The following is a 60,948-nucleotide window of genomic DNA, read 5'->3' on the forward strand; positions in this document are numbered from 1 at the left end:
CCCTTCCCACCACCTTTAGGTCTCCTTTTGTCCTCATTCCACTGGCTCCTTACTCCTGCTTTCTCCACGGCTCCCAAGACTAGCTTGTTTGTTCAACTTGTCCTAGTCTTCCCTCTCTCTAGGCCCTGCTTCCACTATAGCTATCAGTCTTTACTTTTTTTAACCTCATGTACTCTGATTTTCAATCTAGCCATGTTATTCAGCCAGTCAAGGCTCTTTTCTCCCTTTTCCACCCCTTCGTGTTCCAGTAACTCCTTCTGTCTTAACCCCACACCAGTTCTAGCATCATTAGGCTCCTTGCCCTCATCTATTCTCCGTGCTTCCCTTCCCCAAGGGACTTGCTGTCCTCCTTGCGCTCACCTGCTCTTCCTTCACCCTGTCTGGACCCAGAGCAGGCAACAGTGACTGGGTGCTTGCTCCATTAGCTCAGGCAGGGCGGTGGTTGCAGAAGATGGGTGGCTTTCCCCCACAGCCCCAGAACATGCACGTATGCTTACCCCACCTTTGTGAGGCAGTGGTCAGTGAAGGAAGATCTTTGAAGAACTGCACGGTGAAAGTCTGAAGTGTCCCTACAGAGCCTGTGTGAACCGGATTTTTAATTTTTTTTTTTAAAGGCTTATCATTAAAGAATTATCAAATTTTGCATGGATTTTTTGGGGGATAGTCAGTAGCGTAGCTCTGATGCGAGGACAGGTCTCCTTCATAGACTTCAGCTTCCTCCTCTGAAGCAGTTGGGCTGGAGCTGTTCATAGTAAAGGGCTGTTCTTTTTAACTTGTATTTTAACAGCCTAAACCAAAATGTTTTTCTCTGTTTTTTTTTTTCCCCTGAGTAGATTAAATGTTCAGGCTGAAGCCATACTTAAAAAAAAAAAAAAAAATTAAAAAAAAATCAGATATAGCCAGACAGCCAGAATGGAAAATTTCAGCTCCAATCATAAAAGTTATAAGCAACTGAATGGTTTACAGTAGGAATGCCCAGACAGTCTAATTCCAGCTCTGCTGGTAACTTTCTCCTTGGTTCATCTGCAGTTTGAACTTGCCACTCTGGGATCAGTCACATTGCTATCCCTAGCAACTTCAGAATACGGCAGGAATATGGCACTTGCTTTGCCGTAGATCATGCCTTCTCAGAAGCTTTGTCTGAATTGCGAGGCAGATGGAGAAATGAGGCCTGATGGCTGAAAACAGCCACTTTACACACAAAGCCTGCAATATTTCTTTGGAAAGAGAGAAGGGCAAACCTGAAACCTGGAGTTTTTCATAATATGGTTTGTCTGTTAGCAGTGTCACCAGCGTAAATCAATCCATTTAAAAACAGTCTCGTTACACCTCTGAAAACCGCTCATGTGGACATGTTCAAGCCTCACCTAAGATGGAACATTTTGAAGTGGTATAATTAAATTTGGTGAGTTCTTAAAGTAAAGGATGAGGCACCTGTTCATTTAGTGCAATCAAACTGAGAGCCTGCGAGCTGGCGTGGCTCGCCGCCCAGGACGCTAATGCCCCTCCTGTGCCTGCTTGCAGCACGCAGGCGCTGAGCGGCAGCTCTTGCCCCTGCAGCAACACGGCTCCTGCTCCCTGGGGCAGCAGCCCGGCTGAGGCAGTTTCCCTCTTTCTCTGTGAAAGGCGCAAGAGGGGGAAGGCTGCACGGCACAGGACCTGCTGTGGGGGCTGAGGAGGACGGCAGGAGAGGAAGGAGGGCGTGCAGGGGAGAGGAGGAAACAGCTGCTGGCGGGGCAGGCAGGCCCTGAAAAGCGGGATGCCCCGGTGGGGTCCAAGTACGGCCGCTGAGGTCGGACCAGCTCAGACCTCCTCCTGCAGCTGTCATGCTGTGAAGTGCTGGACTTCGCGCTGGAGCAGGCAGCGAGCATGCACACCTTCTGCTCTGGCGACAGAGCCGAAAGGAGCAACTTCTGCTGCAGTGGGTCAGTAGTGGACACCCAGGGGACAGGAGCACCCAAACTGTGATGGATTTCCACTAAGTGAGCATGTGCCCAAACCACGGATCTATCCAATTAAAGCCAGGCTTGGAGCAGTTTAAGTTCCTTCTCTGCATTACGCGTTCTCAATGTTTTACTGAACAGATGTAACGTTGATCTAAACACATCACATGCAGATGGTATAGTACGGACCATACGTTGCAAACTAAGGCTCTGTGTTAGCTCAGTCTGACATGACCTCATTTGGCCTTTCAGTTACCTTCTGTGTAAAAGAAGCAAAAGACAGCTATCTTCCTGAGGATGCAGATTAGAGACCTACTTAGTGGGTGCCCAAGCGCACGGAAACATGGAAAACAGCGAGCGAGAAGGATTGTCAAAAGCACTCAGTGCTTCCAGGCTCCGAGTCCAGAGCTCCTCCAAGACCATGGAGTCCTGCGTGCATTCGCTCGCTTGCTTGTTTCTAAGCGATGCCAAAAGATCGTCCGCGAACAAAATGTATGACAGGCAGAAGAAAACACACGGCACTTTGTAGGCTGCATCCTCCGCCGCCTTGCGCTCCCCTGCAGACGCTTTCCCTGTTAACAGATCTGCCACAGGGGGACTCCCTGTAAAACACGGAGTTTGCAAAGGGGGCTTCTGCATCTGCCGCTGCCGCCGGAAAGCCACCAGACAAAGGGACCACACCTCACCAGTAGTGCCAGTGAGGGTGACCAGTGCCAGGGTTGCTGGTGGGCGTGCGGCCGTAGGCGTGCTCCCGGCAGACCCCTTCTCCAGTTTCACCAGGATGAGGCCGGGTGGAGAGCCTTCCCGCTGAAGCAGCGGCGGCAGGTTTCTCGCTTGGATAACAGAATCCTTCCCGCCTTTCCTCGCAGCGGTGTCCAAACTTGCTGCTGCTGCTCTAAAACTTCATCCCCGTGCGTGTTCTGCGGGGATCTGACTGAACGGACGCGGGCGCCTTCACTGCGTCTCACCCTATTTACCGCCAAGGAAACACCTCGCTCCGTTGCCACCACGTATCACTGTTTCCCAGCCCACCGAGATGGTTTTAATCCCGGTCTGTCATTTTGGAGCCTCCATTCAGGGCGTGGGAAATTACATTTTTTTGGTGCTTTTCTGCATGCAAACCTTTTACATCTTATTTCAGCTTTTGGGGTTTACACTTTCTATTCCTCCCTCAGATAATGGGACACTTTTGCCGGCTTTAACAAGAAGTCAATGTTGCAGGTGCTGAGCTGTTCTCATAAGGATGGGTAGCGAACATGTCCAGTAAAACCACTGAGAAGCTCAGAAACGCTACCACGAGCCCATAATAAACACTAAATACAATAGGGGCACAAAAGCAGCGATGGGGCTGAAAGCAAAACCCGAAGACAATGGTAAAAACCATGTTCAGCAGTAAAATAGGCTCACGCTCACGTGAGCGGAGGGCAAGATGAGGGGTTACCTTCCACAGCAGTGGCGCGGTAACGCAGATGCGAGCGCATAGCAAAGCTTTCTGCGAGCCGACCGAAACGCTGCACGCGGTGGCCACAGGCGAGGAGCGGGAGGCCTTCTGGACGGCGGCACAGCACCCGGCAAACTAGGTCAGGGCTCAGTGGTCATTAAGGCCACACCAGCGTGGCCCCAGGCCCCACGGCAGCGGCGGCTCTGTCCGGACCAGCCGCGGGCACGCGACCACCTTGCCGTTGAGCGACACGATGCGGTGCTTGCTCCGGCTTTGTCCTTTTCTGCTGACTCGAGGGTGACCAGGGGACAGCGGGCAGCGCCCGGGCCGAGGGGGCAGAGGACGAGGGCTGGGTGGGGAAGGCACCAGGGCAAGGGGCCCAGCGCAGGTGGGGGGCACCCCGGGCGAGGCTCTGGGAAGCCCTGGGGCGAGGCGGGCAGCCCCAGAGAGCTGGGGCGGCGGTGGGCCCAGGGGCGCTGGCAGGGCCGCCCACCCGCCAGGCGAGGGTGAAGCCGGCCCAGAGCCGGGCGGCGAGGCCGGGGTGAGGCAGCCCGATGGCGGGGGGAGCAGAGAGACGGAGAGGGCGCGGGGAGCCGGCGGGGAGCCCGGCCGGGCAGCCGCCGAGCCGAACGGGGCCGCCGGGGTCCGGCCCACGGGGTCAGGCCTCAGCCGCGGCTATTATGGGATGGCGAGGCCCGGGCTGGGGGTGGGGGGGGGAAGGGGGAGGGCAAGCGGCGGGTATTATGGGATGGCGAGGCCTTCTGCGGCGGGGGAGGGCGAGCCGCGACTATTATGGGATGGCGAGGCCTCCCGCGACCGGAGGGGGGCAGGTGGGTGGCAGGGAGTATTATGGGATGGCAGCCCCCCCCGCCGCCGGGAGAGCATTACGGGATGAGGATGCCCCGTGAGGCGGGGGGGTGGGGGGGGCGAGCAGGCGGCTATTATGGGATGGCAGGGCCCGCCGCAGCCGGCGTGAGGGGAGAGGGGGGAGTATTATGGGATGGCACCATTCCCAGCGCGTGTGACCGGGCGACTATTATGGGATGCCTCTGTACCTACGGCGGGCTGCCTCCCTGGGAAATATTATGGGATGCAGCGGTCCGAGGGAGGGGGGGAGGGAGGGAGTTATTATGGGATGTCGGTGCAGCCCGGGGCGGGGGGGGGGGGAGGTTACAGCCCCAGACAGGCTTCCCGCTGGGACCCCCCCGCTCCGCTCCGCGGCCCCGCTGCCCCCCGTCCCGCCGCTCGCCCGAGGCCTCCAGCCGGTGCCTCCGTCCCGCCCGCCCCGGGGCCCCTCGCCCCGGCTCCCCCCTTCTCTGCCTCTCAGCAGTCATAACCAATAAAGCCGGCAGGGTATTATGGGATGGCTGCTCCACGGGGTGGGGGTGGGGTGGGGGGGTGGTTGCTATGGAGCATTTCCCGTGGGTGGCTATTATGGGATGGACTCGCCTTTGTGAACTATTATGGGATGCGGCCGGCTCGGCAGGGTGGGGCTGCCCAGGAGGGCTGCTGGGGGCTTCCTCCTGCCGCTCCTCAGGGGAGGCAGGGAGGGCAGAGAGACGGGGAAGCACGACAGGAGGATGCAAACGCAGGGACACATCAGACACAGGCAGAGAGAAAACCATGGTGGGGGCCATGGCTGCCAACTTCACGTGGGTTTTATAGAAATCCTCGGTTGGGTCCCCAGGATGGTGAGGCTGCCGTTAGGCGCTCCCGCCTTCAGGAGTCTGCAGGCTTCTGCTTGCTCTCAAAGCAAATTCTATTGCCTTCCCAGTTGAGGACGGGAGAAAAAACCAGCCCTTCAAACGGGCTCCAAAGCATCCCAATGCCTCGCAATAAGAAAGGCACTTAAACATTTGTTCGGTTCCAAATGCATCTTTTTTAAGAAAAACTTGTGTGAGTCCAAGCGTCACAAACCTAGGAGTTGGCAACTTCAAGATACGTGCACAGGCATGGCACAAAAAGACCCGTCCCTGAGCATTTCATCTTGGAGCAGGACCTGATACGTGATCATTGGTTTCTGCGCTGAGGGCACAGCCCCAAAGTTACCTGGCTGGTTGTTGCCTGTTACGGGACATGAGAAAACCTCCTCCAGACACTCGTGTCTCTAGCAGCTTTGCAAACCTCTGGCTGGTTTTGAGCTGAAGGTGGCTTAGTAGGTACCACCATTGAGATTTGAGTCTCGCATGTCCTCCTCTCAAGCAAACCCGAGCCCATCAGCTCTGCTCAGCAGCAGTGGGGTTCGCACCCAGGCGAATGGGGTATACAACCTCTAGGCTTATTTGCACTGTAGCACAGTTGTTGCTGGCTGCAGTGCTGGAAACGCCTCTCCCAGATGCAGCTGGAGGTAGGAGATGAAGGAGAATTCTGTCCCAGCCTGTTTTTTCAGTATTTCTGCTAACTGAGCTCAAGAGGAGATGTGTTTCAGTGTTAGTGATTTTTGCCAGCATGCACCAGCTTTAATACAGGATGCAAAAATAGGTATCATAGAATTGCAATCCAGGCAGCTCGAACCAGTAGGCCGTTATTGCAGTCCCTTTGAGACCACGCTTGCTTCTTCTCTGACTGGATCCAACCGTTTTTTTCATGAAGAGGGGAGCAGGGCATCTATCTAAGGCACTTTAGGGAAATGGAAACCTAAAAATGGTAACTAATAAGGATCCTTAACTTTTGGGTATCGCTTCCAGCTTTCATTATTCATGATATAAAAAATTCTATGTTGAAAGACTGGTAATGTTGCAAAGTCAAATTTTTACAATTGCAAAATAACATTTCTTACACCTTACTTAGTTTCTTACATCTTACTAAATGCCTCCATCTTCAGGGAAAAAAGGTGAAGACAAACATGGAAAATTCGAATCTGAATGTCTGATGTCTGGCAAAGTTCTGAGTAACTGAAAACAGACTTGTGATGGAAAATATCGAGTAACCTTAGCTATAGGTGTCAGTACCAAGTATGTCTGTGATGTTTTTTAAAGCAAGCAAACTAGCAAAGCATACGGAGATAGAGATCAACAGTTCAGATTTACAGGGGGCTGAGCAATCCCCAACCTCCTCTCTCTTCCCCCCCCCCCCCAGTTCTCTGCTGCTACCCATGCTGCATGCACCGTGCACGTCTGGCTGACGTGGTGTGGCTCTGGCTGCACGGCCGCACCATTCACCCTGCCCCCTCCTTCTCCTGGCAAAACAGGAGACGAGGCTCATGACGAGTGCAGAGCGAAGTCTGAACTGCTGTTCTTCTAACGGGAAGTAGATGCAGAGTCATGCTGGCGTACGGGCAGTCCTCACCTAGGTGGCTGTTAGAGAGACTGGATCCTCCATTGACACTAGAATGTTGTTCTCAAAAAAGAAGCACCCGTCGTCTGTTCAGTGGATCTTGATCTTACTCTGGTTGTATGCTCCCAAATTCTCTGTGTGCAAGTCTCCCTCTGCCTCTTGTTCCAGTGGCATTTGTTTGCTGCAGGAGCAGCTTCTTGGACATGACAGGAGCGGCTCTTGCCTCTTCTCCACAAGACGAGGAGACTATTTCTTACGTCATTTTCTTCCATGTCTGACATCAAAGCAAAGATACTTTCATTGTGCTAAACAAATAAGCTCATGCTTCTCTGTGAAAAAACAAAGCAAAACAAAAAAATAGAATGGGGGGGGGGGCATGATGAAGAAAGCAACAATGGAAATGGATCATTTAGATTTCCTTAGCTTGCCATGGAGACTTTTCAGAAATCTGGAAGCGGAGGAAAGAGCTTTGTAGTGTTGGGGAAGACTTGCAGATTTCAGGACAATTGCTTTGGCTAGCGTTGGGGACACAGGATTCTCACAAGATAGTTTAAAATGGGGGGAGGGGGGTTGAAGAGACACAGACTCTGGGACAATAAATGATTATTGAGTGAAAGTTTGGACCAGTTTCTTACTAATTTGAAAGCTACTTACCTGGGAGTTTGATACCCCTCCCCTCTCACAGTGGTCTAGGGCAAAATTCTCTGCCTTACCAAAGAAAAACAAAAGGCAAGGCTTCTCAGAAATCCTGAGATCTTCAAGGTCGCTTGGCAGAAGCTGTAAGACCTCAACTGAGAGTCATGGCAAGCATCAACATGACCAGGAGAGCCTACAGGGCTGCTGAATAGGAAACACGAGGGGTACGTCCATTCGCATTAGCTACAAATGGTCAAAACTAGGTTAAAGGAAGAGGTGAAATGTACCTGCAGCCTTTGAGGAACAGTGTCACATTTATGGATACATCGGATGATACCTGTTTTACACAGATGCTGAAAGATATTTTTCATGTTACTAGTTGTATGTAACCTGACAAAATGCAGATTATGGTCAGGCTAGAGCGACTCTCAGAGGAACAGCAAAAATGAAGAAGAGTAAGCCAGAAGTACATCTGTATCCCAAAACCCAAATGAAGCGGTACAGTGGCAGCATCACAACGTGCAGCATCTAAACCCATTAACAGCTCTGCTTTGTTATTGGACACAAAAGGGACTAACAAAAAATAACCTGAGAGACCATAGCTGACCTTTAAGATCACATTGTCTGCAGCACCAGCAAGTCATGCTTATAGTCCGTTATCTGTGTCCTACACACGAACGGTTCACGCTAGCCTGGAAAGTCTCCGTCCTTTCCAAAATGTTCTGGAGTCCCTTCCCCCACACCCTTGCCTCCCACACTGGGCAGCACCGAAATATCCTGGACGGAGGTTTCTGGCCTCCTTTCATGCCCGAATGAAAACACCGACCAAGTACCAGGGTGAAACAATGTCAGGCTTTGCTCTTCTTGTTACCTTGGAGAAACATGTCTCTGTTGAAAGTGAAAGCGAGGAAGGGCTGTGGGCCTGATAAAGGCCTGGGCAGGGGCGGCTGCCCGCGAGGTGGAGGCAGGTGGGGCAGGACGCTCTCCTGGGGAGAGAGTCCCCAGGCTGGGACCCGCACCCGGGGTGACTCAGGCTATGCACGGAACTACAGAAAAAATTTAGAGGCCGTGCCAGCATGTTGCTCTGGGGGTATAGAGCTTGCTTCACCCAGTTGCCCTCGGAAGCAGAGCTGGGCAGGGGTGCATGGAGGGTCCTCTGGTTAATTTGGATTTCCCCAGCACAGGCGCAGCACCAAAGCGAGGGGATGTTGTAGGCGCTCCCAACGGGAGTGCGCTGTGAGGTTGTTTGGGGCACTGACACCCATCAGCAGGTAGGGAAGATTATATTACACAGATCTTGCTGTAGTTGTTTCCAAGCCAAGTGCTATAAACTCCGAAGATTCAATTAAACCGGGTAAGTAATCAAACCACAGTCAGGTAGGGCAACTTCCAGGTTTAAAGCAGCCAAACAGCTGGAAATCTATCTCACGGTGTTATCATCAAAGGAAAACATTTACAAGTTTCATTTTTTTAAATCCATTTAATCTACTTGGCCCTCACGAACACTAAAAACACCTTAATCATAATCACTTATATCCTGCATGGATTTTTTTGGAGTGAAAATTAAGGCTTCTGCTGACTGAGAAACTTCAAGTTACAAAGAAAAATGAGTTGGAGGTGAGGAGGGGAACCTTGGGGGCATTCATGATAAAAGTGTGTTCAGGTGTCGTACAGAGAAAGATTTCAGGGAAGGGGTGGCTCGTTGGGAAGCTTTAGTGACGGAGGCTCTGGGGTACATGTTGCCTAACCGGTAGCAAACAGCCCTCTCCAGATCACAACCCTGCTGGCAAGAGCGTGGGGGAGCACCTGCAGAGACAGCCCCAGTAACTAACTCCCTTGGCGGGGTCTTCGCCCGCGTGGTACCTCTCGCCACGCCACCAAACCACCGGAAGAAAGAGGTACACGCAGAGTCCGGCGGTCACTGCTTGGGGCCGGGCTGCTCAGCACGGGGATTTGGCGTGGCTGCCCGCCTGGCTCCGGTTAGAGAGGATTACTGCTGTGAGCGCACAAAAGAGGGAACGAAAAGTCCTGTGGGGGTCCGCGTGAGTTTGGTGGTGGCGTTATCCACCGTATGTTTCTGTGGTGCTGGATATCCTGTTACGCTTGATCCGTGTGGAGGATGGATAGCATCTGTGGAATAGTAGCGTGGCTCTTTCCTACCGCTTTTCCTCTGTGGAGCCGAGATAAATGATAGCGTCATCGTCATTCAGGCGAAGGTATACAGACAGGGATAGCACACGTGTGTGTAACGCGGCTGGCTGGAGGGTCAGTGGGATTTCTGTACATGCAAGAAGGTGAATAATGCAGCAGCGTTTTGGGACGTACGGTCTAGTCTTTGCTGGCAAGGCGGGAACGACGTGCGCGGGAGGGGCAGCTCGTGCTGTGGAGTGGCTGCACGCGGATTTCGTGTTGCGGGACCGTGCTGGAGCATGCGGCGGTGACGGGCACGGGGGCGAGATGGTGAGCTTGATGTTATCTCAGCAGAGGGGTGCTGGTGCGAGGAGGTGGGCGGTGGGGTGCTGCGCATGCAGGTAGGGGAGAGTTTGCCAATAGTCCGAGACACTCCGGCACGCGGCAGAGGCGGTGGGATGGTGTTGTGGAATACCTGAGCGCCCGGAGTACGCGTGGACATATTTTTGGTGTGGTTTGGCAGATAAAGCGCGGATCGTGTTACAGGACCTGCAACAGTAAATCCTCCACTGGTGTTCCGGGACGTTTCACAGTGGCAGGACGAAACGTGCACGTGCACCACCGGGCGTGAGACAGTGGAGGCGTTTGTTTGAGGAGGAACGAGCGCAGTCGTTGACACCCACGTGTTTACCGGGAGAGATGGACGGGACTGTGCCTCTTTGTTGAGATTAATAGCGTTACGAAGAGGCTAAACGTGGGATAGGCGGCATTGTAGGATGTGATTTTGTTTAATGGGAAATTAATGATACAGTTGCACGTGCATAATTCGGGTATATTTATACCTGTGGACTGTTAACGTCCCTATAAAGTGGTGATGAGTTTCCTCGCGGAGGGCCGCAGCAGGGAGTGGCGCGTGGTGCTCGATATGGGGTGAGAGGGAGGAACGGAGTACACGGAGACGCGGCATCTCCCTGGGGTACAGATAGCTCTGTAGGTACCAGCAGCTGGGAGAGGAGGAGGCCTTGCGTTGCAGGCCCGCCCGTGCAGTGGGGAGGCAACAGGGGAAGTCACCGCGGGCTCCCCACAGATGCGCTGGCGGTGACTGCACCGGGGGGGTGGATGGCCTTGGAGGGGCCCCGCGACCCTGCAGGACGGGGCATGGCGGGCCCCAGCCCGGTGGGTGTGTGAAGACGGGAATGTGCGACAGCGGCCGTAGGGCCCTCTCGGGGCATGGGATGGGGAAGGGAAGCGAGCAGGGCACGCAGCCCCAAGACCGGGGGCCGTCGGCGGGGGCCCGGCGCCTCCGGACGGGGGAGGGTGGTGCCCGCTGCGGGCCGCCTGGGGCCTGTGTCAGCGGGCGGGCGGGCGGCGCGCAGGGGCCGGGCGATGCCAGAGCGCTCCGGGCTGCGTGGCTGGCCCCGTGCCCCGTGCCCTTGACGGCGGCGCAGAAGGCCGGGGGCCGGGCGGCGGGCAGGGCCCCGGGGCGGCGGGCAGGTGGGGCGGGCGGGGCGGGGCGGGCGCCAGGGTGGGCTGGGGGGCGGCGGCGGCGGCGCGGCAGAGCCCCGCGGGCCGGGCGGCCGCGAGTATTATGGGATGCCTGGCTGGACGGTGGCTCCCGGCGACTATTATGGGATGCCTGCCTGGGCGCGGGGGGAGGGGGGTGACTATTATGGGATGTGCGCCCGGGGTATGACTATTATGGGATGTTCTGGGGGTTACTACAGTGTGCCCCCCGCCCCCTCCCCGCAGGAGGGGCGTGCCTATTATGGGATGGCAGGCCAGGCGGCGCGCGTGCGGGCGAGGGGCCGCGCCGCGGGGGGCGCCCTGCCCCGGCGCGGGGTCCCGGGCGGGGGGATGGGGGGGTGGCGAGTATTATGGGATGCCGGAGCGAAGGGGTGCGAGCGTGGGGAGTATTATGGGATGTTTCTCGGAGGGGGGGGGGGGGGGGCGTATTATGGGATGTTCCCGGCGGGAGGGGTTATTATTATGGGATGCCGGGCCGGGCAGTGAGTGGGAAGTTCTGAGGGGAGGGTGAGTATTATGGGATGTCTCGGGTGGGGGGGGGGTTGCCGGGGAGACGGAGGCGGGGCCTGTTGCCGGGGTCCCGGGGCATATTATGGGATGGAGGCGGGAGCGGGGCGGGGCCTGGCCGGGTTTTTTCCCCTTTAAGAGGCGGTGCCGGGGCGGGAGCCATTTTCCCTTCAGCAGCAGCAGCAGCGGCGGCGGCGAGAGAGGAGCCGGGGTCTGGAGCCGGGTGAGGAGCCGGGAGGGGACGAGGGCGGGCAGGGCCTTCCACCGCCTCTTGGGGCGTCCCCACCGCCGGGCGCCCCGTCGGCCCCCGGCCGCAGCTTCTCCCCGAGGCCGCGCCGTCCTCCTGCCCGGGCAGCCGCAGGACGTTTCCCTTCCCCCCTCCGCCACCCGACACCGCGCCGGGCAGCGGCCGCCCCGCCGGTCCCCGCAGCCCCGGCCGGCGCCCGCCGCTCGGCCCCCGCCCCGGCGCCTGTCCCTGGGGAGAGGCGGCCCCTCGCCGCATGCGAGCCGGACTTCCCCGGCCCCGCCCCGCGCCCCCGCCCGGGAGACCATGCCCCGCCGAGACGCTGCCTCCCCCCCCCGCCCCCTCCCGCCGCCCCCGCCCTGCGCCGCGCAGCCCCGCTCCGGGCGGGGGCGCGGGTGCGGCGGGCAGCGGAGCGGGGCTGCCGGCGCCGCCGAGCCTGTCCTGCCTTTTGTGTGGGGCCGGCGGCAGAGGAGGAGGGCGACGCTGGCCTGCCTCTCCGGCCGCGGCGGTGTCAGCCCGGGGCCGGCGCGCCAAGTTTGGGCGGGCGAGTTGGGGACTGCCGGCAGCGCCAGTTCCGCCGCTGTCCGCCGTACCGGGCCCCGCGCGGACCGCCTGCTCCCTGCCGCGGCTCGCTGACAGCGTCCCGGCTGGCCCAAGGTCTCCTTTGGAAGCCCAGCTGCCTTCCCTGCCTCGTCGCCTTCTCCCAGCCCAAGGTAGAAATAACCGAGGGCACCCGGCTGCAGAGGACAGGAGAATTTTCCTATAGGACAGCTGTTTTGGCTTCCTCGCCAGAGATGAGTTGCTGACTCAGTTTAATATCTAGTGTCTTCAAAGCCTGCTTCATCACAACTCTAAGCTGATAGTTGCTGCCGGTGTTTCTATTATCCGTAGGCTCCAAATCCAGTAAAGTTGCTGTCTAAGCTTTCTCACGGATCCTCTTGGTAGCACTATTGCTTGGGAAAACGGAGTTCAGGTCTGCTATAACTTTCTCTTTTTCTTTTCAATGAAGTACTGGCTTGACTGGCAAGAAGACGATACCCTGTGTAAGCCCAGGCCTCCCCCAGTTCGGAGGATATGGCATCAGGCATTGGATCTCCGTCACCGTGCTCAGGGGGCAGCGACGATGATGAGATGGAGATCCTGTTGAACAATGCTATCCCCCAGCATCCAGGTATGGAGAGCCTGGAGGGCGTGCATGTGAAATGGGGGTAATGCTGGTCTCAAGCTGAATGTGTCAAATACGTGATGTGCTGGGGAATGTAATTTTTTTTTTTTACTGCAAGTCACACATATGTTTTTCATTTTGATATCTGAGTCCTAGGGTTACTTCAAAGTGTGAGGCTCGTAGCCTTGTGTCAGGTGGAGCTGACTTTGTTCCAAGCCGTTGCAGGTTGTCAGGGCCCGTGCTTTGACGAAGTGTAAGGGGTGGAGGCAGAGAGTCCAATTCTGACGGGGTACCGAAATGCCTGCGACTTTCATATTTCGTGAATGGGGAGGGGGAAGGGGGGTAGTATGTGAAAGGGCAGGGTGCCTGGCTTGCTTTCATCTGGGAACTCGGACCGGCTGACGTCCAGAGTAAACTGCCCTGGGCTGTTGCGTGACCCACTTTCCTTCATCACCACACCCAATTATTGAGGTTTCTTGTGGTTCTTGCTCTGTGCTGCTTGCTCACCTTTGCTTTTCTTGTAGTCTTTGTACCTTGCCTTTTCCCTCGTGTTTGCATCCTCATCATCAACATGAGACTTGTGTTAGAGCCCTGGGTACTTTTCTGTTTGCGGTTTTTTGTTGTTGTTGATCAGTTGCTCTGTGGACCTGCAACTGGATTCTCTGCTTCCTTATGAAAAGGAATAATGTACATCCTGATGTGCTGGATTGTAAGACAAGTTTGAGTTTTCCTACTAACTCATGCTGTAGTGTCATAAGAGAAACGTTGCAACTGGAAAGGGAAAATGGTGTTGTGGGCTTTTTGGTTTTTTGTTTGTTTGGGATTTTGTCTTAAGCTTTGACTCGAGGGTTTTCTGGCACCTCTGAAATCTTAAGCAGAAGGGGACTGTCAGTAAGCCTTGTAAGGAAAATCTTGGTGAAGAAAAACTCTTAAAACCCTTGCGAACTGGAGAGCTTTAGGTAATACGTTGGAAAGGATGGGACACTAGAGGCTCTAAGTCAGAACTTGGGGGAGAAGGGATGGGATCCCTGAAGGACCTGGTGTTGCAGGACTGTGGGAATGAAGAGACATCCATTGGTTGGGAATATGGCAGGGGCCAGGCGCGGGACACCAGGTTCCGAGAGCTCGGCCTCTGCCGTTTCAGCCCTGGCTGCGGTAGCTCCTCTGACCTGTGGCTTCCTCCATCCTGCCCAGCTCCTGTGGTCAGGAGGCCATTTTCCCTTGGAGGGAGAAGGAGTGACTCTGGCTGTGTGCAGTGGGCGGGGCGGCGGGGGAGGGCGGGTGGCCGGGCTGCTCCCGCAGCTTGCCACAAAGGGAAGGGCTGTCTGGCTGCCCCTGCCCCTCGGGTGGGGGGCAGGCAGGGAAGGGGGGCTCACAGATGGGAGCGTGCAGTGGTGGGGAGCTGGCATGTGTTCCTCTGGCCGGGCAGTGAGCTGTTGGCACAGCGGGAAGGGGTTGGGGGAAGGTTGTGTCAAATCCAGATTGGAATAGAGTTGCTGAGTAACAACTTTCCTATGGAGGAGGAGAAGTAGTAGCTTACTGGCCTGTATTGGGCATGTGGCTTTAGGATGCTCTGTACTGCTGAAGAGGCTAGATAGTTGTCGGTTTCTTTCCTGGAGACAGTATCCTAGTCAGGTTCTCAACTGCATTCACCCTTTTGTCTCCTTTAGACGTGGCCATCAATTCTATGCTCTTTCCTCTTCTCGTTGGGTTATGGCAAACTTCTGGTCCCCAAGATCTCAGTGCAACTCTGCTTCCAGAAGAAATATTGTGGAAATAGGTGGTGGGGGGGAGGGGGAAAACCATATGCAGTGGTAGATTATTATATGATTACCTAGTATCTGTTGTGAACAGTAACAGAGTAAGCAGTTGTAAACACTTCTATGTTTGTAAGTATGTAGCAAGAAGTAGACAAGTTGAGTGATGTCTGTGAGAAGTAGGCTATGTTGTAGTGCACAGATGGGGTTTGAATGGGACATGTTGCCTCTTCCGCTCCAGAGCCTGAAGAAGAGCCAGAAGAAGAGCTTCTGTCAGAGGCTGAGACACCCAAAATCAAGAAGAAGAAGAAGCCCAAGAAACTAAAGGAACCCAAAGTGCCCAAGCTCAGCAAGCGTCAGAAGAAGGAGGTAAGGAAAAGGATGCCTAAGGTCACACTCTAAAACATGGATATATGGGGTGAGGGTGTTTACTGTTGTTGGCCTATGGCAGCAATCCTTTGTATGAACCCTCTAGAGCTTGGGGAGAGTGTGGTGTTTAGTGCTTATCCAGGGTATTTTCTCACAGCTGCCTGATCTTCTCTCTCCCTCCCTCCCCAGCTGGGGGACAGCTCTGGTGAGGGAAATGAGTTTGTGGAGGAAGAAGAGGAGGTTCTGCGCTCTGACAGTGAGGGCAGTGATTACACTCCTGGGAAGAAGAAAAAGAAGAAATTAGGGCCCAAGAAGGAAAAGAAAAACAAAGCCAAGCGCAAGGAGGAGGAGGAAGAAGAGGAAGAAGATGATGACTCAAAGGTGAGAAGCTACCCTGCTGATTGACTGCTTGCTCCTCATTCCCATGTATCTGATTTTGGGGATCATTGTGCTCTCCGTTTGTGATGGCACATGGAGTTGGGGCTGTGCAGTCTCCTCTTCCTCCACTAGACCTGCTTGACTTGAGCGTTTTCCCACTCTTCTTGCATTCCTTCCCCTCTTCTGCATTAAACACACCTAGAATGTATATTGAATCCAAAGACTTTGCCCACCTCCGCTGATGTTCTATTGAGGCTGTGTCCTATGGCAGTGATAAGTGGACGGGGGGAAAAAAGTCCCCCGATCCTGACCCATTGGGTCATCTGTGGATGTGTGAAAGTTTTGCACTTTCTTAGAGCAGAACTAGAGCTTTTTCTCAGAGTTGCTGTGATTCTCTTTGCACAGGAGCCAAAGTCATCTGCTCAGCTCCTGGAAGATTGGGGCATGGAGGATATTGATCATATCTTCACAGAGGAGGATTATCGCACTCTCACCAACTACAAAGCTTTCAGCCAGTTTGTCAGGTGAACTGCAAGTCTGCACTTGGAAGAACTCTGAAGCAAAAAAAGAGATGAGACAAGGACTAGGTTCCTTGGTTTTGGAACCTCAAGGCACATTAGAGAGACTAGCGTCCTACCTAGACAAAAAACTGAGCCAACAGTAAAATAATTGATCCACATCTTTCTTGTTTTCAGTGATCGAGATAATCAAAGTCCTCACTCCCAGTCCCCTTTCTTCCCTAGTATGCTAAATTCTATTTCACTTTCCAAGCCCCTGAGCATTTGCATCCTCCACACAAAGTGAAGGATGGGAGTGGAGAGATTCATTGGCTGTTGAGATCAGATTAGAAAGGAATGTAGTTTGAGATAGAGGTGCTGATGGGGGTGGTGGCGGGGAGGAATAATGATCTAGATTTCAGGGTGGTTCGGTAACTCTTCCTTCCTTAACTGTACACAGGCCACTTATTGCAGCCAAGAACCCTAAAATAGCAGTGTCGAAGATGATGATGGTACTGGGAGCCAAATGGAGGGAGTTCAGCACAAACAACCCTTTCAAGGGAAGTTCAGGTGCATCTGTGGCAGCTGCTGCAGCTGCAGCTGTTGCAGTAGTGGAGAGTATGGTGACAAATGTGGATGCTGTCCTGCCACAGCCCCCTGTAGATGTGCCACTCAGGAAAGCCAAGACAAAGGAGGGCAAAGGTGAGATGAAGAATCTGGCAGGATGGTGGAGGGTGAGTGGTGTCAAGGCAGTAGTCCTTCTGACTCACAGGCTCTTCTGTTCGCAGGACCCAATGCCCGGAGGAAGCCAAAGGCCAGTCCTCGTATTCCTGATATCAAGAAACCTAAAACAAAGAAGGTGGCACCTTTGAAAATCAAACTGGGAGGATTTGGTTCCAAGCGTAAAAGATCATCAGTAAGTGATGCTCCTTCCTTGACCTGAGGAGGAGGAGGTGATGATGTGCTAGAAATGCTGGGATGCATGTCTGATTGCTGCCCCCAGCATGCGTGCCTGAGTAGCATAGCTTTTTTCTTACCTACCTCAGAGTGAAGATGATGATCTGGATGTGGAGTCAGACTTTGATGATGCCAGCATCAACAGCTACTCTGTTTCAGATGGATCTACAAGCCGTAGTAGCCGCAGTCGCAAAAAACTCAAAGCTGGGAAAAAGAAAAAGAAAGGTATCAATGCTTGCTGTCAGTTGGAGACAGAAGTGCAGCCAAGTGTGTAAAAAAGATTAGAGGAATGTCTGTGCGGAATTTGGGTATTTAACAGCATACTTGAGGGAGGAGAATTGTTCGTGAAGGAAGAACCTGATATTATTTTTCATAAGGAAAAGGTTTTTGGGAGTTCTTTCTCACCCTGGTAGGGGAACAGACACAGTGCTGAGTTTTCCTGGCCTCAGCTACAGGTTTAATTTCATGGGTGGAAGGAGGCACAAAGGGGCTTGTTTTACTCCTGTTCCAGCTTGTTCCCTGCCCTATTTACTTACATAGATAGAGCAAGAGTTTTGGATTCTGGATCTCTATATGAGTACCCTCCCTTGCTGTAGGAAGCTTGTACCTGTGGCTTGTACTGCTGTAACTCCTCACCACCCTCTGCAGGTGAGGAGGACTCCACAGTGGCTGTGGATGGCTATGAGACTGATCACCAGGACTACTGTGAGGTGTGCCAGCAGGGGGGAGAAATTATACTGTGTGATACCTGCCCTCGTGCCTACCACATGGTTTGCCTGGACCCAGACATGGAGAAAGCCCCAGAGGGCAAATGGAGCTGCCCACACTGCGTGAGTACTGGATTCCCTAAACTGTGCAAGAGATCATGGAGGGGGATGTCAAGTGACTCGGGGCTGCTCTTCTGCAGTAATAGAATAATCACAGATGTGTGACTTTGGTTTTCTGACTTCCCTCTCCTGTAGGAAAAAGAGGGCATTCAATGGGAAGCAAAGGAGGATAACTCTGAAGGTGAGGAAATCCTGGAGGATGTTGTGGGGGATGCTGAGGAAGAGGATGACCACCATATGGAGTTCTGTAGAGTCTGCAAGGATGGAGGAGAGCTGCTGTGCTGTGATGCCTGTCCTTCATCCTATCACATCCACTGTCTGAATCCCCCTTTGCCAGAGATTCCCAACGGAGAGTGGCTGTGTCCTCGCTGCACTGTGAGTTTCTGCTAGTACCATTCTCCTATTGCTACAAGAGATGATCGATCTAATCCCTTTGGATCATCATATTTTCCGGGAAATGCTCAGTCCTCTGAAGACTCTATCTCCTCTCACACTTTTGTCATAAAACATCAAGGTCTGGCTTTTCGTGGCTGGATTGCGCCTTGTCAATTGGCTGCTTTCTCCAGATAGCAGGAAGGATAGGGTTACAGCCACTGAGTCTTGTGAGATTTTGCCCACGTGCAGAGTAGTTAGGCAGTTTTGGGTCCAGGATGCCAAGGCTCAGTTTTCCTGGATCCTGTATGTATATAGAAGCAGGAGAATGAGTGTAAGCAAATTCAGTGCTTAAAAAATATTTTAAACTGACGCTGAGCCAAACTTCTTTTTTTGCACTACAAGCTCTGTAATGCCAAGCCCTTTCTTAGTAGATAGTTTTGGTGGATACCTTTGGCCAACTACCATCTGTTCCAGGAAGTTCTTGAAATGAAGTATTATAAATGGTGTTAGGTGCTTTCATTAGGTGATAAGGACTTTTATGATGATGAACAAAAAAGCTGCTTCAGGACATATCCCTATGCTGGGCCGATAGCTCTACAGCAAAATATTTTCTGTACAAACTTTCATTAGAGTTGTGGTTGGATAGACTACTGGGCTCATCAAGCCTAGCAATTTCTGTATTTCATGTAGAATTTCTGAATTGGTGTGGCCCTGGGGAGACAACTAAATTGAGATACTGAATACAGTTTGGGGTCTGTCAGTCCTAGGAAGAAAAGACAAACTGGAGAAAGCTCAAAGAAATGCTGGAGGTAAGAGGATGAAAGCTTCCAAGTCCAAAAAGCAAATTCCATCTGCGTAGTAAGGCTAAAACTAAGGAAGAGCACTGTGATTCTGTATGTTTCTGCTCCTCGGTGCTTGTGTGTTAGAGCATGTACACTCTGATGTAACAAGCTCTGTTTAACTTTTCAGTGCCCAGCTTTGAAAGGAAAGGTGCAGAAGATCTTGATCTGGAAATGGGGTCAGCCCCCGGTTGGCCCCCCACCACCACGACCACCTGATGCAGACCCTAATGCTCCTCCCCCTAAGCCTCTGGAGGGTCGGCCTGAAAGGCAGTTCTTCGTCAAGTGGCAGGGCATGTCCTACTGGCACTGCTCTTGGGTGTCAGAGTTGCAGGTGAGTGGAGGACTCTTAACCATGTCGTAAGGGTGGATAGTTGCGGGGAGAACACCTACTAACTGCTTCTGCCCTGACTCCAGCTGGAGCTGCACTGCCAGGTCATGTTTCGTAACTACCAACGCAAAAATGATATGGATGAGCCGCCCTCAGGGGACTTCGGAGGGGAAGAAGAGAAAAGCCGAAAGCGAAAAAACAAGGACCCCAAATATGCTGAGATGGAGGAGCGCTTCTATCGATACGGGATCAAGCCTGAGTGGATGATGATCCACAGAATCCTTAATCATAGGTAGGGGCGGTAGCAGAGGATTTTCAGCAAAGACCTTAAGCAGGGCTACGGGAGAGTGAATAAGCTAAACTGCAAAATGACTGGGGGAAACAGTGGGAGTTCTTTTGTGGGTATGACAAACATTGTTCTGTTTCTGTTGCTTTAAGGGATCCTTTCCTTCTATTTGCGTGGATTGGGTGAATACTGTCATTTCACTGTGCTTAAGACTTACTGATTTCTTCCGCAGTGTGGATAAGAAGGGGAATGTCCACTATTTGATTAAATGGAGAGACCTGCCCTATGACCAAGCATCCTGGGAAAGTGAAGATGTGGATATCCAAGATTATGACCTCTACAAGCAAGCCTACTGGAATCACAGGTAAGAGAAGTATCTAGAGGTTGTCTTCCTTTCCCCTCCCTCAAGAGAAAATACTGGAGTATGTCAGTCCCTAGCACTGGCTGGATTAACATATGGAAATAGCCAAGAAGCATCTTGTTGCTGACTCCTTATTCCTTTGGGCAGGGACCTTGTGCCTCTCCACCAGTTTATGAAGGTTCCAGCCCTGTTCTTTTGAGCCTATTTGAGTTGAGTGATCGCCCTCCTGTTCTTTGCAGTAGTTTTCCCTCGATCTGTTACAAAAGCCATTAAACTTGCACGTTCTTGGGACTGTCTCTGCATAGGGAGCTGATGAGAGGTGAAGAGGGGAGGCCTGGTAAGAAGTTAAAGAAAGTGAAGATGCGGAAACTGGAAAGACCCCCTGAGACTCCCACAGTAGATGTGAGTTACTGTTTATGGCTTAGGAGCCATCTGATACAGCTGCTTATTTTGGGGAGGGAGGCAGGTAAATAAGAAACTGAAGAGTGAAGAGCATATGGTATACAGTTCCTTCCTGGTGCAAAGAATGAATGGGTTAGAGCCTTCAGACAAAGGCCCACCTTGTCCCTTGGGTGAGACACTGGCTGGCTCTTGGTGAAAGGGTTTTACAAAAAAAAAAAAGCTTTTTGGTGGATACCTTTGGCCATTTGGGAATTTTGTCTGGTGCTAGTCTGGTCATTATCTGTGAAGTCTCGTCTGCACTAGGGAATATATGGGTGACTGGGAAAGCAGTCTTGGTAGCTGTCTAGCTAAGATAAAGGATCTCAACTCTTCCTTCTTCCCACTGCAGCCAACAGTGAAATATGACCGGCAACCGGAGTACCTCGATGTAACAGGGGGGACCTTGCATCCCTACCAACTGGAAGGACTGAACTGGCTGCGCTTCTCTTGGGCCCAGGGCACAGATACAATCTTGGCTGATGAAATGGGTCTGGGAAAGACTGTGCAGACAGCTGTGTTCCTATATTCCTTATACAAAGAGGTGAGAACTGGGAGATCACTACCCAGGGAGATTCTGCCTGTGTTAGTGGCTGCATTCATTTAGTGCTCTTCCTGACTCTATTCATAGGGCCACTCAAAGGGTCCCTTCTTGGTGAGTGCCCCACTATCCACAATCATCAACTGGGAACGAGAATTTGAGATGTGGGCCCCAGATATGTATGTAGTGACCTACGTCGGGGACAAAGACAGCCGGGCCATCATCCGTGAGAATGAGTTCACTTTTGAGGATAATGCCATACGTGGAGGCAAAAAAGCATCCAGAATGAAGGTACAGAACTCTGCTGTAACGCAAGCCTGAACTGAAAGAAGAGATGCACTAGACTGGCTTTCAGCAGCTGAGATTCAGATACTCTGATGTCCCTGGGAACTGATTATACTTGTAGTTTCCAAGGGGAAATAACTGCAAATTGATGACTAGTGGGCGTTTAGACTCCTGCTCTAGACTGTTTAAACACTCCTACTAGTCTGAACTAATGCAGTACTGCGAAAAAAGTTGACTAAGGTAATACTGACCGTAGGCAAGTCCCTCTCTCTCTTCTACTTAATTTGTGAAGTTGTGCGTCATTTCTACAGATCTAAGTTAATGTCAGAATTGCCATTGTATGAAAAAGAAACATACAAAAAAGTATGAATTTTTTAATCTTTCTGAGGAACTGGCTGACAGTGAGGCCATACCTAGACATCTGAAAAACTGCATTCTGTGCCCAGACAGGAAGGAAGAGCCTGATCTAGGTTGCTAATTTTTGCAGAACTTCAGTCTTCCTAGTAAAAGCAAAATGGGAGCTAAAGCTTCTCCGGTGGCAGAGATAGATAGGGCTCCTTTGCTTCCCTTGAAATTGAACTGCATTAAGTACTAACAGTAATTTGAAGTTCCACAATAAACTATGTATCTTTTTAAGTCTTAGCTTTTTGATGAGCCACCCTTCTCCAAATCTCATTTCCCTAACATGCCTCTATTTGCTGCTTATTTGTTAAACTTCTGTTACCATATTTAGCAACTGTCCAGAAGTAGCAGGTACTGAGGGGGTTGAGGAGACTTGCATGTGTTACAAGAGTAATGGGGGATTAAAAGGCTAGAATGGTTTGGGCAGCATTTTGAATCTTGTGACAGGAAACTGGGGGTGTGAAAAGTTTTTGATGTGCTGTTTGACCGGGGCTCATGAGAATAACTTCATGGAGAAACACTGCATCTACTTTGTCCTGGGGCGTTCCCCTATCCCATTGCCACGTTCATTCTTTTCCTTTGCAGAAGGAAGCTGCTGTGAAGTTTCACGTGCTTCTCACCTCCTACGAACTGATCACAATTGATATGGCCATACTAGGCTCTATTGACTGGGCCTGTCTCATTGTGGATGAAGCTCACAGACTGAAGAACAATCAGTCTAAGGTACAGAGAAGCATAGGTGGTTTATAGGCATGGCATATGTTGCAGGGGGGAATGGGCAGAGAGCGTTCAGATTAGATAGCTCCTTCTAAGCAGATAAGTTTGTCTGCCAACTCTTAGTCATTTGTTCAATAGCAAATTTGATGCGTTTTTAGGGAAAAAAAAAAAACAAACCAGCCTCCATTTGGAGATTGATTATCATTGGCAACAACTTCACTTTTATACATATCACTGGTTAAAACAGCTTTCTCTCTGTGTGAATAGGCAATTGGTGTATACTGGAAAACAGAAAAACCTGGATGTCGTTGCTCTCAAATACAAAGTGGTGTCTCTGAAAGCAGATCATATATCTGCACCACCTCTATTCTGGAAAGATTTACCATACTGAGCATAAAACAAGCTGCATGGGCACAATTATCCTGCTTCCAGAGTAGGCTTGCTGTCTGCATTCATCTAGCTTTGTAACAGAACTAATTAGATGTTATATGAATGGGAGAGGTGGGCAGAGGTGTTCAAAAATGCCTGGGTAGATGCTGAAAGCCGTATAGCTGCTTTTATATGAGGCTGCACCTTAACTAAGCTTGTTTGAATTCAGTAGACTTGACTGTACTTTCTTAATCCAGCCCCTCCCAAAGCCCTTGTGCCTTAATTCTGGTATTGATTTGTCTGTCTTCAGCTGGGTTCTGGTGCTCAGTACGCTAAAAACAATTGTTATTGGAAATCTGGTTTTATAGGTTCTTGGAGACTGTGTAAGACAAAATTGCCTCTTGATTTCTCTTTTTTTTGTTGTTCAAATGGCTTTAGCTTTTTGGATCTTGGCATGGGGCATCTTTCCGAGACATCACAGCTGTGCTTGCAGTCCAGTTTCCAGATCTTTTTTTTTATTGTAGGCACTAAGACTGGATGCCATTCTATGCCTAGCATTGAAATTATTGGAAGTAGTAATGAATGCTTACTATTAATATTCATTAACTGAAAGAGGATGCAAAGGCTCAAGGTTACACTATGACTAATAGTTACAATTGGTTATCCACCAAGACCATTAAATCTACCTTTTTCTAGAGCAGTTTGCTGTCCCATAAGGACAGCTTCAGGTGTTTGGCTGCAAGACAGGTCAGATGCTTCTTGACAGATTGTGGTTATCTACCAAAGTTTTGCAGATATAATCAACCAAAGTTTTGCAGATATAATCAGTAACTTCCATATTTGATTCCAAAATGAGAATGTTTTTTGACTATAACTATGTAGAAAGATAAATCCCCATGGAGACCACTACTTCTGGTGTGATAACCAAAACATAAATGGTGGGGTTTCTCTTTGTAGGTTTGGGGGGTTTTTTTGACATCTAGTACAAGCTACTTTCATTAAGTTTGACCTTGTATCATGCTAAGTGTAAAATAAGCAAAGAAATGGCCAAGCTCATAAATAAATTACTGCTTCATCGTCAATTTGTGCTGGTGGACATGGTACACTTGTGCTTTTCAGTTCAGTACTTTAACTGCTCACTACCTCTGTCTGGAATTACTTCATTGTTGTGAAAACCAGCACGAATTATCTTAAAGACACATTGGGAAACCCTTAGCTCTTTTTCTCCTCTGCTTTTTCAGAGTGCTGGAACATTGCCAGGATTGATATGAATAGGAAGAATGACTTAGCTATTTCTAGAATTCTCAAGGCAGTGTAGTTGTAAGAATGTGGAACGCTAATTTAGCAAGAAAAAGTACATAGTATAGCAGTCTGGAAATGACTGGTGGTCTGAAAAAGCTTGTAACTTAAGGGAGCAAAGGAAACCTACCAGCACCTGATGGCTTGTAGGACTTGCTGCAGTCATGTTTTAGCTATGCAGAACAATGATCTAAATGAGATTAGTCTAGTGACCCTGACTGGAACGTGAACTACTTGGAGCCTTTGTCCAAACAGCTGATGTGATCTAAATTGAACCCTAGCTTAGTGTCAACTTTTTTTTCTAGGAGAAATTTTTTTTGTAGGTCTATGACTTAATAAGCCTTTGACATGTTTCTGTGTTTTGGTTTTTTTTGTCTTCCCCCCGCCCCATCCCATTTCTTCCCCGCTCTCTACTTCCCAGTTCTTCCGTGTGCTGAATGGTTACTCCCTCCAGCACAAGCTGCTGCTTACAGGAACTCCCCTGCAGAACAACCTGGAAGAACTGTTCCACCTGCTGAACTTCCTGACGCCAGAGAGATTCCAGTATGTCTTGCTGTGCAAGTCAGCCTGCCTGTCTTGTCACTCCTATCCCCTTCCTCGGTTTTATGCTCTTTTTCCTTTGTGGCTTTTGCTGAGTGTCTGTTTCTCTGCAGTAACTTGGAGGGCTTCCTAGAAGAGTTTGCAGATATTGCCAAGGAAGATCAGATCAAGAAGCTGCATGACATGCTGGGCCCACACATGCTGAGGCGTCTCAAAGCTGATGTTTTCAAGAATATGCCATCTAAGACGGAACTTATTGTCAGGGTGGAGTTGAGCCCCATGCAGAAGTGAGTGTGAGGATGAAGAGAGCACCTGCTGTTGAACTCCTGTTGCTCTGTTCTGCTGTTTCAAAGAGGATGCTGAAACAGCCTCATCCTCACTATAGGGCTTTCTACACAGTGGACAGGAGGAAGATTTCCTGCTGCCACTCTAGCAGAGGGAGACTAATCCTGTGCTCTGGTTTAAGGGATAAAGAGATAGTGAATGCCACAGCAGAGCCTAGGTAGCTGGCAGGTAATGCCAGGAGCTGTGCAGAGTTTAGTAAGAGTATGTTAGCCATTCTCAGAAGGGCTGTCTGAGTTGTAATTTTTTTTTTTCTTTTCAGGAAATATTATAAGTACATTTTGACAAGAAACTTTGAGGCACTGAATGCACGGGGTGGTGGTAACCAGGTCTCCTTGCTCAATGTTGTTATGGATCTGAAGAAGTGCTGTAACCACCCCTACCTCTTCCCTGTGGCTGCTATGGTATGTCCAGTCACTTACTCTGTACAAGCAAGTTCCCTGCTGGCTGTTATCAGGGAGCCAGTTAGCTCCCTAGCAAAGCATTCCTCTCTTCCTGCTTCTATGTTTTTTCATCCTGTCTTTACGTAGACCCAACATGCTGGAAGGCCTTTCCTTTTCTAGTGTCTTTGTATGACAGGTAGGAGCTATCTTGTGACTCATGCAAGATGGTGAAGACAGTAAGAGTAGGGACTAAGTCAATAAGAAAGAGGAGGGCATCTAGGAGTCAAATTGCAAGAGAAGAGGCACAGGGTAGCACTTATGTTTCATATAAGAAGTAGTGCAACACGTTGTGGTTATGCCAAGCTAAATGACCAGACATGAGTCAGCATCTGATGAAGACAGCTAGGGACTAAGACCAAGCTACATCCCTTCACACTGTTTTCTTACCCCACCCCACCCCTTACTTCCTTTCTTTTCTCTCTCTCTTCTCAGGAAGCTCCAAAAATGCCAAATGGCATGTATGATGGTAGTGCTCTTATTCGAGCCTCTGGAAAGCTGCTGCTGCTCCAGAAGATGTTAAAGAACCTTAAGGAAGGAGGTCACAGGGTGCTTATATTCTCTCAGGTATATGAGGAAAAACCTTAAGGCTGGGAATTCTTTTTCTGAGAAAGGAACCTGTTGGTCTGGTATCCCCTTGTCCCTCACTCTTTTGTGGTGGTGTTTTTCTGATATGCAGATGACTAAAATGTTGGACCTTCTAGAAGACTTTTTGGAGCATGAAGGCTACAAATATGAGCGGATTGATGGAGGAATCACAGGGAACATGCGTCAGGAGGCTATTGATCGCTTCAATGGTATGGAGTCTCCTACTTTCTTTGCAAAATGGAAACTGTTGCCTTGTATGTGCTTAGCGGTCAACATGGGATTGTTGTGGCCCAAGTCTTCCATTGCTCTCCTGGAATCTTAAATTAGTAGTGATTCCCCCTCAGGTGGTGTGGGTCAGATACAAATCCTTGTTTGAGTAACACACTTTCCCTTGATTACTTTTGTTCTCTCCTTTTATCTAAGCTCCTGGTGCTCAGCAGTTCTGCTTTCTGCTTTCAACTCGAGCTGGGGGTCTTGGTATTAACTTGGCCACAGCAGATACTGTGATTATCTATGACTCAGACTGGAACCCCCACAATGATATCCAGGTGAGTCTGAATGAGACCACTCACTATGGAGTAATCCTGAGGAAGAGGGGAAACGAAATCATCAGGAGGAGTGAAGGAACGTGAGACTTCCCCTCTAGAAATATGCAAAATTAGAGCAGTGAGGATGGGTAGAGATGGGAAGTGAAATAGTGGAGGGTTCTTCTAGGGCCCAGCCTTCACTAATGTTAAGAGCCAACATGAAGGCAACTGGGAAACTTGTGGAGGTAGGCGGGGTGTTATCAGACTACTACTTGTGTAGCTCTAGACTGTTCTGAGCACATCTCTTTTCTAGGCCTTCAGTCGTGCACACAGAATTGGACAGAACAAGAAAGTGATGATATACCGCTTTGTGACAAGGGCCTCAGTGGAGGAGCGTATCACTCAGGTGGCCAAGAAGAAAATGATGTTAACTCATCTGGTAGTGAGACCAGGGTTGGGCTCCAAGACAGGCTCCATGTCCAAACAGGAACTTGATGACATTCTCAAATTTGGCACTGAAGAGCTCTTCAAGGATGAGGCTACTGAGGGGGGTGAGTGCCTGGGAGTAGAACTGAAGGAGGTGGGGCGGTCTGGCTCCTTATTTAGTGAGCAACTGTAGGCACAGTGCTGATTATAGCTCTACAGAGAGGTCTAGGGTGGTATTCCCTTTTCTAGTCCCCTGAGATCCACACAGCAACTGTGCCTGTGCTCTTCCTTCAGGGGATAACAAAGAAGGTGAGGACAGCAGTGTCATCCACTATGATGACAAAGCAATTGAGCGTCTGTTGGATCGGAACCAGGATGAAACAGAAGATACAGAACTTCAGGGCATGAATGAGTATCTCAGCTCCTTCAAGGTGGCCCAGTATGTGGTTCGTGAAGAGGAGATGGGGGTGAGTATGAGGTGGATGTCAGCTAGCATCTTCTGCTGAGTGATGTAGGATCAATTAAGCAAATTGAGCTCTGATGCTTTTAAGGGCAAGCAGGCATATATCTGCTCAGACAGCTTGGGATTTGGATCATAGGGCTCTAAATTTGTTACCTCCCTGTGGCAGGAGGAAGAGGAGGTTGAACGGGAGATCATTAAGCAGGAGGAGTCAGTGGATCCTGATTACTGGGAGAAACTGCTGCGTCACCATTATGAACAGCAACAGGAGGATCTGGCCAGGAATCTGGGCAAGGGCAAACGTATTCGCAAGCAAGTTAACTACAATGATGGCTCGCAGGAGGATAGAGGTACAAATCCCCAGGAACCTGAGGGAGAAATGGGTGTAAGTATATGTTGCTGGGAAGTAACGGAGTAGCGTCTCAGGCTCACGTGCTGTTTTTCTTTCAGACTGGCAGGATGACCAGTCAGATAATCAGTCAGACTATTCAGTTGCTTCTGAAGAAGGAGACGAGGACTTTGATGAGAGGTCTGAAGGTAAGTTCTGGTGAAGCCAGAGTTCCTGGGTCTCTTTCTCTGAGTGTGGGAACAGCTGGGACTTGATTTGGGTGATTTATACACTTTGTGGTGCTGTTCTGCAAGGGAAATATTCACACAACAATATGCTGTGCATTGTCTCTCCTCCTTAGCTGCATTTCTCTCTTCAGCAGCTCGTCGGCCTAGCCGCAAAGGCCTGAGAAATGATAAGGATAAGCCTCTGCCTCCCTTGCTTGCCCGTGTGGGAGGGAACATTGAGGTAAGTAGAACCAGGGTAGGCGTTTGCATCCTAGCTGCTTCTGTATGGCTCTTGCCGTATCTGTCTGTCTTCTCCATTCTAGGTCTTAGGTTTCAATGCCCGCCAGCGGAAAGCCTTCCTCAATGCTATCATGCGCTATGGAATGCCACCTCAGGATGCCTTCACCACTCAGTGGCTTGTTCGGGACCTCCGTGGCAAGTCAGAGAAAGAGTTCAAGTGAGTCTGCATTAGGCAGGGATGGAGGACTGGGAACACCTAGTCCCTTTGGCGAAGAATGAGAATTGGGCCTTTTCTGGCCTTTCCTTAGAGACTACGTTTCCTTAATATATTAGTTGATTCTTTGTGGAGGAATGAAGTATAAGCTGGGAGAGACTAGGGGGTTGTTCCTAGTTCTCTTCCTTGGATTCGACTCATCAGTCACCAAAAGCAAATGCTTTTAGAGGAGCAGCATGGCCATGCAAGCATGTAATGAATACTCTCCCTGAGTCCTTTTTGGGCTTATGGTTGTTTCTGGCTCAAGACTCCGAGACAGCTGTGTGTCCTTTTTGTATACAGTAATTCTGTCAGGAAATTCTCCCCTGAAGGAGCCTGGAACCCCAGAACTTGTGTTACTGTGGGTTAGGAGTCTTGGGGTGATTTCCCTTGCATGTTAGAAGGGGTCTGATAAACCAGTTTAGCTGGAGACATGCATTATAGTCTAATTGCTTGTCTCTTAACTGCTCCAGGGCCTATGTCTCGCTGTTCATGCGCCATTTATGTGAACCTGGAGCTGATGGTGCAGAGACCTTTGCAGATGGGGTCCCACGGGAAGGTCTTTCTCGACAGCATGTCCTTACTCGCATTGGGGTCATGTCACTTATACGCAAAAAGGTAGGTGCCTGGCAGAGCAATGTAGCCTTTGCTGTCCATACAACTTTAGTCACTGGGGTCCTCAGCTAGTGAGTTACCTCTCCTTTCACACCTATTTCTGTTGTGTGCCGAGTGGTCTGCCTCTTCTGGTTTAAGGACAAGCTTTGTATGACTCCTCCAATGATAGGTCTTTCTCTCCCTGTCATGCAGGTGCAGGAATTTGAGCATGTGAATGGCCGTTGGAGTATGCCAGAGCTAGCAGAGATAGAGGAGAACAAGAAACTTTCACAGCCAAGCTCACCCTCTCCCAAAACTCCAACTCCTTCGACGCCAGGGGATACACAGCCAAATACGCCTGCCCCTGTCCCTCCACCTGGTGAGAGCTCCCCTCTTGTACAGTCTTGTGTCCTGACCTCATCCTGGCTGTTCCCCTCACCGGAGCTGTGGTGGTGGGGTCTGGGGGTGGACGCAGATCAACTTACCTCTCATGTTAGGAGGGCTGCCAAAGACATGTGCAAGCCCTTAAAGGCAAGAGAGGACACTAGCTTTCCTTGGACGAGCTGACATCAGTGAGAAGTGAAGTCCAGCATTTGTAGTGGGCAGGAAAAGGGGGGTCATCTTGAGTGATGTTGGTCCCATTTTAATGGGCCTAATCTCTGGGAGCAAAGGAGATGTGTGCTTGGTAACAGTGAGGGGAAGACCTTACTGATGGCTTCTCTTCTTTTGTCTGCTGTGCTGCTCTGGGATGGGGAATACACAGAAGAAGGAATAAAAGTAGAAGAAGGAGCCAGTACTAAGGAGCAAGGAGAGTCATCTGAACCAGAGAAAGAGCTCAGTGCCTCTGCTACTGAAACAGAGGTCCCTATGGAGGTGAGTGGTGGGTTGCTTGTTTGCCTCATGCAATTGCAAATGTCTCTACTTCTGCACCCTCTTCTGTGTCGTTCAGCTCCTGAGACAGAGGTGAGTTCTTGGAATGATATTTAAAGATAATTCTCAGGTCCTCAGTGTCGGCCTGACAGTTTTGTGCATCCTTGCTTTCTAAACTGCTGTGACTGTCTTCTGTTGCTATGCATTGCTTTACCTCGCTCCTCACTGATTTCTGTCCTCAGCAGTGTGCCCAGCCTGTGGAGACACCGCCACAGGAAGCAAAATCCCCAGTGAACCCCACAGAAGCAGATGAAAAAAAAGTAGAGGAACCAGAGGTGAAGGAAAGACCAGACGAGCCAATGGAAGTAGAAAGCAAAGGTATCTCTAGGGAGGCTGCTTAATACCTTGAACAGCAATAAACCCCCCTCCCTCTCAAATAGTTTTTTCCTAAAGCTGCACCTTCTGTTTCTTCAGCCTGAAGAAACAGGCGTAAATGTAGACAGTCAGTGGGGCTATTCCAGGACTTTGAACAGGGAGTTAGGGAACGGTATTAGGTTTCACAGGCTGAAGAACAAAACCTTGGGCTTGCCATGTTCCCCTACATCTCATGTTCCCCTTCTCTCCTGCAGCTGATGTGGAGAAAGTGGAAGACAGAGTGCCTACTGAGAATCCCCCTGAACCTCCTATAATCACTCTGGATGAGAAAGGTGAGTCATGATAATTCCATTCTCTTCCTTTAAACTCTCTCTTGCAAGGATTCCTTTTGGGTCCAGCTTGCTGTGTTATCTGCTGTATTCTTTCTAATGATTTCCTGTGTGTGTATAGATGAGAAAAAGGATGATGATAAGAGAGATGTGGTGATGCTGCAGAATGGAGAGATGCTGAAAGAGTCAGTAGATGAAAGGCACAAGAAGGCAGTAAAGCAGCGCTTCATGTTCAACATAGCAGACGGTGGCTTCACTGGTATGGGAAATCTTTATATGCTTGAACTTGTTTATATGCCCCTGCTTGTGTTCATGAAATAACTTTCAGCTGCTCTGGTGTCTCTTGCCTTTCCAGAACTACACTCCCTGTGGCAGAATGAAGAGCGGGCTGCAACTGTCACAAAGAAGACCTATGAGATCTGGCATCGGCGTCATGACTACTGGCTCCTTGCTGGGATTATCAAGTATCCTTACCCCGACGGACCAGTTCTCTCCCCTTGTACATAAACTATCACGGTGAAGGTGACGGTCCTGGGTCTGACTGGAGTACATTAAGTGAGAGTGTGCTGTATTTTCTTTCACAAGAGTGAAAGATGGGAGGAGGAGTTTCCTGCCAGCACAGTTAAGACTTAGCAGGATATAGTTCTCATTCCTTTTCCTTGGCTCCTGTTCTTCCCCTCTCTGCACCCTCTTTCCCCACCCCTGTTGAGAACTGTATCTGCCTGGGCTGTGTATTCCCTTGTTATCACTGCCTTTGTTTGCCTGAGCTCATCCCATCTCAGTCATGGCTATGCCCGTTGGCAGGATATTCAGAATGATCCACGTTACGCCATCCTCAATGAACCCTTCAAGGGTGAGATGAACAGGGGTAACTTCCTGGAAATAAAGAATAAGTTCTTGGCAAGGAGATTTAAGGTAAGGATTTCTCTTCAGTGTGGTAAGTGCCTTTCAGACAGCTGGACCTCTAAGAACCAAGAGCTTGCTGTTCTGAGTTTCTGCTAAGAAAGTGAAGGCTCCTGCAGTGCCTTTCATTTTAGGGGAAGAAAATAAGCAGTATCTCTCAGGATCATGCAGTAGCTCCATGATAGGAGCTCCCTTTACTCTAGAAATGGTATTGGGGAGCTTGGTTCAATGTCCTCTCTCAAATGTTTATTGAACAACTGGTATGCAGGAAGTTTAGGTTCAAGTGGCTGTTTCCATCACAGCTTCTGCTTGGTGTGCTACATCCCACTCAATGTGCCTAAGCAGAACTTAGAAACACTGCATGGATTGGCGAAAGGGTGGTCTTCAGTCTCTGCCTCAGCCTATTTGGGAGTGACCATAGCTTAATTCTGGGAGTGATTTAAGACCAACCCAAATAAAGGCCATGTAGTTCTCAGTCTTGGGGCAAAACATTAACTCAGTGTAGTCTGGCTGATCAGTTCTGCACTAACAGGATTCAGATTGATTTCTCCAAATGTCTCTGACATGCTTAACAGTTTTTTAGACTCTCCCTGTAAGTAGCATGGGATACTTCTCACTCGAGTTCAAAGAGAAAGCTCCATCCCCCTTGCTCCATAAGAAAAGAGTAAAATAGCAAACAACTTGGTCTTTAAAGAATCTGAGAAGGAATGAGAATCCTAGAGGATTTATGGTATTCTTCTATTAAACTAGATGTAGCCTGGTTTTCTTGTGTACCTGGCCTAACTTAATGGAGCCCTTAATTGTTTTGGGCTCTGTAGGCTTTACTTAATAGAAGCTGGTGAAAGGAGGTTCAGCTGCAGAATCTCACCTCATGAGATAGTGGAGAACTGGATCAGGAGAGACTGGGTCTGCAAACAGACTGCTTTGCAGGCAACTGCTGAAAGACTTTCTCATTCCTGCCCCATCTTGCAGCTCCTGGAGCAAGCGCTGGTGATCGAGGAGCAGTTGCGGCGAGCTGCCTATCTGAACATGTCAGAAGACCCATCTCATCCATCTATGGCTCTGAACACACGTTTTGCGGAGGTGGAATGCCTGGCTGAGAGCCACCAGCACCTATCCAAGGAGTCAATGGCTGGGAATAAACCAGCCAACGCTGTGCTGCACAAAGGTAATACAACAAAGGTAACACAAAAAAGTGTGTTAAACAAGGGTGGGACAGGTGTTCAGCATCGCTGTCCACTCTGGTCTTTTCCCTGTGGGGTGTCGCTTTCCCCTCTGAACAGATGTCCCTTTCTCTTCCAGTTCTGAAGCAGCTGGAGGAGCTTTTGAGTGACATGAAGGCAGATGTGACTCGTTTGCCTGCCACCATCGCCCGTATCCCACCTGTGGCCGTGCGCCTTCAGATGTCCGAGCGCAACATCCTCAGCCGGCTGGCCAACCGCAGCAGTGAGCCCCCGCCACCGCCACCTCCCCAACAAGTACGTACCCTCTCTGGTCAGTAAGCAGAGTTACCTAGGGGGGAGCGGGGGTCCCTGGGGAAAGCCAGGGTCCATTGACCAGCCATTGAGTCTGGGATCATCTTCTCTTGCCCTACAGGTGGCCCAGCAGCAGTGAGTCCCTGGCCCAGTGCTGTTGACCTTTCGGCCAAGCTGAAGTGACACCCCCACCCCACCCCTTCACACTCTACCCCTCTGCCTGACATTCCTGACTGGGTGCTGTTTCCCTCCATGGAAGCTGCTGCGCAGGTCTCTGGGAGGAGAAGAAACTCCTTCCTCTGCAGCCAGCCCGTTGGAGCAAGGAGTGTGCTTAGGAGAGAGGGGGATGTATGATGGACTCTGTATATAGTGACTGGAGGCCTCAGCGCCATGTCTGTTACACGGAGAACCTGGCTGCATTGCTCGCTGCCTCCGCCTGGAATTCCAGTTTTCGTTTTTAATTTTATTTTGAGTTTGTTTACTGAGATGAGTGCGCAGGCAAGACCAAGCAAAAGCCAGGACAGAGACAAAGCTACCTCCATCAAGATCCTTTTTAATACAAAAACTGACCGGACTTGTCCACTAATAAGCAGCTTGAAGACAAAAACAAACAAACAAAAAAATCAAAAAACAGAGCAAAACCTTGGTAAAACTGAAAAATAAAGTTTCCTTGTATTTTATTTTGTTGTCACTACTTAGCAGAAGCGGGGTGGGGTAAGCACTCTGCCTTCCCCTGCCCTGAGAGCCACCACTTACCTCTCCCTGTGCTACTCCCCATGGGCCAGTCACCTCCTCTTTCTGTGTGGGAGCAGGCTTCGGGGGTTCCCACAGGGCTGTGCATTCCTGCTTCGTCCTGCTCTGCTGCCCGCTTTTCGCGTGCTTACCCGCCCCCATAGGCTGCAGCCTGCTGAGGCCCGAGGCCTTCGGGAGGACGGAGCTGCGCGCTGCCTGGCGCCCGCCTGCCTCTAGCTGCCAGCGGATGGAAGCGAGGGCCTGGAGGGGGGGCGCCCGGGGCTGCAGCCTCCCCTCGGGGGAAGCCAGAGGCCCGGCCGTCGCTTGGGGCAGCGACCCCTCGGCTTCCCTCGACGAGCTGCTGCCCGCCCGCCCTCCCCGGGAGCCGCGGACAGACCCAGGCCCCTCGGCGGCCTCCGGCGGCCGGAAACGCCTCACCGGGCCGAGGCCCCGCAGCAGGCCGGGCCTCTGACGTTGCCGGCCGAGCCACTGAGCGAGTAGGAGAACGGCGGCACCAGCCAATGGGTGAGGACGGGGGCGGAGCCGAGGCCGGGCGCATGCGCCGGCGCGGGGCGGTGGGGAGGTCTGCACGTGCGGCGGCGGGCCGGGTGCCGGGGCGCTATGGGGCGGAAGCTGGACCCCAGCAGGAAGGAGAAGCGCGGCCCCGGGCGCAAGGCCCGCAAGCAGCGGGGCGCGGAGGTGGAGCTGGCCCGCTTCCTGCCGCCAGGTAAGTCCGGCCTGGTCCGGCCCGGTGCCGCCTCGCGGTGCCCGGTGCCAGCTGCTTGACCGCGGCGTGTCTTTCCTCAGAGCCGGAGACCGGCAGGAAGAAGCTCTCCAGTCACGGGCGGAGGAGGTAAGGGCGGCCTGGCCCGGCCCGGCCCGGCCCGGCCCGGCGGGACGGGGGTCGCGGGGACGGCCGGGCCGGGTCTGACCGCCGCTTCCCCTCCCGATCCAGGGCTGCGAAGAGGCGACTGGGAGCGGGCAGCGCCTCGGCGGGGAGGAGGCCGCTCGGAGGAGAAGGGCGGGAGACGGCAGGTGAGCGCCGGGCGGGGCGGGGGGCCGGCAGCCGGCCTGTCCTGCTGCCCCCCGGGGCGCCCCCCCCCCACCGCCCGGCTCCGGCCTCTATTTTATGGCATGGGACAGCGGGAACGTCATTATTTTAAAGGAATTTTTCCTGATTTCTGGTCCCTGCCGAGCCAGGCGGCAGCGCTGTCTAAAGAACAAGCCGGTAAAAGGTCTCTCTTCCGCCTGTTAAAGCACTTCTGACTTATCCTCCCTTCACAGCGAGGTTATCGCAGGCAGGTGGGGTGGCGGAGGCTTTTAAGCTCGCTGCGCTATGTCCTGCGTCGCCTAGGAAGCTGTCACAGTAGGAAGAAGGAAGGATAGGCAAAGATTTGGGAAGGAGGGTACGGTAATATGTGAGAGCAAATACCATAAGAATTTTGTAGCTGTGTTTTTCTTTGGTAAGATTAGATCTCTCTAGTTAGATCTCTTTGAAGTTTCATTGGGGGAGAGGTGAGAATATGCCCTTGGTTACGATTGAGAAAACTGATGTGGAGAGCAAGCAGTCCCTTCTCTTGGACAGACAGCTCAGGATGAAGGCCTGTTTTGTATAACAACTGAAAAAACAGGGCAGCTGCTTTTGAGAATAATGCCTAACTTTTAACCGCTTTTTCTGCCTGTAGTTAAAGAGCAGGTGTCCCCACAGAAGGAGAAACATGCCGTAAAGGCAGCAGGACAAACTCCTCGCGGCCGGTCTGGCTTCAGTGATGGCAATTCAAAATGGCTGGCTCCGGCCAAAGCCAAGAAAGTCTCATCTAAAGGAAACAATGTGGAGTTATCCAGCGATGGTGAGGTGGAAGAGGGCAGCTGGGAGATGGAGGAGGAGGATGGGAGCAGCGAGGAGATGGTAGATGATTATGGTGCTTCATCATCAGAGGAAGAAGAGGTAGGAGCTTTTTCCCCTTAATTACACAAGAAATACTTGATTTTGCTGTCTGAAAGGACCCATCGGGCCTGGGGAAAAAGGGTGACTTTACTGGAGGGTGGATGGTGAAGTGGCAGAGAGCTTTCATCTTCTTCCCTTCACAAGAACAATTTCAAGCTTAGCAGCTGATCCCAGCATAACATTCAGTGCTTTTGTTTGTTGTGCTTTTTAAACAGAGCAGATAAATTTCACAGATGGTGGGAAGTAAGGGGGCACCTGGGGATATTGTTTCATTAATCTTCTGTCTCTGTTTAGTTGCTGCCCATTGAAAAAGCTGCCCTGAAGCAGAAATCTGACAGGTGAGGATTTGAGAACATCGCCAGTCTGCAGAGTCTTTCCTGGTTAGATGAGGAGCCTGTGGCGTTCATTCTTCTGTCCTCTCTGCCATCTAAGAAATGGTAGTTGTGAAGTGCCTGTGTGATTCTGTTCTTTTGTAAAACATCCGTCCTGTTCTTTGTCCTCAGGGCAGGCCTCAGTGAAGATGACAGTGAAGAGGAGGAGGAGGAGGCGGCAGAGGAGGAGGTAGAGGAGGCAAGCAGGCAGAAAACGGGGCAGAAGGAGGAAGAGAGCCCGGATCTGCAGCTCAACCTGGATATAGATGAACAATTTAAACTGCCAACTAATGAGCAGATTGAGAGAGAGAATATCCTTTTTATTTGTGACGTCCATAAGCCATATGTGTGCAGCAGCTGGATACAACCAAAGAGCTTCATTTGGACTTTATCATGAGTATTGCTTAGTAAAAGCATTTTGTGCATGACAAGGTATTTTTAGATGAGCTGCCCTAATAGACAGTATACAATGCTGCGCTTCGGTACAGCACAGTTAGGAAATCTGTTACTCCCTGTAACAGAGCTTGGAGCCTGCCCCAATTTCCTTTCTAGTTCTAAATGCATGTGGATGTCTTATCACGTAGTTCATTCCTCTGCACCCTGATTTTCCTGGCAGGTGTTTGTCTAACCCGTTCCTAGAGCCTCTGATGACAGCAATTCCAGCATCCAAAGTGCTTGCTCTTGGGCTTTGGTGATTTTCATTTCCTACCCCCAATACAATTTACTCCTGCCTCTTCTCATTCTCTTCGGTACCCCTTAGTTGCCCTTGGGGAACTTCTAATCTCCGTTCTGCTACAGGTAACGTTTTCAGTATTAAAAGACTTTTTTTTGCTGTCTTTCCTATTTTTTTCTGTCTATCTAAAGTAACTACCCAAATTCTTTTAAATACCTTGTAATTCCTGCCTCGTGAACTTTTTTGTCCAGTTCCATCCTTTGAATCCCCTTTCTGCTGAGCTCTGATGAAAGCGTATTCCAACACGGCCTTTCTGGTGCGGGTGCTGTTGTGATGCAGGAGTCCTGCATGACCGATGGTGCTTGTAAAGAGCCTGTGTGCGAGTTTCTTGGCTGTTTATGATTCCTTAATGGTCTTTCTACCTGCTGAGCCGCCTGACCTGCACATCATTCACCAACGCATCAAGGGCAACATGGAGGTGCTGCAGGACTTTGTGGTGAAGCGGGAGGAAGGACGCACGCGACAGGAGTACCTCGCATTGTTGCGCCGGGACATGGCTGCCTACTATTCCTATAGTGACTTCTTGCTCATGAAGCTCATGGACATCTTCCCACTCCCTGAGGTAGGATCCTGCCCTGCCCGTATCTTTGCTGACCGACGAGGATTTGGCTGCCTCCCCGGATTTGGCTGCTTCCCCGGGTTTTCATTTTTATCTCTGTTCTCTGTCCCTTCTTTCATCCAGCTGATAAACTTCCTGGAAGCCAATGAGGTTCCTCGCCCTGTGACCATTCGCACCAACACACTCAAGACGCGGCGACGGGACCTGGCGCAGGTGAGCAGGAACCTGTGGATGTCTCCTGTGCTGCCTGTCACGCAGGGCGGTGTCTCAGTCCCATCTCCTTGTCTTGCAGGCTCTAATCAACCGTGGCGTGAATCTCGACCCCTTGGGGAAGTGGTCAAAAACAGGACTTGTTATTTATGATTCCACAGTGCCCATCGGTGAGATCACCCTTCCTGTCGTAGCGCTGAGTTGATCCGCTCTTGGCTCCATTTCTTTCACATGTCATCTTTTTTTGTTCTGCCTTCCCTGCCCAGGTGCCACCCCGGAGTATCTGGCTGGGCACTACATGCTGCAAGGAGCCTCCAGTCTCCTCCCTGTCATGGCTCTGGCTCCACAGGAGAACGAACGCATCCTGGATATGTGCTGTGCCCCAGGAGGCAAGACCAGCTACATAGGTACCGCCCTGGAGCCGTGGGTGGGAGGCTCGGGAGGGATTGCTCTGTGAAATGATGAGTTTCCAGTGGTCTGTACAGAAAGGGGGAACAGAGGGGAACTGAACTTGGGGAAAGGAGCGGGGGTGGCTGTCTCTATGGGCAAAAGCGCAGAGGTTTTCAGGCCCTTGCTGATGTGTTTTGCCCTCCGGCAGCTCAGCTTATGAAGAACACAGGTATGATCTTGGCCAATGACAGCAACGCCGAGCGGCTACGTAGCGTGGTAGGGAACTTGCATCGGCTGGGAGTCACCAATGCCGTAGTGAGTAACTGCGATGGACGCCAGTTCCCCAAGGTATGTTCCTGCCTGCTTTGGGGTATCCTTACCATGCTTACCTAGAGCTGCTGCGCTGTCCCTTTAGTAAAGCTGTGTTCTCCAAAGCCACTTGTCACAGGATGAGCAGAGCTGCTGGGGAGCGTGTGTGTTATTTAATATGGAGACAAGAAGGTGGACAGGGCGGAGTGAAGGATCTTTCCTGCCTTCCCAGTCTTCTGGTTCCCCTCCTAGTCTTGGTCTCGTTCTGAGTCCCCACCTGTGAGCGTAATTCCAAATGTACATCTGCCTGCAGGTGCTTGGAGGGTTTGATCGTGTCTTGCTTGATGCTCCTTGTAGCGGAACAGGTGTCATTTCCAAGGATCCTGCTGTCAAAACCAACAAGGTGAGTGACCAGTGGGGACGCAAGATGGGGACTCAAGTATGAGTCATGAGAGGAAGGACTTTGGGGCAGCTTTGTTCTTGAGAGATGCCTGCAATAGGGACACTGATTTTTCCTTCTCTTTTCTATCCTGCGTGTTGTACTAGAGCTAGGTTTTTTGAGGTTAATTCTGCAGAAGACCCCAGAATCTTCTATATCATATGTGCTTTGCTCTCCTGTCATCCCTGCATCCATAATAGAGGCCTGGGGTGTTTCCCTGTGCCTCTGGCATCCTAACCTATCTTTCTCTTTCAGGATGAGAAAGACATCCTGCGCTGCGCTCACCTGCAGAAGGAGCTGATTCTTAGTGCTATAGATTCAGTCAATGCTGCCTCGGAGACAGGGGGCTACATTGTCTACTGCACTTGCTCCATCATGGTAAGTCCCTTCCACGCTCTGCTGTGGTCATCTCCTACTCGGGGGACTGCTGAGCTTTGGATCCTAATGCTTAGTCTCTGGCAGGTGGAGGAGAACGAGTGGGTTGTGGATTATGCCCTGAAGAAACGCAACGTTCGTTTGGTGGCCACAGGCCTGGACTTTGGCAAGGAAGGCTTCACTAGGTGTGTGCCAGGTCACAAGCTGCACAGGTGACTGTTCCTTGGTGACCAGGTTTGAGCAGAGGCATTCTATCACTTCTCACCCCACTTACTTCTCCAGGTTCAAGGACCGTCGCTTCCACCCCTCCCTCAAGTCTACGCGGCGTTTCTATCCCCACACGCACAATATGGATGGGTTCTTCATTGCCAAGTTCAAGAAATTCTCTAATGCTATCCCTCAGGCGCAAAAAGGTAACCTAGCGCTGGAGCTCAGCTGAGCTGCCTGGGCCTGCTCTCACAGACTGCTTCCCCTGCAGAAGCCATGCGGGTTCTTCTTACAGCACTTTTCTCTCTTGTTTCAGATGAAGAATCTGCTGTGGAAGCAGCAACTCCATCCGCTGTTCCTGATACCATCATGGAGCCCCAGCCAAAAAAGAAGAAACTTGAGGGATCAAAAGTTGACAAAGAGCAGAAGCCACCACAGCCTGCTTTGAAGAAGAAACATTCATTGCAGAGACAGAGGAGACCCTTGAAGGCTGGCCGGCCTTCTCCCAAAATGATGCGTCCTCAAGCCCCTACCAGGAAGAAGCATAGAGTGAAATCGACTGGACAGTGAGAGGAACTGCATTTCCAGGTGTTGGCCCCCTCCTTGGAGAGCAAAGGGCAGAGGCTGCTGCAGCTACGTGCCTACCACCTTGTTTTTCCTGCTCTGTGCAGATAATGTCTGCAGCACCGAGCGCCTGGGACAGCTATAGCCCCGTTTGCTCCTTTCCCTCTGCATCAAGGACTGATGCACTGACCCATTAAAAGTTTTATGCTCTTGCTTAAGTCTTGTCCTTTTCCCTTGAACACGGAATTCTGCAGTGTCCCCTTACTCCTCTGCAACAGAAACCCCTTCTGCTCCTCTCTGATGCTCTGGCATTTCTGGTGTCTGTTCTTACGCTCTGCAACGTGGATGTTTGTGAAGAAGCAGTGGGAGCTGAAATCCTAGCTGCCTGGATGAAGGTTGTATTCTGTGGTGCCTGTCAGCAGAGTGCTTCATCAGGGCAGGGCTGGAGCTCCTAGGCCAGTGGTCCTCTGCTGGTCCCTAGTTCCCTGTCGTCGCTGCGTGCTGGTCCAGTTCACTGTTGTGATTGTCCTCGTTTTACTCTTGCGCTGGTCTCCAGCAGCCTCTTGGTTCTCGGCCTCCCAGACTGCAGCAGGGATTGCTGCTGGTCCTGGAGCTGTACAAGCATGTTCTTTCTTTCTGCCTTTTTGTTCACCTAGATGTGGTTGCTTCTCCTCGAGACATAACAAGCAGTGGTCTGGGCTGTTTCTATTTCAACATCGTCCCAGGTCCCTTTCACTTGTCAGTGTGAGTAGATATTCTCTTCTTTGGGTCTACTCTCTGATGAATAAATCTTTTTCCAGAGACAACTTATTAATAAGCTTTCTACCAAGAGTGCTCTCTGGCTTCTCTTCCACCGCAGTGTGTGTGGAGTTGGATGTGTAACAGACCTGAGGCATAACTTGTTTCTGTATTTGTCTTGCTAGCTCAGCTCACATGAGGCTTTGCCTTGATTTATTTTCCTCACCAAGCTTTGGGTTCGTGGGAGAACTTGATGTGCTATTCCAGTGTCTCGTGTTAAGGACAGCTGAATGCAGTGGGCTGTAGGATCTAGGGAATCGTTTCTGTCCTGATCTGCTACGTGTGAGGCTGCTGCTTTCCCATGTCACCAGGTTCAGCAAGTAGTGAGGCTGAGCAGGAACTCCAGACACTCCCTCAGACACATGCACACACACACACTAGAGGTGCGACCAGACGCAGACTGATTAGCAGAAACTGGAGAAAAGTGCTGTGGTGGGTTCCCAGGAAAACACAAACGGCACGTGCAAAACATCCTGTTCTTACTCGCTGGCCCATCAAGCCCGGAGCGTGCTAGTGGATCGTGTGCGCGCGCTTTCATGGGTCTCTGGTAGCTGGTCCTCAGACTTGCAGTCTGTCTGTATCTGGCTCTCAGACCTCTTATCCTACTTACGGGCTAGTCCAGCTTGCAGTTTGCTAGCAGATCACAAATGCGCATGCATGCAGAGAAAATGGCTAGGATTAGTTTAATGTGAGGCTGGGACAGATGGCGGTAATCAGGTGCAGGGCTCAGCCAGACAAGCAGACTGACCAGCAGCCAGTCTCCATGTGACTGGCCCCTTCTATTTATTCCTCCTCTCCATTTCCCGTGCTCACTTCTCCCTGATCTAGCTTGATGCCTTCCTTTCCCCTCCTTCAGTCCCTCCCCTTAACATCCCGTAGTGAGTTTTGCTCCCATAATCCTCAAAACATTGCATGATAAACTTCACGCAGTCCCACAATTCCCCTCAAACATCCTATAATGAATTTGCTCTTTCCCATAAAGCCTACGGTAATTTTGCTTTCTTGTCAGTTGTGAAGTTTCTGGCTGAAGCTCTTCAAGGTTGTGCTCGAGTGGTTCCTGTAATGGTTCAATCTGTCAGTGTCTCAGGAGTCCTGGTCTTTGTTACAGCCTGTTATCTTCTGCTTTTTTGGGCTTATGTATTTGTGTGTTTAATTTATTATAACTCTGGTTTTGGGGGTTTTTGACTTTGTCTTTTTGTGTTGAATAGCTATTAACCAAATATCCTTATAGTTGAAAATTACTTTTTCCCCACACTTCCTGGTGAATTAGGGTAGGGAGGAGCCTCTGCGTGCGTCCGTCTCACTCTGTGTCGTGAGGTCTCTGTATTGTCTGACATACAGGACCTGAGGGAAGTTTTCCGGGGTCTTTCAGAAAAACTAGATAAATGCTAGGTACTATTAGGAAAGCAATTATTAGATAGCAAAATGGAGAATATTATCATCTCCCTGTATAAAATGACAGTGCATGCACTTCTTCAAAATTGCGTTTCTAATGTCCTCCATCTGAGTAAGGATTGAAAAACTGGGAAACGTTCGGAGGAGGACAAGTACATCCAAATTTACAGAATGGTTTCTGTGAGACAAACAGCTAGAGTCACGGCCTCTTTAAGCTTGGAAAAGAGGCTGGGGGAAAGCAGTGATATAACAACATGTAAAATTTTGAGCGACATGGAGAAGATGGACAGGGAACAACTGCTAGCTGTCTTCCAATAAACAAAACAAAAAAACCCTAGGACCCATCAAACGCACCAAAGGTGTAGGTAGCTGTGAAACTCCTTCCTGCAGGGTACGGTGGATGCTAGAAGCTTACACAGGTTGAAAACCCAGCCGTGTGCACGAGGGAAAAATGTTTTTTGTAAAGGCTGGTAAACACAACTGGCTCAGAAGATCCCCGAGCTGTGGACTGCTAGAGGCTGGAAGAGCGTTGTGTGGCTGCTCGCTTGCCCTGGCCACAAACCCCTCTGTCCTCATCCTGTGCTGGAGACTGATTCCTGGGCTTAGACGGACCATTGGTCTGACCCAGCTTAGCGGCTCTTGCGTCCCTGGGAGGTGGTCCCACTGCTGTGCCTGCCCCGTAGTGCTCCCAAGGTGAGTCCTGAGCTCTCCCCAGCACCTCATTTCCCTCAGCTGGGTCCTTGCTGCACAAGGCTTGCATTGCTTGTGGCAACAGCAGCTTCCAGGTAGGCTGAGCCCTGCCTCTGCTCCTCCAGCCTTATTTCTTTTCCAGTTCTAGCAGATTTCCCCAGGAGTGATGAAATACGGGATTTTCGCAGAAATCTCAAAACGGGAGCCATATCGCAATCTTCCAGCTATAGGGTGACATATCCAGAAGGGCTTTTACCTCTGGAAAGCCGTGAGCCTGTCAGTGATGCTGACCTGTCCCGCTTCGCTGCTGCCGCCTATTGAGGTTCGTATACTAGCATATAGTCCCGGCTTGATAATTAGTTTATCTTGATAACCCCAGCAGCAGGGATAGAAAGTTCTTGGTTGGGATCCCAATGTATCTGTCTGGTTCCCTCTGACAAGTGGGAATAGATGCTGCTTTAACCATGTCAATAAAACTTTTCTCTCTTACTGAGCATCGTTCCGCTTGCTTTGCTTGCCTGAAAACTTTTCATTACAGGTGGGGAGAGACAGAGGAAACTTTCTGCTCTCCTTGGTGGTTCACTCCCCTTCTGCTCTTTATTTCAGCCATTGCAGTTATCGCTGCGCAGAGAGACAATGTTGAGCGTGACCTGAAATACTTCCATCGGAGGCAGTACTGGGGATGTAGCAGCGGGGGACAAATGTTGGTGGCTTGCCTCTGCATTCTGGTACGAGGCTGCTGGTCACACTAGACTTGTGTTTGCAGCTGCCTTCTTACTCTGGGAATCTTTTGTTTCCTGAAAGCTGAGATTTTTGGAAAATGTGACTACCGGAGCAGCTTTCAGTACCTTCTTTTAACGCATCTGAAAGCTGCTGATAACTTGGCTTGCAAGAGCTGAGGCAGAGCAAAGCAAGAAGTGAGGCAAAGCAAGGGTTGAAAGCAGATCTGAGGAGTAAAAATGCTCATAAATTTAAAAAGTTGCCACGTGCAACTCTATTACAGGAATGAGTCTATCAGAGAAGCCTTACCAGGGTACGATTAAGAGGGCCAGCTGGCAGCTCCTGCCTGCCAGGCTCTGGAGTGCTGCCAGCTCACCTCTGCAAACCAGGAGGGAGAGGTAGGGCGCTGCGCTGCTGCACCCTCGGCGTGGCAGAGGAAGGAAAGACTTCTGGGGACAATAGTGCGTAATGGAAAGAGAAAAGACTCCAGTAGCAATGCGGGCCGGTCACTAATTCCAGTGATGTCATACACTGTAATGTCTGATCTGCGCCGGGCAGACAGCCTGCGGTTGCGTTGTCTCGTGTCAGGCTGTATCCAGAGGAAGGGACTGAAATCCTGCACTGCACGTTTCAGGGACTTGGGTATAAAATTTAGATCCTCGAGCACACGCTCTGCTGCACATAACCCCATAGATTTATACACTTCTATAGGGGCTGAAGCCACAAATGTCAAGCTCGCATCAGTAGGTTTTGCTCCCCCAAGCTGTCCATCCCTGCTAGGGAGGATGTGGAGAGCCCCCGAAGAGGAGGTCTGCAAGTCCTACCTGCCTGCTGTAGTCAATGGGGAATTGCTGAGAAGAGTAGGGTCAGTTAGGTCCCTGGCTCTTGGCTGTAGCACCTAGAACTGCCTTCACGTGCAAGACCTGGCTACAAAACTCCCTCCTGGACTGTTGTTTGGGATTTTTGAAAAGAAAATCCCTTCCCTCCTTTGCTGTTAGACAGGGACATTTCTGTGCGTTGGTTAGTGTGGTGATCGCCCAGCTTCTGTTGGCAGCTGCTCCTCTGTGCCAATTTCTCCCCATTCGCACCCAAATCTAGGCAGCTAACTCTGGGCTGCCGGCTTTGCTAGGCAGCAAGGAGCCCAAAAGTTGTGTGTTCATTGCAGCACCTGCCTCTGGTGGTGGATAGAAGCAATTTTAGGGGTCAGTTTTAGTGAAGCATCCTGGAAGTTGGAAGACTTGGAGAATTTACACTGAGATGTTCCAGCAGTGTGGTGCAAGGGAGAAGGTACCGCTGGGGTACTCAGAGGGAAGGAGAGCAGGGAGGTGGGGTATACGCATGCTAATGTGACCTATGCCTTAAAAAAAGAGCCTCGAGGAATGCAGTGGAGCTAATTTGAACAGGTTTCACCTATGAAGCACCTTTGCAAGGAGGATGCGTTAGCTAGTAAGAGGTTCTGTGATCTGGGAGAGGGAGAGCATCTCAAAATGGCAATGGATGTTAAAGCTAGGCAAATTCAAATGAGAGGCAAGGCAAGGCAAGGCATGTGATTTTAATAGGTGGTTAGCCACCTGGGGAATCCACCTTGATTTGCCTATGACGGGTAATGGTAGAGGCTCAATCTCTTTTTACCATGCTGTCAGCAACTAGAGACACAGTCCCACGCAAGTACCTGACTTGAGCTATGGAAATTTGCACCATGTGTTTTGCACAGGGTCAGAAAACGCGGTGCTTCTTTCTCGGCCTTAAAATCTGTGGAAGTAAGATAAATACCAGCATGTTTGTGAATAAGTGTCTATTTTTATGTTGGCTACAGGTACAATTTTAAGAGCTGCAGTGAGGTGTAGTGAGCAGCTCTGCGTGTCAGCAGGAGGGGTCCAGCAGTGCCACTGCTGAGCCTGAGCTAATAAGATTGGGGCAGGAGCTCTTGGTGGGTTTGGAGAAGTGCCGGGGTTTTGGTGAACCGAGAAGGGAAGATGAGGAGGAAGAGCTGTGGTGCTGGGGTGAGGTTGAGGCCCAGGGAGGAGCGTTGTGGTCCCCTGGGTAGCAGGATTATCTCTAGGCTCTGGGCTTCCTCAGGAGTAACTAGAAGAGGTTGGCCCTTTGCCCCAGCTATCTTCTGTGTCAGGAGGAATACTTTATCCCAGCAAGTATGCCGAGCAAGGGAAGCCAGGAAAAAAAGGAGGCTCCACACTGCCCTGTCCTTTCCAGGAGACAGCAGGAGTGTTGGTGGAAAGAGGCGCTGGAGGTCTGTAGCCCAGCCCCGGGCTGTAAGCAGGACTGTCCCAGCACTAGGTCACGTCACTGTGGCTTTGCGTAGCTGAGCCCTGAGAACCACCAAGGATGGAGATTCCACCACCTGCTCTAGTGCTGCGCTGGCCTCCTGGTGAAAAAGCTTTTCCTGATGGATGGCGATGCCTTCCTCCACTGGCATTTCATTAATCAGCTCCGCTTGCCACGTTTCCCCAGCAGGACAGAAGCAGGCCAAGCAGAGCTTAGGAAAGCGCTTGCTCCACGGTTTGTGGTGTTGCTCTTGCCTGCGCTCCTCGCTGGCTGCATGCAGCAGCGGATCACCCTGCTGTGCCCGACCCTGCTCGCCTGGGTGCGACCGGAGGGGATTGCAAACAGGCTGGCAGCTAGTTTTACCTATGGGGAGTAAATTAAGGGGTATACGAGGCGGGGAGGATGCTGGCAGAAAACGTGGGTTGCTGTGCATGCAGGCAGGCTGCAGCAGCGTGGGGGGAGTGGGTGAAGGGACGCGGCAGCAGGCAAGAGGGAGTCAGTGATGGTTTCCAGGGTGTGTGCTGAGAGGTCTCCGAGCTGGAGCTGTAGCTTCAAAACAAGCTCCTTGACTGGGATCCCTCTTGTCCATCTGTTCTTCCCTTTACCCTGGCTGCTTATTTGCTAGTATTGCTGCTGGGTGTGTGGCTCCCTACCGGCTGCTGTTGCAGCAAGGGTTTTTGGAAGACCGGGATCTCCTGCGCCCATCCATGAGGAAAGCCCTCCTCCCTTCCTCTCCCAAAAGCACTGCTTGCCATGGCTTAGGCTCTCTGGTCAAAGGCAGAGCAAGGGAACAGCCATTTGAGAAGAGGGTAAACGTTAAAAAGGAGGCGACAGAAGGAGAAGGAAAGCTCACTTCATACAGGCGGGACTGAAGTCCAATTATGACTTCTAGCAGTCACGCGTGTGCCAGGGAGGATGCAGCCAGGTTACTGACGGGAGAGGTGTTATAAATGCAAATGGGGGCTGCTGTGGGGAGCCCAGAGTCATGGGTGGGGCAGGGGAGACAGGCAGGTCACAAGGCAAAACATGCAGGACATAGCAAGGCAGCAGAGGGGAACAAATTTGATTCGGTCTGCTTCTGGGCGAGGAAGGCAGAAGAGTAATGGACGGATGGAGGAACCCTGTAGGCCTGGAGGAGAAGCAGCAGGGAAAATGCAATAGGCAGACTCCCAGTCAAGACTGGCGAAGCTGGCCATCCTCAGCGGGTCTGGGAAGTTTCTGAAAGTGTGGACTGAGCCAGATCGCAAGGGAAGGGCTGCAGCACACCACCCAGCTGGAGCCCGCCCACCTCCTACCATGAAGTTCCATGTAGTGCAGCGCCGGGCATCTCCTTTAACTCAATCCCGTTGCTCGCTCATCCCTTGCTGACGGCTCAGCTGAGATCTCGGGGCCCGGTTTGCGCAAGTGCCACGCTCAGTTGCACAGTGGAAGTCCTGGGGGAACGGGGCCGTGAGCACACTGTCTGTGTGCAAGGTAACACAGGTGTCCACATCCATAAATGTTTCTGTATTGATCGATCTGTGCGCAGTGTCCTCCCACCGTATAACGGGGTAAGGGACCATGCCAGTGCTTTTGGCAGCATTGCCCTGGGGTTGAGGTCGGAGTCAGGGCGGGGGGAAGAGACTGTAGGAAAAGACCTAAAGAAGGCTAAAATAGGAGGTAGGAAATAAGACCCGAGGCCGCTTTGTGAACAGTGAAGGAGAAGGCCAGTCGCAAGCCACGCACGATATTTGAGAGGCTGGCTGCCTCCACACAACCTCCTCTGCCCTCTGGCTCGCCATTGTCTGGTGGCAGCTCTCTGTAGGCGGACTGCTGATGGAGCAGGGGCAGGGCTGCCTTTGGAGGGGGACCTCAAGTGAGGATAACGGGGGGGGGGCTTTTGGGGTGCAGAGGGGACGTTATGCCGTGTTTAAGGGGGGCGGCGCTGGGGAAAGCACTAAAGGCTATGCAAAAAATAATAATAATTAAAAAAAAGAGCGCACAGACACCCTGCGTTGGTGCTCGGTCGATGACGGGAATCGGTGCCCAGCGGGACTTCAGCTTGCGGTGCTGGAGAGGGGCCCCTCCCCGCTGCTGCCGGGGCTGCCAGCGCGGAGGCCGGACCGCGCCCGCCGGGGGCTGCAGCCGGAGTCCCGCCCGCGCCCCATCCCTTTGCCCTGGGGAGCCCCGAAACCCGCCGGAGCGGAGCGCGGGGAAGCCGCGCCGCCCCCCCGCCCCGCTGGGGCGAGGCCGGGGGGCCGGGCCGGGCCGGGCCGGGCGAGGAAAGGGAGGTTTCCGCCTCGTCCCCTCCTCCGCTCGCTCCGCCCGGGGCCGGCCGGCGGGGCGCGGGGCCGGGCGGGGGAGCGGCTCTCCGGCCCCGCCGCCGCTGCCGCCGCATCCCCGCCGCAGCGGAAGCCGCACCCCCGCCGCCGGGGCCGGCCGGGAGCAGCCCCCCGGCGCATCCCGCCCCCGCCGGGCCCCTGATTGGCGCCGGCGGCCTCGGCTCCCCCCCGCGCCCCGCTCCCTGTCCCGCCGCCGCCATGAACCCGCTCTTCGGCCCCAACCTCTTCCTCCTGCCGCAGGAGCAGCAGGGGCTGCCGGGCCCCGAGCTGCCGCCGCCGCCGCCCGCCCCGCGCCCCGCCGAGCCCCTGGGGGGGGACCTGGCCGCCCCGCCGCCCGCCGGCCCCTTCCCCGCGCCGCCCGCCGCCATGGCCCTCCGCAACGACCTGGGCTCCAACATCAGCGTCCTGAAGACGCTGAACCTGCGGTTCCGCTGCTTCCTGGCCAAGGTCCACGAACTGGAGCGGCGCAACCGGCAGCTGGAGAAGCAGCTGCAGCAGGCGCTAGAGGAGGGGGGCCGGGGCCGCGGACCCCCGCGCCGCGACCAGGCGGTGCAGACCGGCTTCGTCGGCCCCATCCGCACCCTGGGGCTGGGGCTGGGGCTGGGGCTGGGACCGGCCCGGGCGCTGGGTTCCCCTGGCTGCCGCCCCGGCGCCCCCGCCCAGCCGCCTCCTCCCTTCCCGGCTGCCTCCCGCTTCATGCCCGGCACCATCTGGTCCTTCTCGCAAGCCCGGCGGCTGGGCCCGGGGCCGGAGACCACCCTGGTGCAGGGACCGGGGGTCTCCTGGGTGCACCCGGACGGGGTGGGCGTGCAGATCGACACCATCACCCCAGAAATCCGGGCCCTCTACAACGTGCTGGCCAAGGTGAAGAGGGAGCGCGACGAGTACAAGCGCAGGTGAGAAGGGGCCGCGGGAGCGGGGGGGCCCGAGCTGCGTCCCTCGAGGGACCGAAACCATCGCCGGGAAGGCTGCAGGGCTACCCGATGGGCGCCGGTGCGGAAGAAGCAGGCAGGGGGGAGAGGCACCCCTGGCCTGACTTCCCGGGAGTGCAGGCTCCAGGCAGCGTGAGGTGGGGTTGTAAGGCAAAAACATGGACCCCTGGAGGCATTCGTCTACACCTGGGTCTCCTCGCTTGCCTCCTGGTGTTTGAACCCCCTCGGGATGCTCGCTGAGCATTTTTCTGTCTTACCAACCCGGCCTGAGGGACTAGAAATGCCTTTCCAAGCGGGGAAGAAATAACATGACTCCAGGAGCTGGCATTTTAAAGGGGAGGGGATCTGGAAACTCTCGGGAAGGAGGAGCAGCTGGAAAGTAGGTGAGGAAGGTGAACGTGCAGCAGTGAGCAGGTTTGGGTTGGAAAAGGCTGCTGGGAGGAGGAGGGCTCTCTGGATATGTAGGAAAGTGCCGAGAAGCCCCTCGGCAGGGCAGCTGGCTCCCCCGGGCCCTTTCGCTCCCCGGTGCTCTCCCAGCCGGCGCCTCAGCAGCAGCGAGCTGTGCGGGAGCACCCCACTCCTCCGGGGCTTTCCTCCCAACCCAAAATAGCTTGGCATGTGCCTCAGAGAAGGGCGAAGCAGAATGCAGAGCTAATCTCTTGGCCGGTTCTTCTTTCCCGTGTGGGGTGGCCGCCGCTCTCGCACCACGCCGGCGGTGCTTTTGTTTCAAGCCAGTTTCTGAGGCTGCTCTCAGATCCGCACGTAGGATGAGATCAGGCAAGGGCTGGCGTCGCTGGGTCAGGGCACGGAGCAGAGCGGTGGGGCCGGGCGAGGCTATCACTGACCAGTGACACCACCCGAGCAACTGAGGTTTGTTGTTTTTTTTTTCAGAAGAAAAGTCACTTTATGATGCTTTAGAAGCAATTAGAAAGTAACTGATTACGTACCCAAAGGAGCAAAACGGTCTGCTGTACCCACGGGAGCCGCGCCGCTGACCTGTGCTTCACAGCCACGGGCTCTGGTGCCAAGATCAAGGCTGGGGATCCAAGATGACACCTTATGTTTTTGGCTTTATAAGGCTTTGGCTGAGCAGACTTGCCTGTCAGATGCTTCGAAGGCAGTGAGCAAGGCACATGGAAAGGAAGAGTTGGCATCTCTTCTTTCTCACCGATTGCTGCATGTACCTAAGGCCTTTTATTATTAAGCCAGGGGTCGGGCTCCTCCAGGGGTGGGCAGCTCTCTTTGCTTTGCGATTTCAGATCAGATAGCGGGGAGCTGGACCCACCTTTTTGGCCTGGAGGGCTCGAGCCTCACCTGCTCCAAGTGGGTCAGCCAGAGGCGACCAAGTTAGGTTTGCCGGTGCTGCTGAAACTTTGGGAGAAAGGAGAGCTTTTCAGGGTTGTCCCGCTCTGGCAAGCAGGTTTTGGGGAAGGCTGCAGGGGGGGTGACGGAGGGAGCGGGGACGCTGGGGGCAGGCGGGGGGGCACCACGAGCTGCTGCGGGCCAATGTTGTTGGTGGGATCTATTTTTGGACTGTGTTACCAGGAGCTGGGGGAAAGCAGACCCCACCCCCAGACCCTTTCCAGCCCTGGGAACTTTCTGACGGGTGCAGCCAGGTCCCAAACAGAGGAATGGGACAGGAGGATCCCATTTCCACACCCTTCCCCATGCTGAGGGCTGACACCGACATCCCCCGGGAGCAGAGACCTCCCTGCCGTGGTGGGCTCTGATCTGCCGTGGGGACAATGTGGCTGGTGTCATCCCTTTGCCACCTGCCTGGGGGCAGAGGGAAGAGACCGTGTTACCACAGGACTTCCCCGTTCTCTGACCCATGGCTTGGGTGCTTGAGTTTGTGCTTTCTTTAGGGCAGCGTTGCCACCGTGCACCCCACGGCACTCGGAGCGGTGCAGCAGGAGGAACTTCTCTCTGGATATGCAGGGCCTGAAATTCACGTCTGGGATCTAGAAGGGGTGCGGGGGCAATAAGGAGGGACGAGAAGAGATGCAGCAGCCGGAGAGAGGCTCACAGGAGCCACACTTGGGAGGAGCAGACTGAGGCTAGGTGGCCTGTAGAGGGGCAAAGGGTGCCTGCGAGTGTCATACAGACCCGCCAAGCGCTGGGGATCCGAGAGTCTCATCAGGTTTGTGCTGTCTGCTACATCTGTATTCCCAAGTAGTTTTTATCTTGGATGCTGCAAGGACACACTGGAGATGTGGCGAGTAGTGTTATGGCACGGTGTATTAGAGTCACAGAATGGTTTGGGTTGGAAGGGACCCTTAAGAATCACCTAATCCAACCCCCTGCCATGGGGTTTCACTAGATCAGGTTGCTCAAAGCCCTGACCTTGAACACTTCCAAGGATGGGGCATCCACAACTTCTCTGGGCAACCTGCTCCAGTGTCTCACCACCCTCATCGTCAAAAAATTCTTCCTTCTATCTAATCTAAATCTATCCTCTTTCAGTTTAAAACTGTTGCCCCTTGTCCTGTCACTACAGGCCCTGGTAAAAAGTCTCTCTCCATCTTTCTTGTAAGCCTCCTTAATACATTAAAAGGCTGCAAGAAGGTCTTTTGTTGTTGTAATTGCCCTCCAAGGAGGTGCGCCAGACTGCAGGGCATTCACTACTAAGGTGAAGCTCAAACATAGCTCAAACATTGGCAAGAGAGGGAAACGTGCAGCTTCAAGCCCCGAGCAGCCCCACAGCACCGGTCTGCACTAACCGTGCGGTATAGGGTAAGGCACCCCAGTGCCTTTTCCAGCGAACAGGATTTTTAAAGATGTAGGGGATGGTTTATTTCACTAAGCAAACTTCTTGAGGGGATACACCTTGAGGGGGGCTGTAGGGACAGCACTGCATCTCGTAACGTCCCCAGCTTTGGGAGGGCTGGCCTGTAGCCGGCAAGGAGATGGCCGGGTCTGTCTGCTGCTGGGGCCCTCCTGCCCTCGCTCTCTGCCTTCTCCTGTATTTCAGCCTTTGGGCAGGTTGCTGCCTTGCGGCGGTGCAGGAAGGACGCACATCTCCCCTTGGCGTGCGCTGGCGGCCGTGGGGTTGTGTGGGGCAGCCTTGCTTCCAGCTGGCAGCGACCTGGCAGCGGCCGCCGGCGTGCTGGGCTGCGGGTGCAGTGCTGCAGGCAGGTTATTATTAGGAGTGGTGCATTGCAGGAGGGAGCAGGGAAGAAGGAGCCAGGCAGGAGGTGAGAGGGAGAGAGATTCGTAACGGATGGGCGTGCAGATTCGTCGCTTGCGGGGCGAATCACTGTTGCCTCCTGCCTTTAAATCGGCGTTTATCTCATCTGTCCTCATCTTCCATAGCATTGGCGTGAAATGAATGCTTCCGAGGATTTGCAGCTATGCTTTACTTCCCCAGTAAGTCCGGGCTATATAGAGACCCGGAGGGAGGCGGAGACCGAAAAAGAGAGGAAGCGCCATGCTGTGAAAGATGCTGAAAATTTTTTCGTATGGTGGAAGGCGTTTTTCTCCCCGGGGAGGGAGGCCTTGTTTGAGCGGTTCCCATATAAGGGCAATTCTACCTTTTAACTTATTCCTTCCCTCTCTCTTCATCTCCCTCTTCCCCTAAAGAGATGGGAACTCCTTTTGACTCCCTTTCTGTAGCTGCGGGATGGAGCCAACACCAACACGAGGACTGCACGCTTTCTCCTTGTTTGAGTAAGGAGAAGTATTGCCAGCATTAAGAACTTAGAAATTAATAAGCCAGGACTCTCCCACGTCGTCAGATTGTTCTGATACCCCGAGATAACAAGTGTGAGGGCTTTTCATGTGCTTTCTGGTCTCCTAGACTTTAGGATTTATTTTTCAAACTTGGTGTGAGTAAGCGAGAGAAGAGATTTTTCACGTTCTTGTGCAGGGTCGCAGTGCCTGTGTCGGTGCTTGCAAGCATTAAGTGGAAACCGGAGATCGCAACACCAGACAGGGCCCAGCTCAGGTTGCTTTCCCAGAGAAATCCCACTTTCTCAGAGAAATCTGGCTCTCCCAGAAGAGCCAGGAGCCGGGTAAGAATGCAGCAGCCCTGCCCCGTGCTGCACCGCAGCGCGTGCCAACCCCTCTGCTCTATGGGATAGTCATTTAGCAAAGAGCAGTACAGCCTGGTGGCCTCCCAACAGACCGTGCAGTGGGCCAACACCGCAGCGTGGCCCAAGATGATGATCTCATGCAGCGAAATATAATACAATAATTGCTAGGCGATGTGTCTTTGTATAGCAAGGCCGGGCACCTTGCAGCTCAGCCTTTTGCAAAGCTGCAGAGCCTGATACAGTACCCACGGGCCAACTTGGCATGAATTGGGACAATCCATCCTGCTTCCTTGTAGGATGAAACAACGTTCTTTAATCCAACCTGTTATGCGGCAGAACAGCCAAGGAGACTTGTGCCCCTGCCCGGGTAGCGTGGCCTGGCGCAGGGCAGCCCTCTGCGTTGGCACAGGCAGAAGAGCAGCCCCTCCTGTTGACGCACATCATGGCCACTCACGCCGTAACGTGGTTTGGTATTAGGTTGGGTTTTACGCTTCTGGACAGCCTGAACTGCAACGCTGCAGGCACACAAACACGATCACAAATATGATGCAGAGAGGGGCAACTCTGCAATATCTGCAAGCCTGTTATGGAGTGTTGGAGCTGAACCTAATGTGACCCAAGGCCAAGGGGCTCGGGGGTGGATGGAGAGGCCGGTGGGCTGCGTCGGGCTGTGGGCCAGCCCCAGGGTGGCAGGGCGTGCAGCGCAGCTGCCGCAGGGAGCCTGCGGTTGGTGTCCCCAGCTTCCCCCGTCGCGGAGCAGGCAGCCGGGGGACAGTGGAGAGCATGGTGGGGCAGGGTTTGTGGCCGGTTGGGGGCTGATGGGCGTTTGGCAGCTGCCGTCGTCTGGAAACAAGCGGCGGTGCATTCCTGGGCACGTTCTCCTTCCCACCCCAGGGCCATCATCACCCCCTCTCGGATAGCTTTGGGGTGAGCAGCTGCCGCTCCCTCCTCTCCGGCAGCCGGCGAGGCGAGGCCGGTGGGATCTGACTAGTGCGTTTGTCTCCCTAGATGGGAAGAGGAGTACACGGTGCGTGTCCAGCTTCAAGACAGGGTGACTGAGCTGCAGGAGGTGAGCATCGCTGTCCCCCCCCTCCCCGTGCACCCCAGCTGCCCTGCGCTGACGCTGATTTGCACGTCTCCCTCTGCCTGGGGCAGGAAGCCCAGGAGGCTGAAGCCTGCCAGGAGGAGCTGGCCATGAAGGTGGAGCAGCTCAAGGCAGAGCTTGTTGTCTTCAAGGGACTGATGAGCAATGTGAGTCCCTAACCCCTCTCCGACCCAGCAGCAATGTCCTACCCGAGCGGTGGGGCTGCGTGGAAAAGCAGTTCCTTGATGGGGCATGTCCAGCCCAGAGGTGGTCTGGCAGGGTTGGTCCAGGGTGCAGTCAGCAAAGTGGGAATGCGGACGCAGTCCTGCAAGCACAGGGGGAAATGTGGGGGCTCTGATTGCCGTTTGCCTTGCCTAATCCACCTCCTTTGTCCCCCTCCTGCGGCGCTGTGGGTTCAGAACATCACGGAGCTGGACACCAAGATCCAGGAGAAGGCCATGAAGGTGGACATGGACATCTGCCGGCGCATCGACATCACTGCCAAGCTGTGTGACGTGGCGCAGCAGCGGAACTGCGAGGACATGATCAAGATGTTTCAGGTGAGAAGCGCCTGCTGCTGCTCCAGGCTCCGGCCGCCGGCTCTGGGGAGGAGAGTTCCCGAAGGAGGTAGAAGACACACCACTAGCCCCCTGTTAGGGGAGACGCTTGGTCACCCTCACCCTCACTCCTTGCAGTCCCTTGCTCTCTGTCTCTCTCGGGAGGACCAGGCCAAAGGGCACAGAGAAGGAGGTAGAAAGCTCCAGATGTTGCTTTGGGCATTGAGAGGCCCCTCAACCTCTCGCTGACCTGTTGTGTTGGGCCCGGGGACCCCGCAGTGGTAGGGGAGCGGCTGCAGGAGGGAGACGAGTTGCTTGAGTGTCTGTCTCTAATTCCATCTCTCTCCTTCCCCTTCCCCTCTCCGTCATCTTCTCTCTGTCTCTCTTCTCTGTCTCTTTTCTCTTTCTGGATGTTGCTGCTTTTCTGTCTCGCTCTCTTTGTCCCTACAGAAGCAACTGGTTAGTTCCATTCAGTTGGGAAAGTGTACAAATTTTAAACTTTCTGTAAATAAGGTCGGACTGTAAATATTGACATATTTCACCTTTTTCAGACTCTGTCTCTTTTTTCCTGTTTCTGTTGCTGTGTTTTCTTATCTCTGGACTGGGGTGATGGGTGATTTGAGTTTTTCTGCAGTAAAACCACATTGTTTTTTCTCATCAGATTCATAGATTCCATCTTTAGTTGCTTAGTTTTAATTTTAGAAAATGCCAAAACCATGTTTTATCCATTGCACCATCTTTAACCTGATCATAACGAGCCCGTCTCTCTCTTTCTCTCTCGCTTTTCTTCCTTCCTTTCTTTCTTTCTTTCTTTCTGTCTTTCCCCGCCTTTCTGTCCTTCCACCATTCCTTTCCCCTCCATCTCCTCCCAACTACCTGCTCCCAACCTCGGACCCGGCCTCGTTTCTGTAGTCTCTGCACTTGTCTCCCGTTAAGGTCCCAGCCTCGGTGGGGCGGAAGCGGGAGCGCAAGCAGGTCAGCGACGAAGACACCTCGCTGTCGGAAAGCGATGCCTCCCGAAAACCTGAAGAGGAAGAGGAGGACGAGACCACGGCCATGAGTATCAATGAGGAAATGCAGAGGATGCTGAACCAGCTGTGAGCGCGGCTGCTCCGCACCTCTGCTGCCGGCGTCGGGCGAGGCTCCGGCACCAGGCTCCCCGCCGGCGCCTGGGATAGCGAGGGCAGGGGTGGGCTGCGGCTCCCCTTCCTGGGGGAGGGTGAGGTGGGAGGTGCTGCCGTGGGGTACATGCACCCTGTGCTCTGCGGCGCAGTGGGACTGACCCCCTGGGAGACCTGAGCCCACCCATGCCGTGGGTGGGAGCTGGTCCAGCTCCCCTCCTCTTGCCCCCTTCCCGCCTTTTGGGAGTCCCTGCCTGAATTTGCTGGGGCTCCTGACCATAAAGCCAGCCCCTTCCCCATCAACTGTTAGGTTTGGGCACACTTGAGCTCACCCTGGCCAGACCCCCCAAGAACTGCAGCCCTGCCTGTGAAGGCTTTTGGCACTGATGGGACCCCCTGCCTGCCCTGCCTGCTGGGGTTTTCCTGCTGGGTGCTGACGTGCTGTCTCCTTGCCCCCAGGAGGGAATATGACTTTGAGGATGACTGTGACAGCCTCACGTGGGAGGAGACAGAAGAAACGCTGCTCCTCTGGGAGGACTTCTCCGGATACGCCATTGCAGCTGCAGAGGTGCAGGGGGAGGTAACGGTGGTGTCAGGTCCCCTCGGGGATCCAGCCCTGGGTTGGGACACTCAGTCCTGCCTGAGACTGGGAAGATGCTCCCTCAAAGACTAGACTTCAGCCCCTTCATCCCTTGCAGGCCTGTACAGATGCTTCCCCTCTACAACCAGTCTTCTCTACGTGAATACGTTACCGCATCCTCGTGGAGGTCTCCTTGTTAGACAGACCGGGGACCTGTAGCCTGAAAAATGTGCTGAAGGCACGGCCCACATGCGTAGGGAGAGCCACAATCCTCCCAGAAGAGAAGACCTCCTCTGTGGTCTGTCTCTGGTGGTCCCTTGCTTGGGCTCTCCAGCCCACCTGCCCGCTGTGCAGCAACACTGCCCAAACAGAGGCCTCAATGTCTGGCCAAAGCCCTCGCCATCCCGCATCTTCAGCCCTCGGCAGTCCCCTGGGGATGTGTCGCACTTGGGGACGGTCTGTGCTCTCCAAAGCTTCTGTGCATTGCTGGGCTTGTTCTGGGCTGACATCCTCACTGCCCAGTGTGGCAACTCCTGGGTCTCTCTACCCCGTTTGGCAGGACTGACTCGTGCCTTATTTATACTAGACCGCTTATGTTTCTTCCTCTTTTCCCAGTGCTGCCAGTTCTTTCTCTGATTTCTCTCTCTCTTGCCTTTGGTTCCTCGTGTTGGACGTCTCCCTGCCTCTAAACATGCCGTCTGCTCTCCCCAGCAGCAGGACGACAGCCTGGAGAAAGTGATCAAGGACACAGAGTCGCTGTTCAAGAGCCGTGAGAAGGAGTACCAGGAAACCATCGACCAAATAGAGGTGGGAAGAGGAGGAGGAGGAAGTGGGGAGGACATGGCACAGAAGGGGTGAAATGGGGCAGTGGGTCCCTGGGGGAGGGAGACACCATGCTGGAGCAGGTAGTTGGTAATGAGGGGCGACAGCCTTGGGTCTGGCCATGCCCCCTGCCCTGCACCACACCGTGCCCCGGGCTCATCTCTGCACCGTTTCCCTTGTGCAGCTGGAGCTGGCCACAGCCAAGAACGACATGAACCGGCACTTGCACGAGTACATGGAAATGTGCAGCATGAAGCGAGGCTTGGACGTGCAGATGGAGACTTGCCGGCGGCTCATCACCCAGTCTGGGGACAGGTGAGCTTCAGCGGGAGGGCCGGGATACCCGTGCTCTAGGCACGGACTGGAGCCAGGGCAGTGGTGAGTGGGAGCTGAAGCACGGGGTAGTACTCCTGCCCTGCCCTGGTGTGGCATGGAGAGAGGGCAGTTCCCAGAGGCTGTTGGACTCCTGGTGACCAGCCTCCACACAGGTCGTGGTGCCACCCCTGCAAAAGGTGGGCTGCACACAGGAGTCAGTTTTGACAGGTGAAGCTGGACACCCCCAATGGAGAGAGGAGCTGCCGTTGTGCAGGGTCATCGTATAGGTCCCCACAGGCATGTGGAGCCGGGGTGGCTCCAGGCTGGGGACCTCTGTGGTGGGCTTTCACTGACCCCTCGCCTCACATGCCGTGGCAGGGTCGTGCTCTGGGCAGGCTCCTCCGGCATCTCCCCCAGCCCTTCTTCATGCTCTGGACCTCTCGGCTGGTGTTCTCTGGGACACCCTCCCCAGCACCCAAGGATTCCTGCGGACCCACACATGCCCCAGGGGAGTGACAGGGGGCAGTTCAGCTTCTCTCCTTCTTGCTCTGGTGCCCCCTGCCCCCACCGAATTGGGTCCTTTCCCTCCCCCTGAGCGGTGCTGTGACCACTGCCCTTTACTCTTCTCCGCAGAAAGTCTCCTGCCTTCACCCCGGCCTCCAACAGCGAGTCAGCCCCGAACGAGGAGAGCGAGGAGTCCGACCGCGACCCCCCCAGCGACGCTTCCATCAGATAATGAGGGGAGGCCCCGCTCCCTCGGACCCCCTTCCTGGCCTGGGAGAGACTGTCAGGGACGTGGAGCCGCTGGTAAACGTCTGTCGCCCAGGCTCACTCCTGTTTTGGGGTGCTTGGCAGATCCCGCACCCCCCTGCCACCAGATATCTTGCAAATGGGAATAGCTAGATAGACCTGAAGGCCCTCGCCCGGGCCGCTCAGCCTCCAGCCCCTTCTCTATTCCCTTCCCCCGCTTTGGTTAAACTGCGGTTCGGGCAGGGAGGCTCCAAACCTGCCACAGGGGCATTCTCCAGGACCTGTCCCCAGGCCCCCCCAGACCCACCTCCTTCGGCCTCCATCCTGGTACGCTTGACCTGCCCCCGCCCTCCCTGCGCCACACGGAGCCCAACGAGAGCCGTACCTCCCTGCAAACTGGACCTGACACTGGTGCCAACTGGACCGAGCCCGGGGCTTTCTCCGTCCTTGCTGCTGGCCGGGCGCCCGGCTGATCCCGATGCCACGCCGGGCACCCCAAGCCCCCCCGCCTCCTCCGGGGCGGGGGCCGAGTCCCGCTCACCGTGCACTTTGCTTTGCCGCACATCGTCGGTGCGCTCGCGTCTGTGTTACGGGGGCGAGGGGTCATTAAATGGGACAGTTTCCTTTTCTACAGCTTCACCGGGTGTGGGCTCTCCCTGTGCTGCCGCGGGTGCCGTGCGGCTTGAGGCAGGGTGTGTCCTCCACCGGACCCCCAAGCCCACATCAATGGGGGCCTCCCATGGGACACTCCCATCCCTTGGGCATGCCAGATGGGATGGGCAGATGGGACAGTGGCAAGATCCCTGTTCTCAGGGCCACTGGCCCTCGACGGGCCATGTGTAGCACTGGTGCTGCGTGGGCTGCCTTGTTCTTAACCTGGAGCATCATCGATGCTGAGGCTGAGGGATTGGAAACGAAGCCAAACGTGGCTCATGACTTGTGGAGCTTCCTCTCCCAGCGCCTGGTCTCCTCTGCCATACCAGGGCATCCCAGAGCATCTTCTCGCCTTGCCCCCAGTCCTACGTGCAACCTCGGTGTAACCACAGTGGGGGTTCCCGTGTCCCACCATCTCTTGCAGCATTTGCCTGGCTGGCTGTTGCACGTCCTCCTCCGGTGAGGGGAGGCGGGGGTCCGGGGGGGTGGCAGGAGGGGTGAGCAGCCTGCTGAGAGGCAGTGTTTTGCAGGGCTGTCTGCTGAGCATTGGACCCAGACTGCACAGCCAAGGCAGGTGAAGCTCCACAGAAAAACACTTCTCACAAAAGGTCCTCAAGGGAAGAGAGAGTAGATGGCAGTAGAGTTTTTGGATCATCTCTAAGATTAGGTAAGGTAGATAAAATGAGGGCTGAGGGATGCAACAGTTTGTCTCTGCAGGTTTGGCTTGGGTAGCTAATGCTGCCGTGCGCTTGAGCTGCGAGCACCGGCGCATCCGTGCACCGCAGTGCAGAGGGTCGGTGTTTGGGCAGGGGGGACCTGCCTCTGCCTGTGCCTGCAAGACGTGATAAGGCACGCGTTGGCGTTTCAGCGTGGGCTAAGCTGGCTGGTTAGAGCCGGCGGGGAGGCGAGGCCCTGCAAATGGCGTGAGAAGTTAGGAAGCCGAGGAAGCCTCCAGGCCAGGGTGCAGCTGGGGCACTGCTGCTGGTGCCGGGAAATGGCAGTTCCTCAGCCGATGGTCTGCTCTGGCTGGGCTCTGACTTGCGAGGGCCGTCTTTGCCTCTCACGGGGAAGGTGGGAGAGCGGTTCCCGGGAGCAGCAGGGGGCTGGATAGCCGCGGAGGTGCGCTCCCCCCGCCCTGGCTGCGTGTGGCTGGGCGGGCGGGCGGGAGGTGTGTGCCTCAGTGCCTGCCCTGGGGCAGGCCTTCGCCATGGGCCTCGCCTCCACGCCGCCTTGCCCGACTGTTTCCATTTCTTTCCCTCTTCCCTTTTTATTTTTCTTCCTAAAGGAGCTAAAGCCAGAGGAAAGATTTTAATCTGGGCTTTTTCTTTTGAGTGATGATGCCTCACACGCAGTAGATCAGGGATCACTTTCTATCCTGCCTGCAGGCTCTTCTGGTTCATGCAAATCCCCTTTTCCGAACGTGTCTTTGCAGCATTCTCTGCTCTTTCTCTGCTGAGGAGATCTCTGTGAGTGGCTGGCTAAGTCTGGCTTCCCCCGTGCATAATCCATGACGTGTACCTTACCCTCTCGGTACTGCTTAAGAAACCCACAGGACTGTAGAGCATGTACCCTGAGAGATTTCAAGCACGAAGCACAGAAGGACTGACATCTCTGCCTCAAGCAATCGTTGCCCAGAGGAGCAGCTGGTGCTGCCAGGTGCCCGTGTACCAGGACACGAGGGGACCCCAGTCCCACACTGCTTGTCAGAACTTCATTTGCAGTGAAACGGAGATCTCCTCCTCCCGTGTGTGCAAGATGCTGTTCTCTGGTGAATTCTATCACCAGTAATAGGCTCCGTTCCCCCACTAGTGTGCCAGCCCCTGAGATCTCACTGGCAGGACACGCAACACTGATCCTTTGACTCAGCAATTTCTCAGCATGGGAAGCACAGGCCAAGGCCTCCAGCGTTAGCCAGACCATCTCCCCTCATCTCCTGTCCATCAGTGGTGACCCCACATCTTTGATGCTGGATATGAGGAGGTATGGACGTTCCATCTATTTAACTCTTCTCTGTGGGCTCCTTTCTATTCTTTGGGGAGTATCTAGCCTGCTTTTCTCCACTGTGAGCGCTGCTGGGAACTGTGGTGTCTAGAAACTGCTCAGCGCTGTGTTGCTTCTCGCCTCCCTAACCTCATCCCTTTTCCAGGACACCGCTCGGCAGCGCCTGCTCAGGAAGCAATATCAGAAGAAATTGTCTAGCAAAGACCCAGGTCTTGGCTGCTTGATCTTTCTGAACAGCTGCTGGTC

The 60,948-nt window shown here is 53.0% G+C and overlaps 3 protein-coding genes and 1 non-coding gene across 22 annotated transcripts; all 4 read left to right on the forward strand.

Annotated features, from left to right (window-relative positions):
• The first annotated feature begins 11,240 nt into the window (after positions 1 to 11,240).
• On the forward strand, positions 11,241 to 33,491 carry CHD4 (chromodomain helicase DNA binding protein 4). Of its 13 annotated transcripts, none has more exons than XR_012676122.1 (40): positions 11,241 to 11,680; positions 12,711 to 12,872; positions 14,865 to 14,992; positions 15,182 to 15,373; positions 15,776 to 15,894; positions 16,328 to 16,569; positions 16,656 to 16,783; positions 16,914 to 17,049; positions 17,473 to 17,654; positions 17,787 to 18,026; positions 18,996 to 19,199; positions 19,283 to 19,488; positions 19,715 to 19,846; positions 20,149 to 20,245; positions 20,634 to 20,825; positions 20,913 to 21,113; positions 22,095 to 22,232; positions 24,316 to 24,437; positions 24,548 to 24,721; positions 25,039 to 25,180; positions 25,652 to 25,783; positions 25,896 to 26,013; positions 26,228 to 26,352; positions 26,645 to 26,882; positions 27,052 to 27,224; positions 27,387 to 27,567; positions 27,644 to 27,754; positions 27,907 to 28,013; positions 28,096 to 28,229; positions 28,739 to 28,883; positions 29,073 to 29,238; positions 29,623 to 29,732; positions 29,972 to 30,107; positions 30,359 to 30,436; positions 30,555 to 30,692; positions 30,789 to 30,897; positions 31,211 to 31,348; positions 32,309 to 32,504; positions 32,639 to 32,814; positions 32,933 to 33,491. XR_012676122.1 is itself a non-coding variant. In XM_075165201.1 (40 exons), exons 2-40 carry the CDS (start codon positions 12,776 to 12,778, stop codon positions 32,948 to 32,950), a joined length of 5,796 nt encoding a protein of 1,931 aa, XP_075021302.1. In that variant the 5' UTR covers positions 11,241 to 11,680; positions 12,711 to 12,775; the 3' UTR covers positions 32,951 to 33,491. The 13 variants fall into 13 exon arrangements, 12 of the variants coding, with proteins under 12 accessions (XP_075021302.1, XP_075021309.1, XP_075021316.1 ...); XM_075165201.1 differs by having other exon boundaries at positions 31,216 to 31,348; XM_075165208.1 differs by having other exon boundaries at positions 29,975 to 30,107; positions 31,216 to 31,348.
• On the forward strand, positions 29,266 to 29,405 carry LOC142078128 (small Cajal body-specific RNA 11). Its single transcript, XR_012672137.1, has one exon.
• Positions 33,492 to 34,104: 613 nt separating the features above from the next.
• Positions 34,105 to 39,861, forward strand: NOP2 (NOP2 nucleolar protein). 4 transcript variants are annotated; one of them, XM_075165316.1, is made up of 16 exons: positions 34,105 to 34,270; positions 34,351 to 34,396; positions 34,499 to 34,578; positions 35,229 to 35,491; positions 35,786 to 35,829; positions 35,995 to 36,173; positions 36,958 to 37,157; positions 37,278 to 37,367; positions 37,447 to 37,534; positions 37,631 to 37,771; positions 37,963 to 38,102; positions 38,377 to 38,466; positions 38,758 to 38,880; positions 38,965 to 39,062; positions 39,160 to 39,290; positions 39,401 to 39,861. In XM_075165316.1, the coding sequence occupies exons 1-16, from the start codon at positions 34,165 to 34,167 to the stop codon at positions 39,652 to 39,654; spliced, it is 2,073 nt and encodes a 690-aa protein (XP_075021417.1). In that variant the 5' UTR covers positions 34,105 to 34,164; the 3' UTR covers positions 39,655 to 39,861. The 4 variants fall into 4 exon arrangements, with proteins under 4 accessions (XP_075021417.1, XP_075021428.1, XP_075021445.1 ...); XM_075165327.1 differs by having other exon boundaries at positions 34,113 to 34,270; positions 37,631 to 37,753; XM_075165344.1 differs by lacking the exon at positions 38,965 to 39,062 and having other exon boundaries at positions 34,113 to 34,270.
• Positions 39,862 to 47,936: 8,075 nt separating this feature from the next.
• On the forward strand, positions 47,937 to 58,686 carry IFFO1 (intermediate filament family orphan 1). Of its 4 annotated transcripts, none has more exons than XM_075165383.1 (9): positions 47,937 to 48,751; positions 53,827 to 53,887; positions 53,974 to 54,069; positions 54,322 to 54,462; positions 55,372 to 55,556; positions 56,040 to 56,160; positions 56,872 to 56,967; positions 57,167 to 57,297; positions 57,931 to 58,686. In XM_075165383.1, the coding sequence occupies exons 1-9, from the start codon at positions 48,054 to 48,056 to the stop codon at positions 58,031 to 58,033; spliced, it is 1,632 nt and encodes a 543-aa protein (XP_075021484.1). In that variant the 5' UTR covers positions 47,937 to 48,053; the 3' UTR covers positions 58,034 to 58,686. The 4 variants fall into 4 exon arrangements, with proteins under 4 accessions (XP_075021484.1, XP_075021457.1, XP_075021467.1 ...); XM_075165356.1 differs by having other exon boundaries at positions 47,959 to 48,751; positions 56,875 to 56,967; XM_075165366.1 differs by having other exon boundaries at positions 47,959 to 48,751; positions 55,396 to 55,556.
• The last annotated feature ends 2,262 nt before the right edge of the window (positions 58,687 to 60,948 follow it).

This window comes from Calonectris borealis, chromosome 1 (genome assembly GCF_964195595.1).
Source record: "Calonectris borealis chromosome 1, bCalBor7.hap1.2, whole genome shotgun sequence".
Taxonomy (NCBI): Eukaryota; Metazoa; Chordata; class Aves; order Procellariiformes; family Procellariidae; genus Calonectris; species Calonectris borealis.

Coding starts and splice junctions, on each gene's coding strand:
- CHD4 (XM_075165201.1), top strand. CDS start 12,776: ATGGCATCAGGCATTGGATCTCCGTCACCGTGCTCAGGGGGCAGCGAC. Junction 28,230..28,738: donor AAGTCAGAGAAAGAGTTCAA/GTGAGTCTGCAT, acceptor TAACTGCTCCAG/GGCCTATGTCTCGCTGTTCA. Junction 31,349..32,308: donor TCTTGGCAAGGAGATTTAAG/GTAAGGATTTCT, acceptor CCCATCTTGCAG/CTCCTGGAGCAAGCGCTGGT.
- NOP2 (XM_075165316.1), top strand. CDS start 34,165: ATGGGGCGGAAGCTGGACCCCAGCAGGAAGGAGAAGCGCGGCCCCGGG. Junction 35,830..35,994: donor CTGAAGCAGAAATCTGACAG/GTGAGGATTTGA, acceptor CTTTGTCCTCAG/GGCAGGCCTCAGTGAAGATG. Junction 36,174..36,957: donor TGAGCAGATTGAGAGAGAGA/ATATCCTTTTTA, acceptor TGGTCTTTCTAC/CTGCTGAGCCGCCTGACCTG.
- IFFO1 (XM_075165383.1), top strand. CDS start 48,054: ATGAACCCGCTCTTCGGCCCCAACCTCTTCCTCCTGCCGCAGGAGCAG. Junction 53,888..53,973: donor GGGTGACTGAGCTGCAGGAG/GTGAGCATCGCT, acceptor TGCCTGGGGCAG/GAAGCCCAGGAGGCTGAAGC. Junction 56,161..56,871: donor CTGCAGAGGTGCAGGGGGAG/GTAACGGTGGTG, acceptor TGCTCTCCCCAG/CAGCAGGACGACAGCCTGGA.